This window comes from Lotus japonicus, chromosome 1 (assembly GCF_012489685.1).
Source record: "Lotus japonicus ecotype B-129 chromosome 1, LjGifu_v1.2".
NCBI classification, from domain to species: domain Eukaryota; kingdom Viridiplantae; phylum Streptophyta; class Magnoliopsida; order Fabales; family Fabaceae; genus Lotus; species Lotus japonicus.
Window position 1 is genome coordinate 56,381,733 of NC_080041.1, and position 72,089 is coordinate 56,453,821.

The 72,089-nt window shown below is 39.4% G+C and overlaps 3 protein-coding genes, 1 long non-coding RNA gene and 1 pseudogene across 7 annotated transcripts in view; 2 read left to right on the forward strand and 3 right to left on the reverse strand.

Annotated features, from left to right (window-relative positions):
- The window catches only part of LOC130730644 (argininosuccinate synthase, chloroplastic-like), a 5,637-nt gene extending 2,586 nt beyond the window's left edge, over positions 1-3,051 (reverse strand). The window contains exons 1-6 of the mRNA XM_057582704.1: positions 1,380-3,051; positions 1,098-1,150; positions 959-1,001; positions 521-653; positions 211-259; positions 1-46 (exon numbers count right to left, since the gene is read on the reverse strand). The exon at positions 1-46 is cut by the window's left edge and continues 137 nt beyond it. Of these exons, the coding sequence (XP_057438687.1) occupies positions 1-46; positions 211-259; positions 521-653; positions 959-1,001; positions 1,098-1,150; positions 1,380-1,446 (391 nt within the window). The 5' untranslated portion in view covers positions 1,447-3,051. The remainder of the gene's footprint in view (positions 47-210; positions 260-520; positions 654-958; positions 1,002-1,097; positions 1,151-1,379) is intronic.
- An 8,579-nt stretch (positions 3,052-11,630) lies between these two features.
- Positions 11,631-12,449, reverse strand: LOC130739495 (uncharacterized). Its single transcript, XM_057591805.1, has one exon. The coding sequence runs from the start codon at positions 12,447-12,449 to the stop codon at positions 11,631-11,633; it is 819 nt and encodes a 272-aa protein (XP_057447788.1).
- Positions 12,450-20,900: 8,451 nt separating this feature from the next.
- LOC130730651 (beta-glucuronosyltransferase GlcAT14A-like) lies at positions 20,901-23,988 on the forward strand. Its single transcript, XM_057582715.1, has 4 exons — positions 20,901-22,217; positions 22,320-22,395; positions 22,486-22,601; positions 23,108-23,988. Exons 1-4 carry the CDS (start codon positions 21,647-21,649, stop codon positions 23,605-23,607), a joined length of 1,263 nt encoding a protein of 420 aa, XP_057438698.1. The 5' UTR covers positions 20,901-21,646; the 3' UTR covers positions 23,608-23,988.
- A 2,982-nt stretch (positions 23,989-26,970) lies between these two features.
- On the forward strand, positions 26,971-30,718 carry LOC130730660 (uncharacterized). Of its 4 annotated transcripts, none has more exons than XR_009016425.1 (8): positions 26,971-27,091; positions 27,430-27,539; positions 27,734-27,788; positions 27,910-28,095; positions 28,261-28,557; positions 28,938-29,201; positions 29,300-29,406; positions 30,254-30,718. It is a non-coding gene; the product is annotated as an uncharacterized LOC130730660 (long non-coding RNA). The 4 variants fall into 4 exon arrangements; XR_009016422.1 differs by lacking the exon at positions 30,254-30,718 and adding an exon at positions 29,864-30,247; XR_009016424.1 differs by lacking the exon at positions 30,254-30,718 and having other exon boundaries at positions 27,734-27,797; positions 29,300-29,764.
- A 10,721-nt stretch (positions 30,719-41,439) lies between these two features.
- LOC130739517 (argininosuccinate synthase, chloroplastic-like) lies at positions 41,440-52,189 on the reverse strand (annotated as a pseudogene).
- Between the last annotated feature and the right edge of the window lie 19,900 nt (positions 52,190-72,089).

The following is a 72,089-nucleotide window of genomic DNA, read 5'->3' on the forward strand; positions in this document are numbered from 1 at the left end:
CACTAGCTTTGGCCTTCTCTTCTAAACCTTCCAATTCTTGTGCACCCTATGGAATTACGTATTTGTTACCATACATGCAGCATATAAAAATGGAGTAAAGCAAGTTTCCCCAGTCAAACTTTTACAATCTTTAAACATCTATTTCAAAAACACAATTTACCAAACAGTAATCTTGATTACAGAAAGTGAAGTTTACAAGATATAACATACTTGTCCAAGATCAGCAGTGAAGCAAACAACATCACAACCGTAGTTCTCTCTGCAAGGCCAAAATCATCAAATAAGCGATATGACAAGGAAGCGATTCTAGTAGGGACAAGCCAGCATGTAATAAACCTTTTTTTTGACAAAATGTAATAAGCCTTTTAATAAGTAGAAATCACAATGTCTTGAAAGATAATTGCATGTAAATTCTCAATAAGAAAACAGGACAAAGGTTTATCTACAGATTGTTATACAAAAGGTGATAGAAAAAGTCCAATTAGGTGAACTGAGAAAAGGACCAGAACAAGTTATATACCTCAGCCAGGGGACAACCACTGATGTGTCTAAGCCACCACTGTAAGCCAGCACAACCTTATTCAATTTCCCGCGTAAGCCGGTAACATTCTTGGTTTCAGGAATTTGTATATCTTGCAGCACTGCTTTTATAACTGCATGTCAAGAAAACTTTATCACCATTACATCAAGCTTAAATTTTAAACGCAAACACCATTGTTTTAAGCTCATATTTTTCAATGAAGATGAACAATTGAACTAGAAAAGCTGCTTTATGTTGAGGTCATACATCATCAACCAAGTGGTTTATCGCATTAATTTTTCTTTTCACAAAATCATTTCTGACACCCAAGAGCTACTCACAAAACAAAAGTTTCTCCCCCAAAATTGATCTTGGCTTTGAAATCAATTATAGAAGGATTTACAAACATGCACTAGTTATAGTCAAAGAGTATCTCACCTTGAGTTTTCCTGGCACCAACAACACTTGTTCTTGGCCCCAACTACATCACAGAGTTCCAAAAGGATCATCATAATTCAGAACATCAAAACTCAAATAATATAAATTTTAATTAAGGAGTTACTGTATATAAGACCACCTCATTGGATGACAAAGAATTTGTTTTGCAGAACTGGTGCTGAAATAGTTGCTCTGCACACAAAAAATCACCAAAAAATAGTTAACAGAGATTAAACGGAACATGCATGACCAGAAAGCTTCATTCCCAGTTCTCAAAATGCCAACTCTTTTATGAAAAACCAAATGACATGGGGTTTTCCAAAATCCAATCTACTCTATGAATGATCATCAACTACATTTCAAGATGAAATTATTTTTTAGCTTCTATCTACTGCGGAATAGAAGGAAACGTTGAGTGCACCTCTTGCATGTCGAGCAGGAGCAATAGCTGGGGATGAATATGTGAGAGCTGCATTCAGAGGAGCCATGGATGTTACAGGTTCAGAGAACAGATAGAAGCTACCTCACTCACTCACTCACTCACTAACACTCACTCACTCCCCTTTTTAACGTTGTTTTGTGGGACACTATAACTCTTGTTTTTGTCAGATTGCAATTATGGCTGACGTTATGACTTCTTAGTGGAAATTTATGCATCATAAAAAGTATTGATTGTGTAAGTTTGGTCAATTTTTTTTTTAAGGAATGGGTCATTTTCAGTTTTGAAAAAGTTAGTTAAGTACAATATTTTTAAGAGTATTGAGTAGGGGTGTTTCAAGTAAGTGGCGGAGCCAGGATTTTTCTGAAGCCTGGGCAAACTTTAAAAGCACAAATTCACATGTGACACAATATATAAATAGTTATAAACTGAAATAAACGAAACTTGTCATTTTGCCAACAAAAATATAGCTACATTGAAAACAGAACTAGTACATACATGATAACATTTTTTATAAGCTAAAACAATGCATTAAAGGGAGTACAAGGGGTACTCTAACCCTTAAACCAAGTAGATGAATAGCAAAGAAAAGGGAAAATGCAATAGTAGCTGAATACATCAGAACCACAGGTACAAAGAGAAAACATGAACGAAGTAGAAAGCGCCACCAATCTAAGTAGCCTCAAAACTTAACCTCTTATCGTCAACTAGACCAAAAAATCCCCTGCAGGTTTCCAATTCAAGTGAACCAACTCACCAAGATATAATTTGATGTTATAGACTTAAATTAATCCAACAAACCAAGCCACGAAATTGACCCCTGATCTCATTATATTACAAACCAGCAAAAAGATATTTGGTTGGTTATCATGAGATAAATTAGGACTAATCCCCTATTACATTCCAAATCAATATGCAAAATGGTAGTACATAGAAGTGTAGAACTATTCAGTAGTACATAAAATTAGTACAATGAAGATACAGAGAGATATTCACCAACATTAACATTGACAATCACATACATGAAAGGATTGTATTGTACCATTTGGTAATTTTGCTGTAAAAAAAAAACCATTTGGTAGTTTTGCTTACTGATTGATTATATCCCACTAAACTCTGAGGAAAATAAAAGTGAATAAAGCAAAAAACACCTTGGATTGTAGGCACCAAAATTGACAGCCACAAAGCGTCCCATTTGTCACAGTCAGCCCACACACAGAACTAGAGAGAGACACAGGCAACAACCCTTTTCCCAAAACATCAAACCAGAAATTAAAGATTAAGGCAAGGACCCCTTTCCCATAGCCTCAAACAGACCCAAAACGGTAAAATCGCTGGCAATAAGATGCACTGCCTCTTTGGTTCCCTTGTTCTCTTTGGTTTAGGGTTTTCAGTTTCAGACAAGGTGTGCGTGAGGCGGTGAGAGGAAAAACGCGTGCAGTCAGATGTGCTTCAGCCTTCCCTCACTGATCTTTTTTTTTTGCCCATCTGATACCTTATTTTTTCTCACAAAAGGGTCTGCAGCCGAAGTAAAAAAAAAAATTTGGCAAGGAGCCTGGGCATGTGCCCAGCCTTGCCGGACGGTGGCTCCGCCCCTGTTTCCGGTCTAGATTGGTTCGGTTTTGAGGCGAAAATCAATCCGATCCAATCACTTCGGTTTTGTCTCTTCATCATCCAATTGGTTTTTTTCTTTTTTTAAGTCCGAACCAATCTAATCCAATTTTTTTTTCTGAAATAAAAGTTCATTGAAAAATATTAGGAAGCATGAGAACATCTCTCTCATGTGAGCTACAACAAAGGTTCAGATAAAACCCACAATACATCCTTCCTACCACATCCCTGATTTGCCCAAAAATCTGCCACAGTGTTTCCTTCCCGCAGAATATGTTGAATACCTACGCAAGAGACCAAATGCCACAGGTAATCTATCTGATTAAAAATTTGTTCTAGATTCCACAGCCTTTTATTACCATCCATGTCCAACCAATTGCCAATATCAAATCACTTTCAAAAAGCACGATATGGCAGTTATGTTGATAACAGAATAATAGAGCATTGAGAATAGCATGTACTTCCGCCTCATATGCCCACAACACACTTGCTGATTTCGAGAAATACCTCAATATATCACCATCAGAATTTCGCAATATACCACCAATACTTTAGGGCCATAGTCTCGATTCCCAAAGGAAATAGCAACTGCTCAATGGTCTGAACAACTCCATTCCAAGACAATTTGTGACACATTAGAAGTAAGCGTTAGAAAATCCTCCGAAACAAACCACCGGTCTAATCTACTCCAAACACCATTATTCCGAGATGAAAACCATGTATATTCTGCATTTTGCAATGGAAAGTCCACCAAGCAAGCATCATAAACAAAATCCTTAAAAACATGATCTCCCTCCCCTACACCATTAGCATTTTTTCTTTCGTCATCATTCAGGACCGTATTAAAGTCACCACCCAACATTACCCCCCCCTTATGACCCCGCATCAAACCCAACAAATCATCATACATAATTTTTCTTTCCTCCCCTGAATGCGGACCATATACATTGACTAACATAATCATAACATCTATAACAGTCAGTTTTACAAACAAAATTAAGAGAACCCGCCAAATCTTGCAAAAAATTACTTTCATAAAGCCCACTCTCCACATTATAGCCAATCCACCAGCTGCCCCCGCTGCTGGAACAGCCATAATTCCCCATATTTAGAGAACTCGCCAAATCTTGCAAAAAATACAATTTTTATCGGTTTGGATTGGATTGAATTTTGGTTTTTCAAAGACACTGCAACTATATGAACTATTTAAAGTTAATTTGAATCATATAACATCAAATTACAAGTCTAAATAATGAGAGTTTTGAATAAAAAACTAAAAAAAGTACAGATAATCACCAAAAATCTTAAATATTTTTTTTGGAAAACCAAAAGAGAATATATAGATAGGCAAGATTGGGAAAACCCAACCGCAAAAAGAACAAGTACAGAGAAAGAGCAAAAGAAAAGAAGAGCTAGAGCTAAAACAAGGAAAAGAAAGAACTACAACAGACTAAAAACAAAAAACAACAGCTAACTAACAGGAAAAAACAAGGCAGCAGTTAACAGAAGAAACCAGACAGGAGCCCTAGCACACAGAGAACAGAAGGAAACCGCAACCACCACAAAGCTTGGCAAGGAGGGCGCAAGCAGAGATAGCAACAACGCGGCAGAGCACCAAGGCTGGGGAAGTCGCAGCAATAATCTCCAGACGGGGACTAGGAGCAGGGACAAAGCCAGGCCACAAAGCTCAGAAGTTATCACCACTTTCCTGGACACTGGGATTGGAAACATTACAAATCCACAGAGGATTAGCTCGAGCAACACCTTCCTTAGCAAGCTGATCAGCTTGATCATTGGCTTCGTGAAAAATGTGCTGGATACTGAGGCAATTAACTTGGGGAATGAGGTAATCTATCTGATTGAGATCATTAATCAAAGCCCAAGGTCTATTATTTTTTAGATTAACCCACCCCACAGTCAAGGCGGAGTCGCTTTCTATTGTAATATTACTCAGCAGGAATTGTTGGCAGAAAAGAAGTGCCATCAATATGGCCTTAACCTCCGCTGCATAAGCCCACCCTTCCCCGATATTTTTAGAAAACATTCCCAAAATTTGTTGATTCGCATTGCGCACAAGACCTCCAACACCACACGGTCCTGGGTTACCAAAAGATGAACCGTCGACATTAAATTTGAGATTACCTAGAAGAGGAGGGTCCCAAAGAGCCACGCGAGGACCAGGAAGCTTTTTCTTAATCTTGATATTGCAGTAGTTGGACAGTAGCTGAGAGATGTCATAAGGACAATCAGGCCACGCGCTCTTCACCCTCCAAGCTACCCTCAAAAGATGCATATCCCAAACCTCTTGAGTGGAAAAACGCTTGTCCTTAAACAGATTATCATTTCTACCAAGCCATAAGGACCAAACCAAGGACGCTGGTATGATTTTCCACAGCAATTTATCAGTGACAATAGCCAGATTTTCCCATTCATCTAGCAGCGTGGAAACAACCCCAGGTATTACCCAAAGGATACCTTCACGAAGCATAACAACACACCACAAAGGCCAAACTTTCACGCAGTGGAGGAAGAGATGTGGAGTTGTTTCCAGAGATGACTCACACAAATGGCAAAGCTCACTAACTACCACATTCCGCTTCAAGAGATTATCTTTGGTTGCTAGCTTATTATTAGAAACTTGCCAGAGAAGGAGATTTACCTTTGGAGGAATAACTTTCTGGACCTGCGCAGAAATGTGGGGAGTAGTAGTATCAAAAGCTTTATTCTCAGCCCATTTGCAAAGACCCTTAACCGAGAAGCAACCGATATTATCCAGGCACCAAATGAGAGAATCAGGGGAGTTAGGTGATGGAAAAACAGAATTGATACAGCGAAGGAATTCTGCATAAATCTCTTGCTCCCAGCCAAAAAATTGTCTCCTGAAGTTGAAATCCCTCAACCACCTTCCCCTCGTAAAAATACCAACGTCTGCAAGCTTTGCCATCTTGTCATTAGAGATGGAAAAGATGCGAGGGAAAACGTTGCGAAGCTGCATCTGCCCCGCCCAAGGATCAGCTCAGAAGTTAATGGAACTCCCATTCCCCACCTTACACATGATCCCTTCTCCCCCCCCCCCCCTAGCCAACATACAGTCTTCTTGGATTACCTTTATGATATCTTGCAAAATTGGGGACCACCCACCTCTTTGAGAAATTACAGAGTGAAGTAATAGGCCCTCTTCATTTAAATCATATTTGTGACTTAGAATTTTCCTCCATAGGCTTTTCCGTTCTACCCCAAATCTCTACACACATTTGAGGAGAAGAGCCCTATTTTTCCACCCTATGAAACTAAGCCCAAGATCACTAGCTTCCTTAGGTTTACACACTTGAAGCCAAGGAATCCAAGCCACCCTTCTACCTTTTTCTCCCTTGTTCCATGGGAAACTTCTTAATTCTTTTTCAATCTCACCCACTACTCCCATAGGTGCTTTGAAGATTGACATCATATATAATGGAATGGAGAAAAGAGCTGACTTCATAAGAACGATTCTTCCACTGAGAGGGATATATTTAGAGTTCCATGAACCCTTTTTGCTTCTGAGTTTCACCAACATAGGCTCCCAAAAGGACTTTCTCTTCGGGTTTCCACCTAATGGCACCCCCAGATAGGTCAAAGGTAGCCTACCCGATGACCAGCCAAAAAGAGTGGCCAACCTTGACACTTCCACATCTGAGATGTTGCAGCCAATGAGTGTTGATTTAGCCATGTTCACCTTCAGACCAGAGGCATATAGGAAAATCAGCAGTGTATTACAAAGTCTGTCCAATTGCTCTGTAACACCCCGATTTCGGTGGCGTCACTTTAATAACCAAAAATAAACTTAATGCGGAAAAACGTGAATATTTTTTTTTTGATAATAGAATCAGAAACTGAAAGAAATAAAACTCTAAAACGAAAGATAACAGAACTAATATACACTATATATTACAGCCCCCGCTGTAAGTAGCAACCTCGTCACGAGTAACCTCCAGTGACGGAAAGTAGAAAGGTGTAACGCCCGTAGGCAATATGTACAGACAAAATAAAAGGTAAAGTGTCCGCAACACAAACCTTCAAAAATGAGAAGAAGTTAGCCAAATCGGCTAAAAGAAGGCCTCCTAAGTCCAACCAACTCTCTGTGATTCCCGTAAAGAAACCACACAAAAAGCTATCGGCGGGAAACTACCCAGTCCCCAAAGAAACAAATGACAGTCAGAGCTAAGACTCTACTCCTACACTAATCCTATCTCGAGGAGCTCACACCAGCACTAAAATCTACATGCTAGCATGATCGTCGTCTGAATCTGAATCCAGAACGACCAAGTCTATGTACACTACCCGTCCTCCTCTCGCAACCGCGATGCGCTCCGGTGTTGGCCTCTCGGGCTTAGGGCCCGAACCATGATCATCAATGATCGCAACCGTGGGTGAGCTAGACTCCGAAGAAGTCACTCCCACAAGCTCCTCCTCTGAGGGGTCCTCATCATCAGAAGATGACGGTGGTGGTGGTGCTCCTACTCCTGGTCCGCAGTGCACTCCGGGCGGCAAGTTGAAACTGACAGTGCACCTCCTCAGCACTCCCTCCATCAAGTGTCCTTCACGATCCACATGATCCTCCATGATCCTCCCCGAGTACGTCGCTCGATGGATAGCGGGGTCAACCACCCAGACGCCGGGGTCATCCTGGTCTATCATCTCATATCTAGTCCCCCCCGAAGGGTGGACCATCGTGAACCAGTCCGCCAAAGACATCTGACAATGGGCGTAGTCCGCCAAAGCACACACAGAAGACGCGAGGGTCAACTCCAAAGAATTATGTAGATAATAAACCCAATAGGTACAGATAAGAAGTAGCCACTTAGGCTTATAAGTTAAAGATAGCATCCTAGGGTTGCATATTCCACAATGAATATAAACGACCATAATAACAAATAGCATGCATCAGATAAGATTAACAATTATCAATCACACTCAACAACTAAGTCAGTATGCATGTTGCATGAGATGCAGATGCCGGTTAACCCAGTTAACCAAATGCATTCCGGAAGGGATGGACATCAACGGATCAGCCCTAGCACCAGTCACGGTGGGACCATTTCGGCCCGCGTGCCTCTTACTCCAACAACAACACGTAGTCAGATCAGCATAAAACCCGAAGGCCTACCATTTCGGTCTGCTACTAAGAGTCGCCTAATAACGCTCTTACGCGGAAATCCGGGTCTTATGACCATTTTGGAATCCGCCGAGGTCCGAAGTCCGTCTCGTGTTAATACCTCATTAATGGTGCATGAATGCGAAATGATTAGCCAAACAACGTTTCCGACCTCACTCGACACGTCGCCACGTGTTCTAGCTACATTAATGTCTCTAAAAGCTTACCCTAAGGTAAAGTCGATTCTGCGACAAAAGACAACACTTCACAACAACACACTCTCACATGATGATCTCCAAATCATCCGACACATCTCCATCCGATGGTCAAAACTGCTCAACGAGCACAGAGTATCAACATACTCGGAAACTACCTGTTTCCCGGCTTATCTCTCAGATAGCCCAACAACACAATTGCTCCCAAAGCAAGGAGTATCAACCTACTCATAACTTATCAATTCTCTCAACACTGGGATCCGACGACACTTCTCATTTTCCAAAACTAAGATTTGACTTCTAAGCTTTCTTCGAGATTGTTATCATTGTTTAAAGATTTAGAGGTTGATTAATGTCTTATGAATTTTTCCTTATAAAATAGATTCCACTTTGTCTTATCGCAATCTTATGAGTTTAAGGATCTCCTAATCCCAAATAACTTTCAGAGAATGTCTCGATCCACTAATACAAAACAAGGCCCGAAACTCTGTTCGTCTTATCAAACTTTCTCAAAAACTCAAAATAAAATCGGCATGACCTGCCCGCTATTCTCACTCCTCAGAATCACGGATATATGTGAAAAGCATACTTAAATCAGCACAGTCAACAAACATATCATATATATCAACACATTCTAAAATAACCACATAGCACTTAGCATATAAGCAATTATCACACATCCTAGATTACCCACGTAGCACATAGCATGTAAGTCAATCTCAAAAACAGTCAGTAGATGAATCATCTACATTGTCAGCCGAAGCCTCATAAAACATTTTTCCAATCAAACACAAACAAGTGCATAAACAGTCAATCAAGTCGAATATGTCGACACCTAAAGCATTAACTAATACTTCAGTGAGTAGCCCTCACCTGTAGATTCTCCAGGGTTCTCCTCTAACTCTTCTTCACAAGCAAAGCCTTGTTCCTCGGGAAACTCTTCAAATGAACCTTTAAAGTAAAACCACATAATTCAATCAAAATCTATCGGAAACTAAGCTATCAATGATCACTAAGGTTACACGAAGTAGTATATACTTCGAGGTACGATAATCTAGCGCGAAAGGACAAGTTTTCGAAAAAGGAATTTTCCTCATCCTCCTACATAGCTCTCGGCCACTATTGGTAATTAGGTGGGTCGATTTTTCTTCGATCAAACTTGGTTCCTAGGTTATCATTAGTCGTAAATAAGGGTATTCTAAACTCGGAAAAATTATCGGATCAAAAACTATCGCAGGGGTATTTTGGTCAATATTTTTAGCTCAGAAATTCAAAACTGAAATTTCGAAAAGCAAATTGGATGGGGACGTCACCAACGACGTTTATGACGACTAATCCTACTAGCACTAAGCTAAGGCGATAGTTTTCATTCCAAAGGACGAAGCTTTGCCCCAAAATGGGTATTTTAAGCAGAATTGAAACTCGACGGTAGTTTTTCGAGAATCGGCGCAGTATTATTCGCTAAACATACTAAGGAGAACGTAGGGAAGATGTTTAGATAGAAAAATGAAGTATTCAGGATAGTTTTGCAAAAACCTCAAAACTATGAGCACAGAAAGACATAGTGAAAAGCTACGGAAAAGACGATCAGAGGTAAGGATTAGCGACTATACCTCGATACCTTGAAGTAGCAACTGTTTAATCAACGATCAAGCAAGAAATGAAGAAAATCTCTTCTCCTCCTCCCTTGTGAAGCTCGCGGCCTTCTTGGATGAAAATGGGTGAGTTTTGTGATTTTTTCTCATTTTCATGCTATATATAGAGGATGGAAAAACGCGGGAAAATGAAAGTTTCGCGATTCCGATTTTTCCGGCTTCATTCTCCGTGAATTCTAAGATATGTTTTGGCGAAAGAATTCCAAAACTAAAAAGAGGTTTCCTTGTATTTTAGGCGACTAATGCAAAGTCGGTGTAAAACTATTTTACCCGATAAGTTACTTTTTGCATCGAATGTCGGAAGAGAAAACTTCCTTCTGAAGAAAGGTTGAAATCATCAAGAGAAATGGGTGTACGCGTGTGGAATCTTCATTGGAAGCTCCGAATAGAAAAAGTCCTCATCGTCGGTTGATTCTAGGGTTCTTGAACTATCAGGGTTTTAGTTTCGGCAAACTTCTGAGGATTGGAATCGGACGTTCGTAGATCCTAGGGTTTCGCCTTGAAACGCTTGTTATATATGGATTAAGAGAAGTTCTAACATTTCTCTGAAGATTTTTGGAATTAGCTTCCATCGCGACTTTAAGTGTAAACTAGCTATTTACTAGGGTTTTCGCCCTAGGTCTAAGCGTATATCTATCGTGCTATAACTTTTATCGATTTTGATGCAATCCTTAGACTTTTCCTGAACTTTCTCCTTCATAAATCTATTTCATTTGGTAAACTCTTGTTCAGGTTTCCCTTCACGATACTTCAACCCTAATCGTGAATAGGATTTTATTCACTTGACATAAACTGAAAAACTTGGGTCTTACATGCTCCTCACTATTTTCACAGAAGAGTAGCGTGTCATCTGCAAACTGTAGATGATTCAGAGCAAATGCCCCTCCAAATCGAATTCCAGTGAAATAACCATCCCCAAGGAGTTGATTCAACATGACTGAGAACCCATTGACACACAAAATAAATAAGAAAGGCGAGAGCGGATCACCTTGTCGGAGGCCTTTGTGAATGTCAAAAAAATCAGTCGGAGATCCGTTTACTAGAATGGCTAAAAAGGCCGAGGATATGCAACTCCTTATCCATTCGATCCATTTGACCCCAAAATTCAATTGATGAAGCATGTCTAGAAGATAGTCCCATTCTATATTGTCGTAGGCTTTGGCGAAATCCAATTTTAATAAAAAACCACCATCAGTGCTCTTGTTTAGAACATCCACTGCCTCATTAGCAATCAAAATACAATCTGCAATTTTCCGCCCCTGCGTTGAGTCCCTTAACAAGCTTATCCGATGCATGGAATTCAGCAAAAACCTTAAGACATCCCCCTTAACAAGTGGCCAGAACTTCTTAAAGAAATTTAGGTTGAAACCGTCGGGGCCCGGAGCACGATTTCCATCGCTAGAGCGGATAACGTCCTAAATCTCAGTTTCTAAAAATGGAGCTTCCAAAGATCCTTTGTCCACATTGCTGAGTTTTGGAAGATTAGCACACCTAATCTTGGGCCTCTCTTTATCCTCTCTGTTAAAGAAGTTCCTAAAATGATTAACAATGGCCAATTTAATTTGAGCAGGATCTTCAGTTGTTTCACCCCCCCACCACTAATTTGCATATGTTTTGCCTAGCTTGTCTTATACGACTGATAGAATGGAAGAAAGAAGAATTTTTCCCCCTCCTTAAACCATTTCACTCTTGACTTTTGACGCCAGTTTGCTTCTTCAATTTTGTACTCCTTCCACAACCCACCCAAAATCTCTAACTGTTTGGTTCTGATGTCAACAGTAACATTGCCAGACTCCAAATCTTCCATCACAATCTGGAGATCAGCTTCAAGATTTTTAATCTTTGTGCTAGAGCCTGCCGCATAATACCCTGGCCAATTTCTAATGGACGACCTCAAAGATTTCAATTTTTGTTGTAGAACAAAACCAGCCCACCCATTAACCAGGGTAGAGTTCCACCATTCAGCTATGAGCTCCTGAAATTCCTTATCTAACAACCAGCTGTTGTAGAAACGAAACGGTTTAGGACCGAAGTCGGAGGTACCCAGGGAAAGAAGGACAGGCCTGTGATCAGAAAAGCCCCAAATCTCTGCAGCCTGTGAAACCCCTTCGAAGAAGACCATGGAATCTTTCGAAATCAGCCAACGGTCTAGCCGACACCAAATGCCCCCATTCCGTGAGCTATACCAAGTGAAATCAGTATTGGATAGAGGTAGATCAGCCAAATTCAGTCCCATCACAAAGTTCTGAAAAGCCGGGTCAATAATGTCTTGCATACCTCTCCGCTCTCCTGAGTTAAGGGTGCTATTGAAGTCACCACCCAGGACAAAAGAACAGTTCAGAGAAGCTAAAAATTCCTCCACCCTTAGAAAGAAAGCCTCCCTTTCAGCGCTATCATTTGGACAGTATAAGTTTCCAATAAAGCAGAGGGATTCCATAGTGTTGAATTTCACCAGGAGGCCCAGCAAACGATCTTGTGTAATTACCTTTTTTCTTCTTCTTATTTTAGAGGTAATGAGCCAAGAATAAAGAATGTGGTAATATATGTTCATTACCTCTAAAATAAGAAGAAGAAAAAAGTTTAATCCTACATAGTGGATGACATATTTTCAATTATATGTTCACTTTTATGCATATTTTTTATGGAAAGCTACCTAGGTTCCACGCTCCTCCTGATATCACATCCCGCAAAGGCACGTTTATATCATGGATATCCACGTAAGGGATTATATTAGCAACAACCTCTCCTCCGCTGCAATCATCATGCCAAAGAGAAGTATCTTCGTTGCCTAACCAGAATTTGAACCCCGGACGAAGCTGATCACGTGCTTTAAGGATCCCCCTCCAAACCGGAGAGTTCGAACCCTTAACCTGCACCTGCAAAATAGAAGAAACACCCATGTATTTATGTCTCATGACCTGAACCCAAAGGTTTTGAGGTTTATGGATGATACTCCAAATTGCTTTGCCAAGAAGAGCTTTATTAGCCAAATTTGTATCTCGCACCGCTAGCCCTCCAAACTCCTTAATTTTTGTGATCTTGTCCCATCCAACAAGGTGCCACCCTCTCGAACCACCATTGTTATCCCAAATGAAAGATCGCATAATTTTATTAATACGATTAGTAACTGAACGAGGAAGATAAAACACATGCATAGAATAAGTCGGAATGGAGGCGATCACTGATTTTGCTAGACAAAATCTTCCCGCTAAGTTTAGCATGTTTCTTCTCCAAGTGCCAAGTTTCCGCTGGATGCTCTCAATAAGATGATCGAAACTTATCTGATGCACCCTTCCCCCTTTGAGTGGGAAGCCCAGGTACTTGCCCAAATCTCTGACAAAGGGGATTGGAGAAATGCTAGCGATCTCCTCCTTAACTGTCGTACTAACCCCCTTGGAGGTGATTGCTTTCGTTTTGTTAAGATTGATCTTGAGGCCAGAGCTACCATAGAAAGACTACATGGTGGAAGCTAGGAGATTTACCTGGGATAAAGAAGCCTGATAGAACAAGAGCACATAATCTGCACAAAACAAATGGGAGATTGGGGGTCCATCTTTGGAAATCCTAATCGGTTTCCATGCACCTTCATTAACATGGTTTTGAATGGAGACTGAGAGCCGCTCCATGTAGAGAACAAATAGGTATGGCGATAACGGGTCCCCTTGCCTGAGACCTCTCCCAGGTTTAAACTTAGGCAGTCGGGATCCATTCCAAAGAATGGAGATATGAGACGACGTAACACATGGCATGATGAGATGAATGGTTTGATCTGGGAAACCATATAACTCCAAAGTTTTCTTAAGAAAATCCCAAGAGACGCTGTCGTAAGCCTTCTCCAAGTCAATTTTGAAGGCTAAGTTACCTCTCTTGGAAGAGGAGTAGTACATGTGGTGAATAATCTCTTGCACCGGGAAAGCATTATCTGTGGTACCTCGCCTAGGGATAAAACTGCTTTGCATAGGGCGAATAAAATTAATAAGAAACGGCCAAAGCCTATTAACCAGCACCTTAGTGATGAACTTGTAGGTGATGTTACACAAGCTTATGGGGCGGAACTCCTTGACAACAGTCAGATGATCCACCTTTGGAATGAGGACCATCACGATATCCATCACCTCTTCCTTAATCACCCCACCCTGGAAAGCCTCTCTAACAAACTTCCATAAGAAGTCGCTAACAAGATTCTAGGACTTGTTATAGAAGAGTGGTTGGAAGCCATCCGGGCCCGAAGCAGTATAATACTTCATCCCCATCAATACCCCCTTGACCTCCTCCTTCATGATTGGTTGGATCAAGGAAACTTCGCCTCCTCTGAAAAACTAGGAAAACGGTCATGGATAAGACTTGAATTCTGACTCGGCATTACAACCGCAAAAAGATTATTCGCAAAGAAGCCCTGGACTTCCTGCTTGAGAACCTCCTCATCAAAGCACCAGATGCCATCTTCGAGCTTTAGTTGATTGATATGATTTCGCTTGCATCTAATAACTGTTTGAGTATGGAAATAGGTTTTATTCCGATCTCCAAACCGCACCCTTTTTTCTCTCACATTCTAGTACCACAGAAGCTCCTTCTGCTTGAGAATGCTCGTGTACTATTTTTGTAAGTTAGAGCATCTACATTCATCATACTCACTAAAATATCTACACTTCATTTTTTACAATTCCCCACAATGCCACATCATCTACACCACTTTACTAACTTTTTACTCCAACCTAACAACTCTTAAAAGTTTCTATAGTGGATCCCACCATCAACGACACATTTGTATATTTTATTATTTATCTCAATTTTAATTAATTGTAAGTGCTTGTAATAAATACAAACTCATTTTTCAAGTCTAGTGTAGAGTATCTATTCCCACATACTCATCTTTGCCATGTTGGAATTGAATATGTACTCCAATGGTAATAGATACTCATATGAGTATGTATTTAACATTAGATACTACCATTGGAGATGCTCTCAGATTCGAAGTGAACAAGATCCTAAGTGACCAATGAATCAAGATCCCTCTGAACCCCCCTGAGACGAGCCTTTACATGTCTTTTCCTCCTGAAGATATTGCCAAAGACCGCCTTGTTAAACACCACAGAGGCTTCTCTGACCCGGTTAAGCTTAATTTGAATATTTTCCTCTGTCGGTCGCCAGGAGTTCTCCATCAAGGTTTCAAACTGGGAGTGCTCCGCCCAGGCAGCAAGAAAACAGAAGGGACGATCATGAGAATGATCATGTATGCTTCCGCAGTGGAGAAGAAAAGGACTATGATCCGAGCGAACTTTATTTAACACCTCAACATAAGCATCTTGGAACGCCACACACCAATCAACATCTTTATCCAGACGCTTTGAAAAGATGAACCTATTATTTACTTTCCTAAACCAAGTGAATTTTCACCCCACCGATCCCAGGTCAATAAGATTGCAGCTATCAAGAACAGAAGCAAAAAGATCCGCTCTATTAGGAAGAAAGTCTCCTCCCTGAACTTCTGAAGGAAAGAGAATTTCACAGAAATCCCCCATGAGTAGCCAAGGTAGGACGATCTGGTTCCTACGCACAAGAATATGGTGCCACAAAGACACCCTCTGAGCCGGAATCGGGGAAGCATACATGACACTGCACACCCAGGAGAGGTTCACTTTGCAAACCTCGAAAGTGACAACCTGCTGATGAGCCTCAACCAGGCGAAATGATGCATTAGATCTCCTGTTAGAAAGCACCCAAATTCCTCCTTTAAAGCCTCTGGCTTCTTCAATGAAGACGGGAGAAAAATCTAAAGAGCTCCAAAATCTGCTAGCACTATTGTATTGACATTTAGTTTCCAAAAGAACTACAACATCAGGTTTCCTGCTACGAATAATATCTTTGATAGCAAGCTTCCCAAGGTCATTCGTAGCACCTCTAATATTCCAAGAAACAATTTTGAAATCTTCAAAACCAATCATTAAAGCACTAATATTTTAAGTGGGGAGATTCCCCTAGGGCCCATCAACCATAATTTGACTAATCATTATTTTCAAATAAAATAATGTCTCTCCCATCCTTTGACTCGGTAACCTCCCCTGGCTCCTTGTCGTTACTCGTCCTTCTTGAATGCTTCATGACGTCATTAAACACGTCTTGATGAGCCACTATAAAAGGTGGGCCATGAAACCCATCCATTGTCTCCACAATCCTACTCCTCCACTCTGTACCGCCATTTTTTGTTGTGCGTTACCAAATGATTAGAGGGCCCACTAGAGGTGCCGAATTGAAAGACATTATTTGCGGGAGAAATAACGGTTTCCTTCCCTTGGGGTTTCCTCAAATTCAGCACCCTATTAATACTTTGACGTCTTCCATGATTTCCTCCTTGCATTCTGTTACCCATCTGCACATAATCTTTTGCTTTGACAGCGCCTTCAATGCTATTAGATTTGTCAGTTGTTTTCTTTTTCTCGTGCTACCGACCTTCACCTGCTCATTTTTGCGTGTTTCCCATTGCTTTTTTCTATTCCTCCTCCTTTTCACAACGGTCATCTATTAACCAATTGGGTCCTGCTCTCCATCATTATTAGATTTTACTTCTTGTTTCTCCACCTAATAGCTTCAATAATAATTCCCCCTCCAAAAATACTATCTTCTGTAACGTCCGCTTTAGGTAATTGCCCTTCCATCATGAGATCCTTTGTGGAACCCACTTTCACCTCTGTTTCCCTAGGCTCTCCTTGTGCCACCTCTGAGCCTCCCGCCACCGGCGACGCATTGCTATTTGGAGTCGGCGACACCTGGACTTGACACTCTCTGGATCTGTGCCCGTAGCAGCCGCACTTGGTGCAAATCACATGAAGACCTTCATACTCAATCTTATACCAGTAATCCTCTAGGAAAATCTTACCCACCACTGGTTTATCAAGATCAAGCTCAACACAAATCCTTGCAAACCTTCCTTTGTCTGCTATGAGCGTGCTCTTATCCAGTTTAACAGGTTTCCCTATTGCCCTTGCTGCTGACATCAAATAGCTTTCATTATAGAACGTTACGTTCAACACTGGGATCCGGATCCATGCTAGTGTTTTCTTCACACACGCTGTCGGGGAAATGAATTTCGGGCTCCAAGTAGCCACTGCCAGGTAGTGGTCAAAGATCATCCATGAGCCTCCCCCCATGACCTTGTCCCTATCTTTATCTCAGTCAAACTTTATCATGTAGAAACCATTGTCCACATCCATGAGATCGAACTCCCCAGATAGCCTCCATAAGCTTGACAGCTTCGCCTTCGTCAGTTTGTATCCCATCATTTTCCCCAAGAGCGCAATAACAAGAGCTTTCTTCCACAGGTAACACATACTGTCAATCACACTACGCTCCACCACTATTTTGGGAAGCAGCAGATTGTCGTTGACGTAAACCACCTTCATCGTTCCCTTGTCAATCAGGTCCTCGTACTTATGAGGAGGAGGAGCTAGAGCCCCTCTCATGAGCATGTTTTTAAATGATGTGCGTTACGGTTGGGTGCCACCAACCGGGGGCTTTGGGCCGCCTTCTCTAGAAGGAGAGAACGCCAAGGATTCATACTTCATCTCTCTAACTCTATCTCCTTTCTATTATTGATTAACATTATGAGATACTATAACTTTAGTATTAAATATTTATAATAAATGTAACATATTTATAGTAAAAAATAATATTGATTTAAATCATTGTAACTTGGTCATATGCATTTTTTATCTAGTAATGTTTTCTAATTTTATCATTAAATTTAATATTTCACAACACATATTCTTTTAAGAAAGAAATATTATATATATTTTACAACATATATATAAATTAATAAAATAATAAAAAGTAATTATTATTATTTATTATTCTAAAATTATTATTAATAAATTTTAAATTATTATATTAATGTAATACATAAGAATTTGTATATCGTATTTAAATTTATAGTTTAAAGTGTCACGTAAATATTTTAAGTTTATTTCTCATTTATTATTTTTCAATGATATTTAACCAATTTATTTTAATATTTGACATTTTAATCATATATAGAGAATTAGTTTTATATTTGATAGTTAAGGATACTTATCAGCAAGGACGAGACTACATTAAGAACAAATTGAGTATCACCCCAAAAGAGAAAAAAATTATTAACATAATGATTTCTTCCCCTTTTAATTTTTTCCAATATATCATTTAATTAGTCAATGATAACTTTGTTGATTATATGTTAAACGTTGCCCCTTATCAGTTTTTCCTTGAGCTATCATTCAGGGACATCAAATGAGAACTTATATCATAAGTAACTTTTGTATTAGCTGATTTTTATTAGACATTTATTGAATGAAACTTAAAAAAAATTATTGCTAATTGAGAAATATGTTTAAAAGTTTAACCAAATGCCTCCTATTTTAGGTTTTTTATGTCATAAAATAGTTCAAAAAGTAAAAGCTCTTTCAAACAAGCCAAGTATAAGGAAGAAACTATTTAGACCACCTCTTTTACTAAGGGCCTGTTTGGTTTGCCCATTTTCTATTTTCATTTTCAAAGAAAACAGAAAATAATGTAGAAAACATGTTTAGTTTGATTTTTGAAAACATTTTCAAAGAAAATATTTTCTAAAATGGGCTGGATTGTGAAAATAAAAAATCATCGTTTTCTCCATTTTCTTGATTTGAAAACGCGGTGGCATAAGGGTAAATAATTAAACTTTTAGCTAAAGCTGTTGTTTTTTCATTCTAACTACACTCTCGTCGCGGGTTCAACTCTATGGAGCATACATAGCCGTGCAATTTTATAATTTTTTATGCACAAAGAAACGTGCAACAGTGAAAAAGAAAAAGCAAATCATGGGACCATCGAAATTTTCTAAGCATCAACAGTATAAATAAAAGCATGAGGATTTTTAACATGTTTATATATAAGATATATATATATATATTATTTTTGTATATGATATTCACAATAAAGTCGTAAACAATCGGAATTGTAAAGCATAAATATATAATAATTTAATTGTATATAATAAGATATATATTTGTATGGATATGTTTGTAAAAAAACCATTTGAGTAAATATAATAAGACTTGCATTATAAAATAAATTAATATCGTATAGATATTAATTTATAGTTATATTTGTTTTTTAAATTAATATCGTATAGATATATTAACAATATTATGTATTATTTAAAAATTGATTTTACATTATTTAAAATGATATTTATTAAAAATGGTTAAACCAATTTTAGAAATAGAAAATAGGAAATCAAACCAAACATGATTTCAAAATTTGGAAATTTAGAAAATGAAAACTATTTTCAAAAAATAAAAATAGAAAATGAAAACAGAAAATGTTTTCTCAAACCAAACAGGCCCTAAACCTCTCATCCCCTTATAGCACATTTACCATACTACCCATTCATAAAAAAACAAAATAATTATAAAAAAAAGAACTCACAAGTCACAACTCCCCATCCCCTCTCTCTCTCTCACGCGATCTCCTCTCCCTCCCCTTTCCCTCACTCAGCAACTTCCCACTTTATACTACCATAATCAAAACTGCGGTGCCAACAAAAAAAAATTCCTCAGTCTGCATTTTTAACTACGGTAGTATAAAACAAAAAAACTATACTACCGCATTTTAAACTGCGGCTCCAACAAAAACATTTCAAACTTACGCATTTTTAACTACGGTAGTATAAAACAAAAAATTTAACTACCGTATTTTAAACTACGGTTACAACAAAAATATTTTAAATTTTTGCATATTTAACTACAGTAGTATAAAACAAAAAAATTATACTACTACATTTTTAAACTATAGTATGTACCGCAATTTTATATGCGGTAGTAACAAAAACAAAAGAACACAAATTATCCAACTACCGCACTTGTAATTGCGGTGCAAACCAGATGAAAAATGAAGTTGTTTTCCTTTCTAAACTAGCAAGATTTCTTACCTTCTTAAACTTGTCTTTCTTCACTTGATCTAACCCACTTCCTTCAAAAGGTCATGAAACACAAATTATCCTCAACAATAGTTTAGGGATTTGGGTGAGATGAGGGGTAAAAGTGAGATGAAGGGAAAAGTGGTGAGGAAGATGAAGAAGAGGATGGGATGTATATTTTAAAATTATTTTTCATTTTTTTGTTAAGGGTAATTTTGTCATTAAAAAAAGGGATGAGATGTTAAGTAAAGGGATGGGATTATTAGTTTTCCCATTTTAATATATAAATATGTGCAGGCTTAGCAACTTAAGTGGTTTTTATTTCTTCATTGGATGTTTAGTAAGGTTTTCATCCCTCCCTAGAGTGTATTGTGTGAGGAATAAATCTGAGAGTTCTTCCAACTTTTTCCTTAAAAGAATAGTTACACACGATGCAACAAAGAATTGGAAATTTGTTAAAAGAAAAGGAAAGAATCAAATATTTGTAGAAAAGGAAAGAATTAATCCTTTGGTTATAAAAGGGAAGAATTGGATATTCACTGTTCTATTTGCTGGACTATTTAATTCAATTTCCAATACAATTAACTGGCAGATACCGGTTTCCAGTTCTCATATTAATTTCAAATTAAGCAACCCTAACACCACTACACCCACCAGTATGTTGCGCAGCCAGGCAACATAACAGTCAGTCTCTTCCACTTGTTCTGTTTTTCTGAGCGTAAGACCGAACCGGTTTTGGCCGGTTTTACCGGTTTTTAACCGGTTCTATAAATAGCACCACTTTGTGTGACACGTACAACAACAAAAGAAACTCTTTTCGTTTACATCTCCCTCTGAATTTTAGTACTTTTTATGTGCTCTGCTTCTTCTCTGTTTTCTTAAACGTGGACACGTTCTTCATCACAAACACAGGTTTGTCTCTCGTCTTTATCTCTCTCTAAGTGTTCACATCACTCTGATCTAGATTATGACAATTAACCTAACAGATTAATTGTTCTTGTCATCATCACTTCATGCATTTTCTTTACTTTACCTTAACTCTCACATGCACTTCCCTTTCTTTTCAATTTCTTTTGTGTTTCTGCCGTTTCAATTTATGATCATATTCTTTTCACGCGTTACAGCACAGTATTTCCCAAACAATCGTTATAACTGAAATTTATTGACCATTGTTTGAGCTTAAACCTATCTTTATTTTATCCCAATTCAACGTTTGGTTTTCTAGATCGTTATTTTTCAAGCTTTCCGTTTCGTTACATAATTCGTTTTCTCCGTTTCAATTTTTAGTTCTTCAATGCCAAGAGCAAAATCTGTTATTTCTTAATTAATTAATACGTTAATATTCACTGGCAAGTTTTGTCGATTTTTTTCATGCTCAAATTTGTCTTGTTTCCTTGTACATATTTTTTTCGTAATTTAATTATAGGTTTCTTAATTGACCTGTTTGATTAAGAAACCTGTGATTGCTTTGTTTGTTGAACAATTAATCTCACCCCAGAAGAGAACTGCAAATTTCTGTAATTTAATGTTTGATGTGGATTCAGCAGACACTGTTCAAAGGCAGAGATTGTTGATTGTATATGAAGAGGATGTTATTTAGGTTTATTTAGCAGCTGCTTTGGTGGTGATTCATGTTTCAAATGTTTCATGGAATCTAGAATGTGACAATTGGATAGGTTTGTGAGTATCCATGATAGTTCTCAGTGATGGGGTTCTTAAACATGGAGAAAAAATGGATCTTTCCTATCATCATGACATCTGCTTTTTGCATTCTCTTTCTAGCCACATCCTTCAACATGGGCCTTGTATCTTCAATTCACTCAATCAATTCGCTATTCTTCTTTCTCCCGTCTCATTCGCAACCAAACCAAACTTCCCAGGCATTTGTAGAGCGGAAGATTTCTCCTGCTCCTGCTCCTTCTAAGCCTGCAATTCCGCGTTTCGCATATTTGATCGCCGGCTCCAAAGGCGATTTGGATAAGCTTTGGAGAACTCTTCTCGCACTTTACCATCCGCTAAACCATTATGTTGTTCATTTGGACCTTGAATCGCCGCTAGAGGAAAGGTTGGAGCTTGCTGCAAGAGTTGAGAAACAGCATGTCTTCTCAGAGGTTGGAAATGTTTTTGTAATTACGAAGGCTAATATGGTAACTTATAGAGGACCGACGATGGTTGCTAATACCCTTCATGCTTGTGCCATTCTGCTCAAGAGAAGTAAAGACTGGGACTGGTTTATTAATCTTAGTGCTTCAGACTATCCTCTTGTCACTCAGGATGGTTAGTTTGTTATCTTAGATGATCATTGTTTCTATTGGTATTTTGTTCTGATACAAGGTTGCAACTATAATTGTTAAACTAATATGGATTATAATTGTGCAGATCTGCTATATACTTTTACGAATTTAGATAGAGGCCTTAACTTCATTGAGCACACAAGTCGGTTAGGATGGAAGCTGTAAGTTTTTTCTTCTCTCCTCCCTGAAATGAAAAGCTACATATGAAACCTGAACTTATGCATAATGATGAACTGAACCATACTGTGCAGGGATAAACGAGCAATGCCTTTAATTATAGACCCGGGGCTTTACATGTCAACCAAGTCTGATGTATTTTGGGTCAATCCTAAGAGAACTCTGCCAACCGCATTTAAACTATTCACTGGTTGGTTTCCCCCTTCAAACACCTCTTTGTTCTTACAATAATTGATTGATTGATCACTTCCTTAAGTTTAACCGAACTAGCTGTATGTTGTAGTTATATATAATCCCCTTCTTTTTATTTTTCAAAAGATAATAACATTTTGGTTATGATATAAGTTATCTGATTCGTTTCATTACCTCCTAGGAGATAGCTTTTTCAGGCACAATTACAATATATGCATGTGTAATTTCAGAAACTTGTGTTCTTACTATCAGTAAAACATGCATGATCTGGTGAAGTGTTCTCCTTTTGGAACAAGAATAAACGTTCTTTTATCTTTTGGACAGAGGAGTGAAGATCAATCAATCTCAATCTCAAGCCATAAGTCATAACAATGCCCCTTGTAGTAGCGAAACAACTTATTTCTTGCTTGCCATTGTTTTCCCTATCTATAGTTATGTACTTTGTTTTCCAAAAAGATTTTCTTTTTCTTTTTCTTTTGTTGAATGATTGTTGCTGCGTTGCAGGATCAGCATGGATGGTTTTATCGCGTGAATTTGTTGAATTTGTTGTCTGGGGGTGGGATAATCTACCAAGGACCCTTCTCATGTACTACTCTAATTTCCTCTCTTCTCCTGAAGGCTACTTTCAGACTGTTGCATGCAATGTGCCAGAATTAGCAAAAACGGTTGTCAACAACGACATGCATTATATTTCCTGGGACACTCCTCCTAGACAGCACCCTCACGTGCTTAACATCAACGACACCGAAAAAATGATTGCAAGTGGTGCTGCCTTTGCTAGAAAATTTAAGCAAGATGACCCAGCCTTGGATTTGATTGATAAAAAACTCCTACGCCGGAGAAATGGACTGTTCACACTTGGCGGCTGGTGTTCCGGTAAACCCAAGTGTACCGAGGTTGGGAACATTTATAAACTCAAACCTGGTCCGGGAGCACAGAGGCTTCAGCGCCATGTAGCTGAGCTAACATTGAAGGCTCAATCTGGTCAAGATCAGTGTAAGTAGAACCTTGGAGATGGAACAGTCACATAGATAATTAACAGTCACATAGATCCCAGTTGAATGGAAATAACATTTAAGGTCGGAGTGCGATTTCACCTCATTCACACTTTAGCTATATTACCTCTATATCAAGAACCAAAGATGACATGAGATATGAGAGTCATCTTTCTTTTTGTAGATCTTTTTCACATAAGAGGTTACACACCATCAAGATTACGGAAATTTATAGGTTATTTATCATTGTTCTTACTTTATGTTTGATGGATCATTATCTTTTCGCTTCCTGTGGACAACAGAAATGTGGATCAATAGCTATAGGCTCAATCAGCCAGAAATTGTTTATTTATCATGATCAACAATTCATTAGGGTTTATTTGTTTTAAATTGTTTTTGCTCTGATAAGGGAATACTAGAATATAAAATAGCTAATAACAATTGTTACTATCATACAGAATTTTCTGCTAGACCACGCCTAATGTAAGATTGTGAGTGAATTTTCAGTACTTTGATGATCTCTCACAAATGGGCATTTATTTTCTTTTTCATTTAAATATTTTGAAAACAAAACTACCATATATGAAGCATGTGCCTAGGTTGTAAGGGGTATAATATACGGAAAGTTTTGGGTAGACACTCATGAGTATAGACAACTAGAATGAAAAAGAAAGAAGAAAAAAGTACTAAATTTGACATACAATGTGATTTTATTAGAAAAGAAATTAAGAGAAAAGTACGGAATATTTAGGGTGTTGTACTGTTTAGCAGCGATGAAAGGATGCGTCGCATACTCAATTTTGTCAAGATCACAATCTAATTTGTAGGATCATACGATCCATGAGAGACATTTTGATTTGGATCGTGACCAAGATCTTAAATAACAACGTATTGCGGAGGGATCCCGATCTTCAGAGGTGGATTATGGGATTTCAATCTGATCCCACGATCCTTTATTGAGTTGGATTTTAAGCTTTGAACATAAAAATGCAACTTACTTCACCCTCAAACCGTTAGGCCTTGTACAAACACGATTCACCCTCACCAACCTTCATTGCATGAGCAGCACTCCAACCACCGTCAATCGCCGTGAATCATTTTGTTTGTGGCCCAGTCTCCTATACTCGTGTTTAGTGGTTTTGGGGGTTTTATTTATAATTCTCTCCTCTATTTCTAGCTCAATGGATTTTGTGGTGGTGGTGGTGCTCCTAATTCAAGGGCTGGTGGAGTGGGAGTACTCCTCCTAGTTCAGAACCGCTAAGGGAATCATATGTTGGATATGTCTCAAGAACTGATGGGTATGTGTTATGCTAAGAATTTGTGTTTCTTATGGTGAATCATCCGCAATTCTCATCATGTATGATTAAGTATATATTAGTTTTTTTAAGATCATACAATCTGATCTCAATCCTACAATTTACTATTTTTAACTCCATATCTCGATCCTGCATAGGATCTTGATCTTGACAATCTTGGACGTATTCCTAACCTTTTGCGGGAAGTTTGTTTGAAGACATAGAATCACATTCCCAAGAATGATGTTTCTTAGGAGCCTCATTACCGGGAAGTCATTTTCGGGTAAAATAAAATATATGTTTGGTTTGAGTTTATAACTCCCAGGAATATTTTTAAAAATTATCTATAAAATAAAAATTAAAGTAGAATATTTGTAAAAAATAAGTGTTAGTGAGAAATAACCTTCATTCTCATGCACAATCAAAAAAATAAAAACTGATGCATGCTTGCTTATTGAGAGAGCACCATGGATGATATCTTTGATGGAGAGCTTGTTAGAGTCATCTTTCAATACTTGACTTTCATCATAGCTTGTATAGCTAGTATTTTTCCTATTTTCACTATGTTCTTTATTTTTGTAATTTGTTTGTGTTTTGAGTTAGGCTTGTATATGGGCCACTTAGGTTCAGGAATGGGTTTGACGTTGTGCTTTTAGAACTTGTATTCTGACCTATATATGAATTTGGATTGGCCTAACACTTATGGTTCAAAAAAGTTTAGAATATGAGTTTTGTGGGCATGAATGTGAAAAGTTTAGGTTTGGACCACTTGAGCTTGACCCATACCTCTTTAATTTTGTAGCACTTCTTCCCTCTATGAAATGGTAGAGCCTTGTATTTTCCCTCCACTTTTGATCATAATTGAAATCTGGTTTGTGAGGTAGAGAGTTCCCTCCAAAATTTCTCTCTGGAGAATTCTCATGAAGATTATGTAGAACTCTAGGATTCTTATGGCTCTTCTTCACCTAGAGGCTTATCAATCCTCTCTTTCTTGAGATTTTGACGCCTATAGTTGACCTGAGGTTTTTAGGGCTATTTTCTAGTTATTTACATTTAGTTTAATTAATAAATTAGGTTATTTTAGTCATTTTCTTGCAATAAGGACTTATTTCATGCATATTTGTATTTCTAAGTAAATTTAATATCTTAATAGTAGTGTATGGGAAAAAATTCATCCACATCCAAAATTCACCTCAACCTTGAGAGAGATAGGAATAAAAGAGATATAAATGAGAGATATGATAGATGATGTGATAGGAAAATAAGAGACACATAAAGAGAAAGCAAATGGAAATGGGCTTTTTTTTTTGTAGGTGACGCTAAGAAAAGGAAAAACTAAGGCCTTAAAACAGGAACACCAAGGCTATCCGCCAACAACAGGGGAGCAAGCTCCGCTGGAGACGATGTGAAAGCAAATGGAAATGAGCTATGTGCACATATAAAATTTGTATTGTGATGTATTGCATTACCATCCACAACTAGTCAAAGCTTTATAAATTGCCAACTGTCTGTTATAGAAAGCATAAGACTTTATATCATTATATCTATACTAGATACAAAACACAAGCCTCTTCCAACGACAAAATAACGACGTGTCGTTACCACAGCAATTTGCCACGCGTCACATTAGCATCCTGCTTTCGGTTTTCCTTATTTCAATGGAGTTATATGTTTTGTCCCACTGTGGATATGTATATGTTTTGACTATGTTCTGTTTCCTTCCCCGTTTTCTCCTTGCAAGAACCACATAACTGCTTTAACCTTCCCCGTTTTCTCCCTGTTTGTCAGTAAAGTCAAGGAGCACGAATTCGACAAATTGTGGGAATTGGAAACTTTTGAAATTCAAATTGAATCACTTTTATCTCTCTCTCCATATTTGTTTTCAAATTCTGGATCTGTCTCAAAATTATTTTCCTCTTCCTGCTCCGGAAACTCATCTCACCTTCTTTCTCTGCTAACGGTGGCGCTAGATCATCAACGACCGTGCATACCTTCCTTGGACCGCCACCGCTCCCTCCCACGCCCAGCCGCCGCCTCTAGGCCCCCCTCTCCCTCTCTCACTCCCAGCCGCTCTCTCGCTCTCTCTCTCTCCCTCAGCAGATCTTCAACCGCGCCCAAATCTCCAGATGTCGCGCTTCCTCTCCCTCGAAGCCACACACAGCAACTTTCAAACCCCGGTGCTTCCGAAAAATCCATCGGTAAGATCTTCTCCTTCTCCTCCTCCTCCCTTTTGCTCATTTATCTTTGACCATTTTCTTCTTTCAATCGTTTTTGTTTTTCTTCTTCTCCTTTGTTTCATATATCAGAACAAGAGAGAGAGAGTGGGAATGATATTTTAGATTATAGTTTCTGGTTTTGTATTGTGTTTTGTCTTAATATATAAGAAGCTAGCTATTTCAATTTTTGGAGTCTTTGCTGTTATCTTCATGTAAAGTAATATGTGAAGAGTCTTTCTATATATGCATGTCTAATCAGATTTTGTCAGCGGTTTTAGCAACCATGGTGAATGAGTTTAGTTTCTGCATTCATTTTTCAGGGTATTGGTATTAAGGAAAGGTATCACCTTGTGCTGAGACAGAAGCTTTCAGGGTTCTTTGTGAATTTTTTTAGAGCTTTTGATTTCTATCTGGGGCCTGGAGTTTGGAGGTATGGATCTATATTTTTCTATCTTATCCTCTTCGAAAGACAGTTATGTTTTTATTATCAAATCTATATTTTTATTATATTTAGGTAGTTAACAAAGATGTTGGAAAAACACCAGGTATGAGGTATTTTGTCTCTCAGAATCATGATGTTGGAAAAAGTGCCGACTTGACTGATATATAAGGTTGTGTTTGCAGAGCTTGATAGGTGAAGATGCTAACATATGGAGAATCCATAATTCACTTGAAGAGGGTATTGCAAGTCGGGACTGTGTGATCCTGTTAATTCCTCACCATGATGTTTTGTCATGCTTTATTATGTAATTTGGCATTCTTAGTAAAACCTTGGTTTTTTTTTCCTGTAAATTTTGCAGGGCTTTTCCATCGGATCGAAATGCACAGATTGAAAGCATTTTGACAGAGCATTGCAGATCGATGAACTCTTACATGTGATATGGACGGATCTCTAGCCTTTTCATGGATCACGAACATGGAACTTTGAGCTCCATCATATATGGTCGGTTCATGCTTCCTAAATCTGGGTTTTGTTGAAATGAGGGGTTCGTATTATTATTTCCTTCCCTGACACAAGATGTTTGGACTTCTGGTCTTGAGCATAGTTTTATTTAGTCTGGTCATATTCATATCAGCTAAATTCCCTTGCTGTAACTCATAACTATAGTTAGCTTTGTCTAATGCTAATCATCTTGCCTTCGCTTGGGCAGCCTGAAGATCTGTATATCTCAAGACTGAGAGATCAAAGATGATATGTCTAAAGGAGGAGAAAAAACCTGAAGAGAGGAAAGCTCATCCTCAACTCGCTCGACTCCAAATTGAACGGTCTCTTGGTTGAAGCCTCTTCCGAAGAAAATCCGGCCAGTCCACGGTTCATTTTTTTTCACCAGAGACCTTCACACTCAATTGTGCTTTTACGATGAGACTATTGTTCAAATGATCGAAAAGAAAGGGAGATTGTGAAAGATGAATTCTAGCAAGGAAGTGGCTTACTGATTTGGCTTATGGTATGTCTGTTGTTTGATTATCTGCTATGGACAAATTCTAATGCCATCTTCTCCACCCTGGCTGCCTATATTTTGGATTTGCTGAAAATTGTTTGTTTTCTCTGCACTGTCATTTCCTAAAATCTCTCGCTATTCCCCTAATAGGGTCCCTATCCTCTTCAATGTCTTTTTACCTCGATTGGATTTCAAATTTTGGGAAAAAAAAAATACCAATTGGATTTCTGAGAATGTGATCATTGAACATTTCCTTTCTTGGTGGAATTTTAGTATTATCCATCTTTTCTCATTCTGCATATGGAATTGGTTTTCCTTAGTATTTAGATGTGTTTATACTATGATTTAATATTTTACCCAATTAACACTTTATTTTATTGGCACAGATGGCTAAGAATGAAGAAGAAGAATTCAACACTAGACCACTATCTGTTCTGATGATGAGTATTAAAAATGATACTCATGTATGTTTTTTTAACATTAGATAGTAACATGGATTCTGAGGCAGCCCCTAGAAGGCATTTTATGTCTGAGGTTTTAACCAGACACTTTAACTTCAGTAGCAAGAAGCTTCTGGGTCGTGGCATGGCTTTTCATAGGCACCGCAACATGGTTCAGGATAAAAAATTTAAAAATAGTTTATTCGATGAGTAAGCTATGCAATTTTATTCACAAATGTGCAATTTTATCTGATCATATATTCTTTCTTTGGATTCTATTCTAATGCCAAAACATCTTGCCTTTGTAGAAACTAAATAGTGAAGAAGCAAGAATCAAATAATCATCCAGCCAACTGCTGAACCTGAAAGTACAATTTTTCGAAATCAGATTGGAAATGTCCTTTGCAGTATGCAGGTGGGAATCTTTATCTGAATTTGCAGGTGCTGTTTTATGATGTTCATATGGAAATTTAGGCTGTTAAATGCTCAAATCCTGAGTTACCATGCATTTGTAAGAAGAGATTCATGTGTGTTGGCCGATACTGTTAGGATAATGAAGATGAGTTGAGGTAGGTAGTTGGAATTAGCAAGGTGGGTTAGTTAGTTTTAGAAGAGATTAGTTAGTTGTAGCTAAATAGAGAAAATTAGGATGGAGAGTCATTCTCTCTGATTTTTAAAATGTGTGAAAGGAGAAGTCCATTATTGAAGCCCCATGGATGAGAGCTATCTATCCTGTTTTTAATCAGTCAATAAACATGCTAATTGCTTTTCAATTTTTTTTAATAACTTCCCTTTTTTCATCTTTTATGTTGAAGCTACAAGAGGAAGATACACTTACTGCCTTCTTACACCCTTTTTTCCACTTATTTCAGGAACAACTTTTTGAATGATTTGCCTTCCTTGGATCCAGAATTATGTGTTCATCTTAATTTTCTATATTTTCCATAACTAAATTAAGCTGGAGAAATAATACATCTTATATGTTTAGATGGTTTACTTGATGAACATTATTAAGAGGAATATTAAATGTGATGTTTAGAACGATGAAATAATCTTGTGGTTTTCTAGGGTATTTTCCAGATAAAATACTAGGTTTTATAAATAGTTTCCATTTATTTGCTGCACACATGTATTCTGCTGGACCAATTGAATGGTTTATCATGTTCAATTGACGCTCTCTGGTTTATCCAATCTGGTTTGCTTCTCCTTTCTCAGTCTTGATCATTTCCCTAACAGTTTCTTTCTTTGATTGGGTCACACAGCTACTATCCCATTCTGATAAATGGCCTGTTTAACAAATTGCTGCAATTTCCTTGGCCACTTGGTTGAGAAGAGTAAGAAAGCCTTCCAAAATCATATTCTATAATTCTTTGAAGAATGATAAAGACATCGGTTCTTATCTTAATATGGTTCTAAAAGATTGCAAACACTTTGCTCAATCCCTTCATTGGTGTCAATTAGTGCATGTCAAGAGACAATGCAATACCACTGTTGTCTAAAATTAATTTTCAATTTGTAGATAAAGTTTGGTTAGAAGGACCCTATGGCGGATGATATTCTTTTGAATGATGTACCTTTTAATTTTGTTCATGATTGAATAAAATGTTAAAGCACAGAAAAGAAAAAGCGCTACGCTGTGCCAGCTTGGATTTAAATAATGACTTGAACACCTCAAACTTTATTTTCAATGTTCATGTTTAATTACACCATCAGATCTTAGCAATAATAAAGCTGTATATTTCTGCTGTTTTTCTTTTCTTTTGTTAGGACTTGAAATATGTAAAAAATGTTATATGGCTGGCTAAGTGAGTCAATAAAATGGTATGCGGTAGGTACATGGCAAGCGCTAGGTTGTGCACCATTCCATTAGTTCAATGTACTAATTTATGTTCTCCCCAATTGTTTTGACTTTTGATAGGAATTCTTTTTTTCATGAAAGGGCGTTCAACTTGAACTAATAGAAAATATGTTTTATTAGGGCTCTCACGGGGAAGAATATTTACATTATAATATTTTCAAGTTAAGAATAACAAAAAATAAATTTCTATATAATTTTAGAATTTCTATATATATATATATGTGAAATTTTGATATTAAAAATTTGTTACACAAGCATTTGAATAAGTCAACATATTTTGTCTATTTTTATTTATTACATAGTAAAAAGGTTCTACAGGGAGGAATATATTATATAAAAATACTTTTAAGTTGAAACTAATAGAAAATATGTTTTAATATAATATTTGTACTTTTTTCGGACTTTTTAAATAATTTTAAGAGTAGATATGCACAAGCATTACAACTTGATTGTGAAAATATGGCTCTCATAGGGAAGAACATTCACATTAAAATATTTTCAAGTTAAAAATAACAAATATAATTTTAGTTTTTTTTCGTAAGTTTAGAAGTAAATATATATAAAAAGAGTTTAATGGATATGCACTGACAGTGTAAAATAGTTTTACACAGTCATCCAATCAAAGCATGCCACATAGGAGAGATAATTAGATTTGACTTTAATTTTAATTAAAAAAATAAGATATTTTCTGATTTGGCGAAATTCAATTGGATGTCTGTGTAAAACTATTTTACACTGTCAGTGCATATCCATTAAACTCATATAAAAATATGAAACTTTGATACTAAAATTTGTGTCATGGGGATTGAAATAAATTAACATAGATACACATTTATTTATTAAAAAGTAAAAACTCTTACGGGGAGAAACATTTTACATGAAATTTGATAGTGAAAATATGCTGTAGAGTGATTTAACACATTAATATTTATATTAATCACTATGATTGATAGTCCCCAAAAGATAGCACAAGTGGTAAGAGCTATGAAACATATGAGTTTGGCGTGGGGGTCCAGAGATCAATTCTTAGAGAGTGCAATGTATATTTTCGAACAAAAAAAAATCAATATAATTGATAAGGAGCGTATCAAGTAAGAGCAATGTTTATTTTGAGAAATAAGAGTATTAAATCGTGACCATTAAATCTAGCATGAATGATGAAGATTAAAACATAAAGTCACATGATTTTTTAAAAAAAGCACATGATCATTAAATGACATTAAATCTCAACTATCCATTTATAATTGTACACTCACGATTTGATGCTCTCACCCGTCACAATAAACATTGTTCTCACTTGATACGCTATCTTCTTAATTGATATATTTCATTGTTTATATCCACAAAATTTGTAGATATTTTTTTTTACAGTAGATAAGATTTCTTTAATTCAGATGATGATTATTTAATTTATATTTATATTTCAAAATCACACAATAATATATATTAATTTATAAATATATTATTAATCTTTTAATAAAACATTTACCGTGCAAAGCACGGGCTTAGATACTAGTACTTTAACAATGTGTCAATGTCAGCATCCACAAGCGAAGTTGTAGCTCAATTAACCTCAGTTTAAGTCTTTCAGACTTAGTGTGCATTTGGTACCATGTGTACAATACATAGAATCAATTCTACACTTACAGAAGTTAAGTCTTTCCACCATGTTTTTAACTTCGTTGTGGCTCTTAGATGAGTTCCAAACATACTGTTAGATTTGTGATGTAGTCAAATGTTCACTTTCTATTAGGCAACATAATTTATATATTCTTTGACTAGCTAAGGTACTTATCGAAAAAGGAGAATATAATAGCATAGATAAAGATAGTCAGTACAAAAGAGGCTAAAGGATAGCCTGTCCAACGAAAAAAAAAAAAACAATAAACAACAACAGGAATATAAAAAGAGAGTGGCAAAACAGTGCCAAATAACAAAACAAAGGCTAGAAAAAAAAAACTCAAAAACAAAACACTTCTGCAGCAAGAGCTAAAACACGCCCCTCAAGACCACCATTCACGAGCAACATCAACGCATAGAGGAGAGGAAACTCCAAAGAGTCAAGCCTAACAATTGTTGCAGCAGAAGCAATAGACTGGCTAAGGTACTTAATGTAGCACACTCAAATTTACAGGAATCTTTCAATAGTCAGGATGGTTGGAAAAAGATTGTGGCCCAGTTGTGCAAGCTACTTGCAATAGAGAATCTCTAGTTGTTCTTTGGAACTTGTAGTATGCTTCTCAAGTCCAGTCAACAACTGATGGGGATCAGAAATAGTCACACTGACTTCTGAGTTATGCTTCAAGCTATTTCAAAAGAAAACTATTTTAAGGTTGCATCGTCTTGAAATTTCTAAGGTTATATTTGTATTTCTATGAGCGCGCACTTCAAGGAAGTTTGAATGTGCTTTGACCAATTTGAATGTAAATACAAACACACCGTAAAAGGGTAGAAAAGTACTCGCAAGCTAGCTGGCTACATACACCAGTTGGGTCAACTTTATTTAGCAAGAATTTTGATTTATATAGTGTACATTTATATTTATGAGTCGTTGATCTTATATGTAATTGGATGTTAGACTTGCGCGTTGTGAAGAAAAAGACATTCTTTACATAACCAACATTAATCCTCCACTTAGTGTGATACTTACAAAAAGAACTTTTAAAAAGGAATAGACTGTTTGCTAGGCGATGATTCAATCTTCTTGAAATACTTGGGTGGCACAACACCATCAAAACCTTCCGTCAAGATCACCTTGTTGTCAGAAATGTAAAGCCTCATACCTTCTGAAATAGGATAAAAATAATAGAATGAAGAAGCAGTAATGACAAAAATGTTCAAAACTCATGATGAAATTGTTCACATTGAGAGCATGTTTGGAAGAGTATCATACCCTCTAATTCTTTTCTAACATCCAGAAAGATCAGAACATTGACATCTCGCCGCAAGTCCACTATCATCGAAAGAACCACAAACTAGCTATAGGCTACACTAGAAAAAACATGAAAGATAGATCTAATTAAGGATGACGGAGATTACAATAAGCTCTTGGGTAGTGATTAGTAGACATGTCCTCTAAGGTTGAATGCACCAGTACAGAAGTTCCATCACCTTAACAATCATCCACAGTCAATCGGCTTGGCTTTCCTCCTCAATCCTGAAGTGAGTCCTCACTGAATTGGCGCACGGAGGAAGCTTTAGTCTGGTTATGCTTCAAAAGGTCTCCTATCCTTCATGAGTTCGAATGCAAGGTTGGTAGGAGGGGCTAGGCACTAATTTGAGGGGAGGAGATTGCTATTGTGAAGCTGTGCGATTGTATGAGCCACTCGATTTGTGCTCCTTGAGACCCAGGTAAATTTGCGTGTCTGGAAGCTCCACTTCAATTTTTCAATATCATCAATTATAATATGTATCTCCTCAATGGTCCTCTTCCTATTGCAAGCTTCTATGAGCTGTAGGCAGTCTGATTCTAGCCAAATCCTTTCCAAACCCAAATTGGTAGCTAGGATAAGAGCTTCTCTAAGAGCTGAGGCTTCTGCAGAGAGAGAGGTGAAGGGCAGCAAATACCCCTAGCAAGGCCAGTAAAGACTTGGCCGATGTGATCGCGAGCTACTATGGATATTGAGCTAAAACGTGAACCATTTATCCAAGTAGCATCTGTGTTCAGTTTGACCTCCCCCCTCCAGGAAGCTTGATTACGGCTTCTTGGGACCATATTAAAATTAGTGGCACTGGTGGTGTTGTCAGCATCACTCAGGGTGCAATCCTGGAGAGAAAGTTGTGCTTGCCTGATCACATTCACTGGGTTGGGGACATCAGAGGAAAACATTACTTTGTTTCGATCTTTCCATATGCCCCATAGGGTGCAAGGTAAGAGTGGAAGCCATTTATCTAGTGAGTTGAGGGAGTTGAGTCTATTCAGAGTTTGGGACAACCATTGATCAAAAGGATACATTGGTAGCAATAGTGATTTGGAGGGCTGATCCGAACCATAGCGCTCTTGTCCACGGGCAGAGGAGTAGTGCATGCTCTATGGTTTTAGGTTCTGTCTGGAAAACTGGGCAGAGGTTGGATGGGGAGATCCTTCTTCTATGGAGGTTGTTCTTAACTGCCAAGGCATTATGACAAGCCCTCCAAACAAAGTTCCTAATCTTTGGGGGTACCAGACTGCTCCAAATAGAGGCCCAAAGCTCATCGGGGATAGCATGTGAAGGCCCAACAACGACACTAACAGACGAGGCCTGCTGTTTGGGAATTTGGTAACCTGATTCAACACTGAATTTTCCTGATGGCTGATGTGGCCAAATGAGTCTATCATTCTCCTCAATAAGGCCTTTAGGTGTTTGTAGGATCGCCATGCCTTGTGCTCTTGGAAAGAGGGAGCTAATTTTGTGTTAATCCCATCTAAATGTTAAGCTATCCATGAGTGCATTTACCATAAGGGGCAGCCCATTATTCCATTGTTGCAATGACTCACCATTCCACAGCCACGAGTCATCCCATACACTAATGTTGTTCCCTCTTGCTACCGCCCATCTACCATTTCCCTTAGGAAGTCACGGCCTTCAAGCATACTATTCCACATCCAAGATGAGCTTCGAGGCTTTGTGGCTGCCAGGAAATCACAGTCTGGATAATAGACAACCTTTAGAATCTTAACCCATAAAGCAATGGGGTTAGCTAAGATCCTCCAGGCTTGGATGGCAAGGTGAGCCGTGTTTTGGAAAGAGAAGTCTCTAAACCCGAGGCCTCCAACTGATTTCCTTCTTGTTAGAAAGTCCCAGCTTTTCCAGAGGACTCCCCTAAGATTATGCTGCCCTTTCCACCAAAACCGGCCACCAACGAGCTAAGGGTGGAGCAAAAACCCTTGGGGAACTTTATGATGGCCATCACATAAGTTGGAATGGCTTGAATAACCGCCTTTATCAATATTTCCCTTCAATACGCTCTTTGATAAATTTCAAGGAATGTGTCTTGTTCCTACCCCAAATGGCTGGTAGTCCCAAGTAGGCTCCCGGGTGTAAATATTTTGATAGTGATTGAGAAAGACCCTTATAACAGCATCCTACCCCTCAACTAAATTTCCATTGTCATCATTCAGCTTCTCTAATCGGTTGACAATTCTTCTTTGGATGGTGGTTGCATGGAAGAACATGGTATTTCGATCTCCCCATTTTGCCTACTTGATTCTAGACCTCATGCCCCAATACATCTCTTCCTGTTTCCACCGTTGATTGATTCTTGTTTTTAAAGCAGCCACTTGTCCCCAATCGATATCGTTATATGGTTGATTAGTCAAGAATGCAAGCTCCTGCCTCAATTTAGTGATTTCTTTGTCAGGTGTTGAGAAGGTTGTCTTTTGCCATGTGACCAAATGTCTTTTGTAAGCTTTGCTCCTGGCTTCATATTCCCCCCAATTACCTGTTGTATCCCTAGGTGAATTCCATCCTTCCTGGATTGTTTTCTTGCAATCATCATGTTCGTCCCAGAATGCTTCATATTGGAAGGATTTCCCACTGTGCTTCTGTGGTTTAGGGTCCAAAAAAATAACAGCATGATCTGAACTTACAATAGAGTTTGCATGGGTCGTGGCATGAGGTTATTTGCTTCTCCAAGCCTAGTTAACTAGTACTCTATTGTAAGGCCCAAGTTTTTCAGTTTATACCAAGTGAATAAATTCTTATTCACCAGTAGGTTTGATGCATGGCGAAGGGAAACCTGAACAAGAGTTTAGTAAATGAAATAAATGTATGAAGGAGAAAGTTCAGGAAAAGTCTGAGGTTCGTAATTGAAGTCGATAAAAGTTATAGCACGATCGTTTTACGCTTAAACCTAGGTCAGAAACCCTAGTATATAGCTAATTTTCACTTTTAGGCACGATGGAAGTTAATTCCAAAAATCTTCAGAGAAATGTTAGAACTTCTCTTTTTCCATATATCACAATCGTTTCGAGGCGAAACTCTAGGATCTACGAACGTCCGATTCCAATCATCGGAAGTTTGCCGAAACCGAATCCCTGGTATTTCAAAACCCTAGAATTTCTCGACAATGAAGACTTTATCTATTCAGAGCTTCAAATGAATATTCTACACGCGTACACCCATTTCTCTTGATGATTTCAATCTTTCTTCAGAAGGAAGTTTTCTATTCCGACATTCGATGCAAAAAGCAACTTATCGGGTAAAATAGTTTTATACCGACTATGCATTAGTTGCCAAAAATACAAGGAGACCTCTTTATAGTTTTGGAATTCTTTTGCCAAAACATATCTATTAATTCACGGAGAATGACGCCGGAAAAATCAGATTCGCGAAACTTTCATTTTCCCGCGAATTTCCATCTTCTATATATAGCAAAGAAAGGAAGAAAAAAACAAATTTTCCTCCATTTTTCTCTCCAAGGCCGCGAGCTTCAACAAAGAAGAAGGAAGAAGAGTTTTCTTCATTACTTGCTTGATCGTCGATCAATCAGTTGCTACTTCAAGGCTTCGAGGTATAGTCGCTAATCCTAACCTCTGATCGCTTTTTCCATAGCTTTTCTGTAGAGTTTTCTGAGTGGATAGTTTATGGGTTTTTGCAAAACTATCCTGAATCTTTCATTTCTGATTCTAAACCTCTTCCTTATGCGCCCAAGATCACTTCTGCCGGGTTAGATTTTCCGTTATGTCGCCGGAATTCCGCCGGAATCAATTTGAACCTAAAATACCCATTTTTGGAGTTTTTGGAGTAAAGCTTCAACCTTTAGGCTAAAAACTATCGCCTTAGCTTAGTGTTAGTAGGATTAGTTGTCATAAACGTCGTTAGTAACGTCCCTGCAAAATTTTATTTTTGGGATTTCAGTTTTGAAAATCCTAAGTTAAAAATCATGACCAAAATACCCCTGCGACAGTTTTTGATCCGATAATTTTTCCGAGTTCAGAATACCCTTAGTTACGGCTTATGAAAGCATAGGAACCAAGTTTGATCGAAGAAAAATCGTACCCCACAATTAACCAAAGTGGCCGAGCCCTATTAAGGGGGAGGAGGAAAATTTCCTTTTCCGAAAACTTGTCTTTCGCGCTAGATTATCGTACCTTAGAGTATAGATTACTTTGTGTAACCTTAGTAAGTATCGATAGCTTAGTTCTCGATAGATTCTGATAGTATTTCTGTGACTTTGCTTTAAAGGAACTTTTGAGGAATTTCCTGAGGAGCAACGCTTTGCTTGTGAGGAAGAGTTAGAAGATAATCCTGGAGAATCTGCAGGTGAGGGCTTCTCACTGAATCTCTAGTTAATGCTTAGGGTCGATGTTTCGACATTGTTTACTGTTTATGCACTGGAATTGTGTGTGATTGGAAAATGTTTTCTGAGGCTTCGGCTGACAATGTAGATGATTCATCTACTGAATGTTTTTGAGATTGTCTTACATGCTATGTGCTATGTGGGTAATCTAGGATGTGTGGTGCATGCTTTATATGCTAAGTGCTAAGTGTTTATGATGCGATTTATTGATATATGACATGTTGTTGATTGTGATGATTTAAATATGCTCTGTACTGGAATCTGAGATTCTGAATGGTGAGAATAGCGGGCAGGTCATGCCGATTTTATTTTGAGAGTTTTGAGAAAGTTTGTTAGGACGAACGAGGTTCGGGCCTTAATTTTGTTTAGTGGATCGAGACATCCTCTGGAAGCGACTTGGGATTGGGAGATCCTGCAAATGTATAAGACTTGCGATAAGACGAAATGGAATCTATTTTATAAAGAAAATTCATAAGACCTTAAATAACCTCAAAATCTTTAAGTAATGATAACAACCTCGAAGGAAGGCATTGGAAGTCAAGTCATAGTTTTGGAAAAACGAGGAGTGTCGTCGGATCCAAGTGTTGAGGAGTTTGGTAAGTTCTGAGTATGTTGGTACTCCTTCGCTCGTTGAGCAGTTTGTTAGCCATCCAAGGGATGAGCCGAGAAGCTTCACTGAGGCGTGAGACCTTGTGAATGCGTGATACTCCACTGAGGCGTGAGACCTTGTGGAAAGCATGGACCTTCACTGAGGCGTGAGACCTCGTGAACAGCATGAAGCTTCACTGAGGCGTGAGACCTTGTGAATGCGGGATACTCCACTGAGGCGTGAGACCTTGTGGAAAGCATGGAACTCCACTGAGGCGTGAGACCTTGTGAGAGCATGAAACTTCACTGAAGCGTGAGACTTCGTGAGAGCATTGATGACCCGAAGAGTCATCGTGAGTGGTTGCACTCATTTTATGATTATTGTATTTTGTCGCAGAATCGACTTTACCTTAGGGTAAGCTTTTAGAGACATTAATTTAGCTAGAACACGTGGCGACGTGTCGAGTGAGGCCGGAGACGTTGGTTGGCTAATCACTGCATTGCATGCACTCATTAAGTGGTTTAAACACGGCGAGATACCGGACCACGGAGGATTCCAAAATGGTTCTAAGACCGGGATTTCCGCGTAAGAGCGCTGCTAGGTGACTCTTAGTAGCAGACCGAATGGCAGGCCTTCGGGTTTTATGCTGATCTGGCTACCTTTGTGTGGTGTAAGAGGCACGCGGGCAGAAATGGTCCCACCGTTGCTGGTGCTAGGATTGATCCGTTTGATGCCCATCCGTTCCGGATTGCATATTGGTTGACTGGGTTAACCTGCATATCATTTCATGCAACATGCATACTGACATAGTTGATGAGTGTGTTTGGTACTTGTTAATTCTATTTGAGGCATGTTAACTGTAATTTACTGTCGTTTATGTTCATTGAGAAATATGCAACCCTAGGATGTTATCCCTAGTTATAAGCCTAAGTGGCTATTCTATTATCTGCATCTATCGGTACTATTATTTACTTAATTCTTTGGAGTTGACCCTCGCGTCTTCTGTGTGTGCTTTGGCGGACAAACGCCCTTTGTCAGATGTCCATGGCGGACTAGATTATGATGGTTCACCCTTCGGGGGGAACTAGAGTTGAGATGCTGGAACAGGAGCGCATCGTGGTTGCGAGAGGAGGACGGATGGTGTACTTAGACTAGGTCGTTCTGAATTCAGATTCGGGCGACGATCATGCTAGCATGTAGGTTTTAGTGCTGGTGTGAGCTCCTCGAGATGGGATTAGTGTAGGAGTAGAGTCTTAGCTCTGAACATCATTTGTTTTCTTTGGGGACAGGGTAGTTTCCCACCTATAGCTTTTTGTGTGGTTCTTTACGGGAATCACAGAGAGTTGGTTGGACTTAGGAGGTCTTGCTTCAGGCCGATGGGCCAGCTTATTCTCAGTTTTGAGGGATGGTGTTGCGGACACTTGACCTTTCTTGTGGATTGTACCTTTTGCCTTCGGGCGCTACACTTTTTTTCCGTCACTGGAGGTTACTCGTGACGAGGTTGTTACTTACAGCGGGGGCTGTTTATATATTGTATATTAGTTTTATTACTTTTCGCACTTGGGTTTTATTTATTTCAGTCTTGTCTTAGTTATAATCGAAAAAAAAAATATATTCACGTTTTTCCGCATTAAGTTTACTTTTGGTTACTAAAGTGACGCCACCGAAATCGGGGTATTACATCTATCAATTTTCTCCCTTGTGACAAAACCTTGGCGAGGGTTGCTTTGTCATGTAAGCTTTGCCCCCTTGAGACTCATATCCATTAGTTCCGTGGAGTCAAGGAAATTCTTGAAGATAGTCATTTGCCGCTCAGCTTGGGGTCTTAGGCCATCCTTCTCATGTTGGTGCAAGATTTCGTTGAAGTCACCAACGCAGCACCATGGATTGGACCTTCGAAGGTGCCACATAGCTATATTGTCCCAAAGGTGCATTGCCATCCAATAATTTTCTGTTTTGAAGTGATTATAGTGTGGATGAAATTCTGGGATTCTTCAATCACTTCAACTTCTAGATCCCTATTCCTTATGTATGTAGTATATACACACGAGTAAGGATCGGCCACCTTTTTCCCTTTCTTATGTGGACTAATCGTACTTCGTAGAGGTGAAGCCCACCCAGATCGAGCTCGGAGGTCTTTCCCTGGCGTGGCCTACTTGACCCCTGTTGGGCAAGTGATATTGGAATGGTGGGTCTAGGTTGCCTCCTAGCAGCTTGACCACTCTAGGAGGATAACTTGGTCGTAGGCCATTAGTTAGGATAATCATGTAGGCCATAGGGCATTTGGATCATTTCTATGTAAGGCCCCATACCCCAGGTGAATTAGCACTAGGGCTAGCCCCTTTTCCATTATAAAAGCAAGGGATCTCTTGTGGATAAGGCATGTTCACATATATTGAAATATGGCGACTTCACTTTAGAAACTCTGACTTCCGATTAGGGTTTTGGCTATGGCTAGGTCTGCGTCACTGTTTAACAAAAGTTGTGATCTTTGCTATGAAGAAATGATAAGTTTTTAAAATTAGAACTGAAAACTGTACAAAAAAACTTCAAACATAAATATTGAGTATGAATTTATTGAGTTGAAATGTTTGAATTTTGTGCTCACATAAGTTACACCATTAATGAAAACAGTTTTATTCAGATTTCTGAATTGAATCCCCAACAATATTCCACTTATTGGAAGACCATAAAGCTTGAAAAATCAAAGTGCATGGAAAGCATAGTCTAAAACAAAGCACATAATGAAACCAAGCACCATCTAGAGGCCTTGTTGCATCAGTGCTCTAATCCTCATTGGAAGACCATAAAGCTTGATAAAGCCAACAACATCAGCATGATTGTATAAATCCCCAGTATCAAATGAAGAAATGTCTTCTCTGTAAAGACTGTAAGGGCTCTTCCTACCAGTCACAGCAGCAGAACCTTTGTACAGCTTCAAAGTCACTGAGCCTGTTGTGGTTTCGGTGATCTTCTGCATGAAGCCGTCGAAGGACTCACGGAGTGGATCGAACCACCTCCTAGCATACACTAACTCTGCATATTTGAGGGCCAATGTTTCTTTCAGCTGAAGTGTTTCTCTGTCAAGTGTTAAGCACTCCAAGTCCCTCACTGCATTGAAGAGGATGGTGCCACCAGGGGTTTCATAAACTCCACGGATCTTCATGCATACAATCCTGTCTTCAACAAGGTCGACTCGGCCGATTCTGTGCTTTCCAGCAATCTCATTCAGCTTGGCAACCAAGTTTCCTGGTGAAAGCTTCTTCCCGTTCACCGATACAGGAACACCATTCTCTATCCCGATTTCCACGTATCTGCAACACGTTCAAAATAGCTAAAGTGTGTGAGCAATTTGGGAAACTACGTGCATGTTTGTAAATTCTTCTACAATTGATTTTATTAGAAAATTCGATCATGGGGAAAAGCTAATTTGCTGGGTCTTCTAATACATCGCCCTTCAGTAGCACAAATTGGAAATATAAGAGAAACAGTTAATATGTCATATATCCAATCAATTGTTTTGGAGCTATAGTACATAAGCAAACATAGATGAAACTGAAGATTTTCATTTTTAGCAATTTCTCATATTACAGCATCAGAATGAGGTTTCACATTACAGTTTGGTACTTCATGTGTCTAGATTCGGGACTCAATTACAAGTTTTTCCATCTTTTAGAAGAAATAACTAAATGAACACTGAAAAGGCATACATGAATCATTAATAAGAGTAATATCCAATCTTGGAATGAAGATGCCTATGAGAACATTTGCAAAAATTGGAAAAAAAAATGTTCTTCTCTATTGAAACCCCAATGACTTGATATGATCCAATTAAAAACTTTGAGCAGATCATGAAAATTTCCCCAAAAGTTTTCAAAGTGCTCTTAGACTACAAAAGAAGCCATGAGACAAATCATAAAAATATAGTTAACTTCAACTAGAATGAGCATAACAAGAAATACTTACCTCATGGGTTATGTGCCAAAGGTTCCTGTCCCTGCTGTATATGGATTTCTTGGTTACAGGAATAGGTACATTATGCTTCTTAGCATACTCTATAGCATATTCTCTCCCTGTAATATCCCACTCCCTCCATGGAGCCACAACATTTAACTTGGGATTCAGAGCAAAGAAAGAGAGCTCAAACCGAACCTGAATAACCATGAGTAAATAAATCAGAAAAAAATAATTGACATGATGAAATGTTATCAGTTGATAATGAAGTACATGCCTGATCATTTCCTTTCCATGTACAACCATGGGAAACAACATCAGCTCCAACTTCTTTGGCAATATCCACCATGGCCTATCAATTCAGTAGGTATCAATATATGTTCAAAAAAACAAAAAAACATATATATATATATATATATATATATATATATATATATATATATATATATATATATATATATATATATATATACCTGATCATTATCATTCAAAACGCAACCAAAAAATTGGAAGATTTCTAAGGGGTAATAAAGCTGCTACTAACTTAGATGGAAGACAAGAACATCAAACTTAAGCACAAGTGTACCTTTGCAATCACAGGGCGGGCTATTGCCGTTCCAAGCAAGTATTTCCTCTCATAAAGTGCACCAGCACGCAGGCAAGGGAATACATAGTCTCTAACAAATTCCTCCTTCAAATCCTTCACAACTAAGTGGGAGGCTCCACTAGCTTTGGCCTTCTCTTCTAAACCTTCCAATTCTTGTGCACCCTATGGAATTAAGTATTTGTTACCATACATGCATCATATAAAAATGGTGTAAAGCAAGTTTCCCCAGTCAAAATTTTACAATCTTTAAACATCTATGCCAATAACACAATTTACCAAACAGTAATCTTGATTACAGAAAGTGAAGTTTACAAGATATAACATACTTGGCCAAGATCAGCAGTGAAGCAAACAACATCACAACCGTAGTTTTCTCTGCAAGGCCAAAATCATCAAATAAGCAATATGTAACACCCCGATTTCGGTGGCGTCACTTTAGTAACCAAAAGTAAACTTAATGCGGAAAAACGTGAAATATTTTTTTTCGATAATAACTAAGACAAGACTGAATTAAATAAAACCCAAAAGCGAAAAGTAATAGAATTAATATACAATATATATAAACAGCCCCCGCTGTAAGTAGCAACCTCGTCACGAGTAACCTCCAGTGACGGAAAGAAAAGTGCAACGCCCGTAGGCAATATATACAAACCAAATGAAAAGGGTGAAGTGCCCGCAACACCATCCCTCAAAACTGAGAATCAGCTGACCCAATGGCCTGAAAATAAGACCTCCTAAGTCCAACCAACTCTCTGTGATTCCCGTAAGGAAACCACACAAAAAGCTATAGGCGGATCTACCCTGTCCCCTAAGTAACAAATGAAGCAAGACTGTCAGAGCTAAAACTCTACTCCTACACTAATCCTAACTCGAGGAGCTCATACCAACACTCAAAACTATGTGCTAGCATGATCGTCGTCTGAATCAGAATCCAGAACGACCAAGTCTACCAGCCCTATCCGTCCTCCCCTCGCAACCGCAGTGCGCTCCGATGCTGGACTCATGGGCTTAGGGCCCGAACCCTGATCATCAATGATCGCAACAGAGGGTGCACTAGACCCTGCCGAAGGCACTCCCACTGGAATCTCCTCTGAGGGATCCTCCTCCTCTGAAGATGACGGTGGCGGCGGTGCTCCTCCAAGACCTGGTCCACAGTGAACGCCCGGTGGCAAGTTGAAGCTGATAGAGCATCTCCTCAACACTCCCGACCTCAAGAGTCCTCCACTATCCACGTGGTCCTCCATGATACGCCCCGAATACGTCGCTCGGGGGCTCGCGGGGTCAACCACCCACGACCCGGGGTCGTCCTGATCGATCATCTCATATCTGATCCCCCCCGAAGGGTGGACCATGGTGAACCAATCCGCAATACTCATCTGACAAAAGGCGTTGTCCGCCAAAACACACACAGAAGACGCGAGGGTCAACTCTAAAGAACTATGTAGATAATAAACCCAATAGGTACAAGTAATAGATAGCCACTTAGGCTTATAGCTAGAGATGTCATTCCTAGGGTTGCATGTTCCACAATAACATAAACGCAATAATAGCAATTAGCATGTTCCAAATAGGTTTAACAATTACCAATCACACTCAACAACTAAATTAGTATGCATGTTGCATGATATGTATGCAGGTTAACCCAGTCAACCAATATGCAATCCGGAACGGATGGACATCAACGGATCAGCCCTAGCACCAGCCACGGTGGGACCATTTCGGCCCGCGTGCCTCTTACTCCAACGACAGCGGTAGTCAGATCAGCCGTAACCCGTAGGTCTGCCATTTCGGTCTGCTACAAGAGACGTTTACAAACGCTCTTTCACGGAAATCCGGGTCTTATGACCATTTTGGAATCCGACGAGGTCCAGAGTACGTCCTGTGTTAATACCCCATTAATGTTGCATGAATGCAGGATGATTAGTCAACCAACGTCTCCGATCTCACTCGACACATCGCCACGTGTTCTAGGTAAATTAAAGTTTCTAAAAGCTTACCCTAAGGTAAAGTCGATTCTGCGACAAAAGACACACTTCACGCCAACACATAACCGACGATGATCTCCAAATCATCCGACTCATCTAAATCCGATGGTCACAACTGCTCAGCGAGCACAGAGTATCATACTCTCGGAAACTAACGGTTTCCCGGACTTATCCCCAGGATAGCCCAACAACATCGCTGCTCCAACAGCACAACAACCAACGCTGCTCCAACAGCACAACAACAAACGCTGCTCCAACAGCACATCAACAACAGACTCAACACTTGGATCCGACGACACTTCTCGTTTTCCAAAACTATGATTTGCATCCAAAGCCTCATTTCGAGATTTATACCATTACTTAAAGATTTAGAGGTTGTTTAATGTCTTATGAGTTTTCTTTACAAAATAATTATCCCTTTAGTCTTATCGCAAATCCTATAAGTTCTCGGGATCTTCGAATCCCCAAATGACTCCAGAGAATGTCTCGATCCATAAACCCTATACAAGGCCCGAATCTCATTCGTCCTATCAAACTTTCTCAAAACTCTCAAAATAAAATCGGCATGACCTGCCCGCTATTCTCACCATTCAGAATCTCAGATTTCCAGTGTAAAGCATATTTAAATCATCACAATCAACAACATGTCATATATCAAGAAATCTCAACATTAACACTTAGCACTTAGCATATAAAGCATGCACCACACATCCTAGATTACCCACATAGCACATAGCATGTAAGTCAATCTCAAAAACATTCAGTAGATGAATCATCTACATTGTCAGCCGAAGCCTCAGAAAACATTTTCCAATCACACACAATCCAGTGCATAAATAGTAAACAATGTCGAAACATCGACCCTAAGCATTAACCAGAGATTCAGTGAGAAGCCCTCACCTGAAAGTTCTCCAGAATGATCAACTAGTGCTTCCTCGCACTCAAAGCCTTGTTCCTCAGGGAATTCCTCAAAATCACCTTTAGAGCAAAACCACAGAAATACTATCAGAATCTATCGGAAACTAAACTATCAATACTTACTAAGGTTACACGAAGCAATACATACTCCGAGGTACGATAATCTAGCGCGAAAGGACAAGTTTTCGGAAAAGGAAATTTTCCTCCTCCCCCCCTAATAGGGCTCGGCCACTTTGGTTAATTGTGGGGTTCGATTTTTCTTCGATCAAACTTGGTTCCTATGCTTTCATAAGCCGTAACTAAGGGTATTCTGAACTCGGAAAAATTATCGGATCAAAAACTGTCGCAGGGGTATTTTGGTCATGATTTTTAACTTAGAAATTTCAAAACTGAAATCCCAAAAACCAAATTTTGCAGGGACGTTACTAACGACGTTTATGACAACTAATCCTACTAGCACTAAGCTAAGGCGATAGTTTTCAGCCTAAAGGTTGAAGCTTTACACCAAAAACTCCAAAAATGGGTATTTTAGGCTCAAATTGATTCCGGCGGAATTCCGGCGACATAACGGAAAATCTAACCCGGCAGAAGTGATCTTGGGCGCATAAGGAAGAGGTTTAGAATCAGAAATGAAAGATTCAGGATAGTTTTGCAAAAACCCATAAACTATCCGCTCAGAAAACTCTACAGAAAAGCTATGGAAAAAGCGATCAGAGGTAAGGATTAGCGACTATACCTCGAAACCTTGAAGCAGCAACTGATTAATCAACGATCAAGCAAGGATTGAACAAAATCTTCTTCTCCTTCTTCCTTGGTGAACTCGCGGCTTTGAGAGAGAAAATGGAGGAAAATTTGAGTTTTTCTTCCTTTCTTTGCTATATATAAAGGTTGGAAATTCGCGGGAAAATGAAAGTTTCGCGAATCTGATTTTTCCGGCGTCATTCTCCGTGAATTAATAGATATGTTTTGGCAAAAGAATTCCAAAACTATAAAGAGGTCTCCTTGTATTTTTGGCAACTAATGCATAGTCGGTATAAAACTATTTTACCCGATAAGTTGCTTTTTGCATCGGATGTCGGAATGGAAAACTTCCTTCTGAAGAAAGATTGAAATCATCAAGAGAAATGGGTGTACGCGTGTAGAATATTCATTTGAAGCTCTGAATAGATAAAGTCTTCATTGTCGAGAAATTCTAGGGTTTTGAAATACCAGGGATTCGGTTTCGGCAAACTTCCGATGATTGGAATCGGACGTTCGTAGATCCTAGAGTTTCGCCTCAAAACGATTTTGATATATGGAAAAAGAGAAGTTCTAACATTTCTCTGAAGATTTTTGGAATTAACTGCCATCGTGCCTAAAAGTGAAAATTAGCTATATACTAGGGTTTCTGACCTAGGTTTAAGCGTGTAACGATCGTGCTATAACTTTTATCGATCATAATGCAATCCTTGAACTTTTCCTGAACTTTCCCCTTCATAAATATATTTCATTTAATAAACTTTCGTTCAGGTTTCCCTTCACATTACATCAACCCTAATCGTGAATAAGAAGTTTATTCACTTAGCATGAACTTAAAAACTCGGGCCTTACATTACTACCCTCCAAAAAGAAAGTTTCGACCTCGAAACTTAAGGGTTAGTAAAAAGTTCTGGATACTGTTCTTGAATCTTCTCCTTCAGCTCCCATGTCGCATCACCAGTGTCTTTATTCCAAATGACCTTCACTAACTCGATCTCTTTCCCTCTCAACTGTTTCATCCTGGTGTCACCAATGCTAATTGGCGGTGTCTCGAAAGACAGATCATCCTTCAACTCAATATCATCCAGCTCGATAACATGTGTCGGATCCGCAATATATTTCCTCAGTTGTGACACGTGGAATACATCATGAATATTTGATAGAAATGGAGGTAGTGCAATCTGATATGCGACTGGTCCAATTCGACGAGTGATCTGATACGGTCCAATGAACTTGGGCGTAAGCTTCTTTGACTTGATTGCTCGGCCAACACCCGTCGTCTGAGTAACTCTCAGAAATACATGATCTCCTTCTTCGAACTCCAGAGTTCTGCGCCTCTGATCTGCATAACTCTTCTGTCTACTCTGAGAAGTCCTCATCTTCTCTCTGATCTGCTTGATCTTCTCAGTGGTCTGTTGCAGAAGTTCCGGTCCTACCAACAGATTTTCTCCGTTTTGGTACCAACACAAAGGTGTTCTACACTTGCGGCCATACAAAGCCTCATACGGTGCCATACCAATGCTCGTATGAAAACTGTTGTTGTATGTGAACTCAATCAACGGTAACAAGGTATCCCAACTGCCCTTGTTGTCTAATACGCAAGCGCGTAGCAATCTCCAACGACTGGATTGTCCTCTCAGTCTGTCCATCAGTCTGCGGATGATAAGCAGAACTTAGTCTCAGCCTTGTTCCCAAAGCCTCTTGAAGAGCTCCCCAAAAATGTGATGTAAACTTCGGGTCTCGATCGGATACAATACTTGTCGGTACTCCGTGAAGTCGTACAATCTCCGCTATATATATCTCTGATAGTTTCTCCACGTTGTACGTAGTCCTCACAGGTACGAAATGAGCCGACTTAGTCAGTCGATCCACGATTACCCAAATAGAATCGTATCCCTTCTGAGTTCTTGGCAAAGCCACGACGAAATCCATCGATATGCTATCCCATTTCCATTCTGGCACATCCAAGCTTTGTAGCATACCTGAAGACTTCTGATGCTCCACCTTCGCCTTCTGACATGTCAGACATGCAGCTACATACTCAGCCACTTGTCTTTTCATTCCTGGCCACCAAAAATTCACCTTCAAGTCCTGGTACATCTTCTTCATTCCAGGATGAATGCTTAACTTGCTCTTGTGACCTTCATCCATAATCAATCTTCTCAAGTCAGGGTTGTTAGGCACACAAACCCTATCCTTGCACCGTAGGATATTGTCACTTCCCACCTTGAATTCTGGGTCCTTACCTTGACTTACCAAATTTCTTTTCCCGAGCAGAAACTCATCTTGTAACTGTTGGTCTCGGATTTCTTCCATCAACCCATTGGTAATTCTGATCATCCCGAACTTCAGTTCTCCCTCGGATAATTTCACATCCAAGCTCAAATCTCGAAATTGCTCTAACAGCTGCAGCTCCTTCACCATCATCGACGAGATGTGCATCTTCCTGCTCAAGGCATCAGCAACTACGTTCGCCTTTCCAGGATCATATTGCAGAGTGAACTCGTAATCTTTGAGAAATTCCATCCACTGACGCTGTCTCATGTTCAGCTCCTTCTGCTCAAACAGGTACTTCAAGCTCTTATGATCACTGAATATGGTGAAATTGCATCCATATAAGTGATGTCTCCAAATCTTCAGTGCAAATACGATCGCAGCTAGTTCCAAGTCATGAGTTGGATAATTTTTCTCATGCACCTTCAGTTGTCTTGAAGCATAAGCAACGACCTTCCGATGTTGCATCAGCACACATCCCAAACCTTGATGCGAAGCATCACAGTATACTTCATAAGGTTCCTCCGGTTGCGGTAAGACGAGTACAGTTGACGTCGTCAACCGTTCCTTCATCGTCTGAAAACTAGTTTCGCACGCTTCAGTCCATGCAAAAGGTTGGTCCTTCCTCGTCAGTTGAGTCAACGGTCCAACAATCTTCGCGAAATTCTCGATAAAGCGACGATAGTATCCCGCCAAACCGACAAAACTTCTGATCTCCGTCACTGTCTTCGGCCGTTCCCACGACAATACGGTCTCTACCTTTGCTGGATCCACAGTTATCCCCTCCTTAGAGATCACATGGCCTAAGAATTTTACCTCCTTGAGCCAAAATTCGCACTTAGAAGGATTGGCATACAACTCCTTCTCCCTCAGCACTTGTAAAACTTGTCGCAAGTGCTCCTCATGGTCTTCAGCATTCTTTGAATAGATCAGAATATCGTCGATAAACACCACGACGAATCGATCCAAAAATGTATGGAAGGTCATATTCATGTAAGCCATGAATATTGCTGGTGCATTCGTCACCCCAAATGGCATCACTAAGTACTCATAGTGTCCATAACGGGTTCTGAATGCCGTCTTCTGGATGTCCTCGGTCTTGACCCTGATTTGATGATAACCCGACTTCAGGTCGATCTTCGAGAATATTGTAGCTCCTCGCAGTTGATCCATCAAATCATCAATCCTAGGTAACGGATACCTATTCTTGACGGTTACTTTGTTCAGTTGTCGGTAGTCGACACATAATCTCGACTTCCCGTCCTTTTTCTTCACCAATAAGACTGGCGCTCCCCAAGGTGAAACGCTTGGTCGTATAAATCCCTTCGACAGAAGATCCTCGAGTTGGGACTTCAGTTCCACTAGCTCCGCAGGTGCCATACGATATGGTGCAATCGAAATCGGCCCTGTTCCCGGTACGATGTCTATCGCAAACTCAATGTCGCGTACAGGCGACAATCCAGGTACATCGCCAGGAAAAACATTCGTGAATTCTTTCACCACTGGAATACTGCCCACTTCCGGGTTCCCTTTGCTCTCCAAGCTCAGCAAAACAGAATACTCCTGAGATCCCTCGTTCAAAGCGACGCTGATGTGATTGGCGGATAGATACTCGAAAAGATCCGAATCAGGGAAGACCACTCTCTTTCGGTTGCAGTCCAAAAGACAATGATAGCGGGACAACCAATCCATTCCTAGGATAACATCTAGGTTCTTAAGAGTTAGGCATACTAGGTTAGCATGGTAGATCCTATTGTTGTATGTTATCGGACAATACATGCATGCTGAATTAGCAAGTAGAGTCTTGGCATGAGTAGTAACTATCAAATCGAAGCTCAAAGCAGTAATAGGAAGTCTTAATCTGATTGCACACTCTCTAGAGATAAAAGAATGCGTTGCACCGGAATCAAAAAGTACGGATAGAAGATTACCGTCAATCCCGCAGTCGCCTCTAATCAGTCCATCGACTCCCTCAGCATCCTCACCATCCATGGTGTAGACTCTCGCCTTCGCAGCAGGACGCTTCCCTCGAGCTGTGTTGACGGTTGGTTCCGCCTTTGGTACCTTACACTGTGCCGCAGTATGCCCCAGTTTATTACAGTTGTAACATTGAGGCCTCGTGTCGGGACAATCACGAGCATAATGCCCTGACTTCCCACACTTGAAGCAAATCAGTTCCCGGTTCTGAGTCTGACCTCCTGAACCACCAGCAGCACCCACCATGGGCCTGTAAGATCCCGAAGCAAACCCTCTACCAGCAGGACGCTGATACGGCCTCCTGTTCTGAAACCTCCCCCTGTTCTGAATATTCTGGGAGCCCGACCTCATCGGCCCTCCAGTTCCAGCCCGGTTCAACCTCCGGTTCTTCATCAGCTCCACTTCAGTGGCTTTCTCCACCAATGATTGGAATCGCATGATTCCCAGTGGCCTCACTGAGTCCTCAATATCCGGCCTCAGTCCATTCACGAAGCGCTTGCACATGTAGCGCTCGTCAACATGATCATTAAAGAATTGGAAATGCTTCGCCAAAGACTCCAGCTTCGAAGCAAATTCCGGTACAGACATACCTCCCTGACGGAGTGTCAGAAACTGCGCCTCCCTCTCATCCCGGGCACTTGTCAGAAAATACTTTTCCAAGAATGCGGTCCGGAACGAGTTCCAGTTAATTTCTTCATGGTTGGCTTCCATGATTCCTCTGGTGCCCTTCCACCAGTACTCAGCATCTCCTAGCAGAAGATAAGTCGCCATGCCCACCTTGGCACCCTCAACAGTTTGCAGTACGCCGAATATCTTCTCTATCTCCTGAATCCAGAGATCTGCTTTGTCTGGATCAGTACCACCAGAGAACTTAGGTGGGTTTTGCCTCCTGAAGTCATTGAGGCCTTTGTTCTGATCGAGAGTTACCTCTCTTTGACGTTGATATTGTTCACGTGCCTCCTCAGCAGCACGTCTCATCGCATTATCGTTTGCTTGCGTTGTCATAGCTTGGGCCATAGTGGCCATCATCTCAGCTAGTTGATTGGTATTCACCATGTTCTGTTAAAGGAAGCAAACAGTCAGTACTCATCATAAGATAGCATCTAGCATCACTATACAATATGATTAAGCAATAACTTCAATCAATTCTAAGCGAAAAATCGCTTGCAGACAATCAATTTTCACTCTTTGCAGAGTCACACAACCTAGCACAGAAGACCTATTCCCCAACAACTCCCGAAAGACTCGACCGTGCTCTGATACCACAATGTAACACCCCGATTTCGGTGGCGTCACTTTAGTAACCAAAAGTAAACTTAATGCGGAAAAACGTGAAATATTTTTTTTCGATAATAACTAAGACAAGACTGAATTAAATAAAACCCAAAAGCGAAAAGCAATAGAATTAATATACAATATATATAAACAGCCCCCGCTGTAAGTAGCAACCTCGTCACGAGTAACCTCCAGTGACGGAAAGAAAAGTGCAACGCCCGTAGGCAATATATACAAACCAAATGAAAAGGGTGAAGTGCCCGCAACACCATCCCTCAAAACTGAGAATCAGCTGACCCAATGGCCTGAAAATAAGACCTCCTAAGTCCAACCAACTCTCTGTGATTCCCGTAAGGAAACCACACAAAAAGCTATAGGCGGATCTACCCTGTCCCCTAAGTAACAAATGAAGCAAGACTGTCAGAGCTAAAGCTCTACTCCTACACTAATCCTAACTCGAGGAGCTCATACCAACACTCAAAACTATGTGCTAGCATGATCGTCGTCTGAATCAGAATCCAGAACGACCAAGTCTACCAGCCCTATCCGTCCTCCCCTCGCAACCGCAGTGCGCTCCGATGCTGGACTCACGGGCTTAGGGCCCGAACCCTGATCATCAATGATCGCAACAGAGGGTGCACTAGACCCTGCCGAAGGCACTCCCACTGGAATCTCCTCTGAGGGATCCTCCTCCTCTGAAGATGACGGTGGCGGCGGTGCTCCTCCAAGACCTGGTCCACAGTGAACGCCCGGTGGCAAGTTGAAGCTGATAGAGCATCTCCTCAACACTCCCGACCTCAAGAGTCCTCCACTATCCACGTGGTCCTCCATGATACGCCCCGAATACGTCGCTCGGTGGCTCGCGGGGTCAACAACCCACGACCCGGGGTCGTCCTGATCGATCATCTCATATCTGATCCCCCCCCGAAGGGTGGACCATGGTGAACCAATCCGCAATACTCATCTGACAAAAGGCGTTGTCCGCCAAAACACACACAGAAGACGCGAGGGTCAACTCTAAAGAACTATGTAGATAATAAACCCAATAGGTACAAGTAATAGATAGCCACTTAGGCTTATAGCTAGAGATGTCATTCCTAGGGTTGCATGTTCCACAATAACATAAACGCAATAATAGCAATTAGCATGTTCCAAATAGGTTTAACAATTACCAATCACACTCAACAACTAAATTAGTATGCATGTTGCATGATATGTATGCAGGTTAACCCAGTCAACCAATATGCAATCCGGAATGGATGGACATCAACGGATCAGCCCTAGCACCAGCCACGGTGGGACCATTTCGGCCCGCGTGCCTCTTACTCCAACGACAGCGGTAGTCAGATCAGCCGTAACCCGTAGGTCTGCCATTTCGGTCTGCTACAAGAGACGTTTACAAACGCTCTTTCACGGAAATCCGGGTCTTATGACCATTTTGGAATCCGACGAGGTCCAGAGTACGTCCTGTGTTAATACCCCATTAATGTTGCATGAATGCAGGATGATTAGTCAACCAACGTCTCCGATCTCACTCGACACGTCGCCACGTGTTCTAGGTAAATTAAAGTTTCTAAAAGCTTACCCTAAGGTAAAGTCGATTCTGCGACAAAAGACACACTTCACGCCAACACATAACCCACGATGATCTCCAAATCATCCGACTCATCTCAATCCGATGGTCACAACTGCTCAGCGAGCACAGAGTATCATACTCTCGGAAACTAACGGTTTCCCGGACTTATCCCCAGGATAGCCCAACAACATCGCTGCTCCAACAGCACAACAACCAACGCTGCTCCAACAGCACAACAACAAACGCTGCTCCAACAGCACATCAACAACAGACTCAACACTTGGATCCGACGACACTTCTCGTTTTCCAAAACTATGATTTGCATCCAAAGCCTCATTTCGAGATTTATACCATTACTTAAAGATTTAGAGGTTGTTTAATGTCTTATGAGTTTTCTTTACAAAATAATTATCCCTTTAGTCTTATCGCAAATCCTATAAGTTCTCGGGATCTTCGAATCCCCAAATGACTCCAGAGAATGTCTCGATCCATAAACCCTATACAAGGCCCGAATCTCATTCGTCCTATCAAACTTTCTCAAAACTCTCAAAATAAAATCGGCATGACCTGCCCGCTATTCTCACCATTCAGAATCTCAGATTTCCAGTGTAAAGCATATTTAAATCATCACAATCAACAACATGTCATATATCAAGAAATCTCAACATTAACACTTAACACATAGCATATAAAGCATGCACCACACATCCTAGATTACCCACATAGCACATAGCATGTAAGTCAATCTCAAAAACATTCAGTAGATGAATCATCTACATTGTCAGCCGAAGCCTCAGAAAACATTTTCCAATCACACACAATCCAGTGCATAAACAGTAAACAATGTCGAAACATCGACCCTAAGCATTAAATAGAGATTCAGTGAGAAGCCCTCACCTGAAAGTTCTCCAGAATGATCAACTAGTGCTTCCTCGCACTCAAAGCCTTGTTCCTCAGGGAATTCCTCAAAATCACCTTTAGAGCAAAACCACAGAAATACTATCAGAATCTATCGGAAACTAAACTATCAATACTTACTAAGGTTACACGAAGCAATACATACTCCGAGGTACGATAATCTAGCGCGAAAGGACAAGTTTTCGGAAAAGGAAATTTTCCTCCTCCCCCCCTAATAGGGCTCGGCCACTTTGGTTAATTGTGGGGTTCGATTTTTCTTCGATCAAACTTGGTTCCTATGCTTTCATAAGCCGTAACTAAGGGTATTCTGAACTCGGAAAAATTATCGGATCAAAAACTGTCGCAGGGGTATTTTGGTCATGATTTTTAACTTAGAAATTTCAAAACTGAAATCCCAAAAACCAAATTTTGCAGGGACGTTACTAACGACGTTTATGACAACTAATCCTACTAGCACTAAGCTAAGGCGATAGTTTTCAGCCTAAAGGTTGAAGCTTTACACCAAAAACTCCAAAAATGGGTATTTTAGGCTCAAATTGATTCCGGCGGAATTCCGGCGACATAACGGAAAATCTAACCCGGCAGAAGTGATCTTGGGCGCATAAGGAAGAGGTTTAGAATCAGAAATGAAAGATTCAGGATAGTTTTGCAAAAACCCATAAACTATCCGCTCAGAAAACTCTACAGAAAAGCTATGGAAAAAGCGATCAGAGGTAAGGATTAGCGACTATACCTCGAAACCTTGAAGCAGCAACTGATTAATCAACGATCAAGCAAGGATTGAACAAAATCTTCTTCTCCTTCTTCCTGGGTGAACTCGCGGCTTTGAGAGAGAAAATGGAGGAAAATTTGAGTTTTTCTTCCTTTCTTTGCTATATATAAAGGTTGGAAATTCGCGGGAAAATGAAAGTTTCGCGAATCTGATTTTTCCGGCGTCATTCTCCGTGAATTAATAGATATGTTTTGGCAAAAGAATTCCAAAACTATAAAGAGGTCTCCTTGTATTTTTGGCAACTAATGCATAGTCGGTATAAAACTATTTTACCCGATAAGTTGCTTTTTGCATCGGATGTCGGAATGGAAAACTTCCTTCTGAAGAAAGATTGAAATCATCAAGAGAAATGGGTGTACGCGTGTAGAATATTCATTTGAAGCTCTGAATAGATAAAGTCTTCATTGTCGAGAAATTCTAGGGTTTTGAAATACCAGGGATTCGGTTTCGGCAAACTTCCGATGATTGGAATCGGACGTTCGTAGATCCTAGAGTTTCGCCTCAAAACGATTTTGATATATGGAAAAAGAGAAGTTCTAACATTTCTCTGAAGATTTTTGGAATTAACTGCCATCGTGCCTAAAAGTGAAAATTAGCTATATACTAGGGTTTCTGACCTAGGTTTAAGCGTGTAACGATCGTGCTATAACTTTTATCGATCATAATGCAATCCTTGAACTTTTCCTGAACTTTCCCCTTCATAAATATATTTCATTTAATAAACTTTCGTTCAGGTTTCCCTTCACATTACATCAACCCTAATCGTGAATAAGAAGTTTATTCACTTAGCATGAACTTAAAAACTCGGGCCTTACACAATATGACAAGGAAGCGATTCTAGTAGGCACAAGCCAGCATGTAATACACCTTTTTTTTTTGACAAAATGTAATAAACCTTGTAATAAGTAGAAATCACAATGTCTTGAAAGATAATTGCATGTAAATTCTCAATGAGAAAACAGTACAAAGGTTTATCTACAAATTGTTATACAAAAGGAAAAAAGTCCAATTAGGTGAACAGAGAAAAGGACAAAAACAAGTTATATACCTCAGCCAGGGGACAACCACTGATGTGTCTAAGCCACCACTTAAGCTAGCACAACCTTATTCAATTTCCCGCGTAAGCCGGTGACATTCTTGGTTTCAGGAATTTGTATATCTTGCAGCACTGCTTTTATAACTGCATGTCAAGAAAACTTTATCACCATTACAATTTTACAAACGTCAAACTTAAATTTTAAACTCAAACACCATTGTTTCAAGCTCATATTTTTCAATGAGGATGAACAATTGAACTAGAAAAGCTGCTTTATGTTGAGGTCATACATCATCAACCAAGTGGTTTATCGCATTAATTTTTCTTTTCACAAAATCATTTCTGACACCCAAGAGCTACTCACAAAACAAAAGTTTCTCCCCCAAAATTGATCTTGGCTTCGAAATCAATTATAGAAGGATTTACAAACATGCACTAGTTATAGTCAAAGAGTATCTCACCTTGAGTTTTCCTGGCACCAACAACACTTGTTCTTGGCCCCAACTACATCATAGAGTTCCAAAAGGATCATCAGAATTCAGAACACCATCAAAACTCAAATAATATAAATTTTAATTAAGGAGTTACTGTATATAAGACCACCTCATTGGATGACAAAGAATTTGTTTTGCAGAACTGGTGCTGAAATAGTTGCTCTGCACACAAAAAATCACCAAAAAATAGTTAACAGAGATTAAACGGAACATGCATGACCAGAAAGCTTCATTCCCAGTTCTCAAAATGCCAACTTTTTTATGAAAAACCAAATGACATGGGGTTTTCCAAAATCCACTCTACTCTATGAATGATCGATCATCAACTACATTTCAAGATGAAATTATTTTTTAGCTTCTATCTACTGCGGAATAGAAAGAAACGGTGAGTGCACCTCTTGCATGTCTAGCAGGAGCAATAGCTGGGGATGAATATGTGAGAGCTGCATTCAGAGGAGCCATGGATGTTACAGGTTCAGAGAACAGATAGAAGCTACCTCACTCACTCACTCACTAACACTCACTCACTCCCCTTTTTAACGTTGTTTTGTCGGACACTATAACTCTTGTTTTTTTCAGATTGCAATTATGGCTTACGTTATGACTTCTTAGTGGAAATGCAAGTATTGATTGTGTAAGTTTGGTCAATTTTTTTTTTGAAAGGAAGTTGGTCATTTCATTTCTTGAAAAATTTAGTTAATTAAAATATTTCTAAGAGTATTATTTGGTTAACTAAATTAATTGGTAAATTATATCAAACACATTTGGCTGAAGCAGTCTACAAGCGGATATGCAAACCATGGGAGCATTGCTTGGTGGTTAACTAGGCAAACATATTGGCTTTGAGATCCTTTGTGAGAAGCTCAAATTGATGTGGAAGCCGACAGGAGGGTTTGTAATGAGAGATATCCACCATGGATACTTTCTTGTGAAGTTTGACTTAGAAGATGATAGAGTGAACGCTCTGTCAGGAGCTCCATGGATGATTTTTTATCATTATCTCTTTGTGAAGCCATGGACTCCGGATTTCGTTGCAGTTAATTCTAATATCAGCACCACGATGGATTGGATTTGTATCCCAGGCCTAGGGTTTCAATTTTATGATGAGAGCATACTAATGACATTAGCTTCTGAAGTGGGGGAGTCGATTAAAGTCGACACAAATACAGTGGACATGCAGCGTGTGAAATTTGCCCGGATTTGTGTGGAGATTGAATTGGATCAACTAGTTGTTGGTATGGTAGGTCTTCGTGGCACTTGGTATAATGTGGAATATGAAGGTCTTCACCTTCTATGTTCCCACTGTGGTTGCTATGGCCATTTAGCTCGTAATTGCATGAGTCCTCAACTGAAATCGCCTCCAATCGTATCGCCGGTGGCCACCACTGCACCAACTGTGGGGATGGCAGCAGCAGAACAACGACATGAGGGTTCCTAGGAGCAACTGACAGGAGAGCGAGATGCAATTATTACGCTAGGAGACACTAACTTGAATGAGGGTGCAATTACAGGCGACATGAACGTTAATGGCGGTGTAACCCCAGGGGAAACCATTAAGAGTATTCCAACACCTGAAACCGCTCATGGAAGCTATCTTGTAGTCGATAAAAAAAGAAAAATTCAAACAAGAAACGACTAAAATAAGGAGCCATTATTGCAGAATGTAACAAAAAACGGAATGGAATCAATGATTACAAGGAAGATTCCAAAACCGGCGGCTCCTGAGTCATTGGGGATTAATGCAGGGGTGAATCACGCTCCAAATAATAACACATCCGAGGTAGTAAAAGGAAAGAAACGCATCAGGCGGGACCCACCTTCATCCAATGCTCTAGGTCGTGAGTCCAACGACACACCAAGGATGAAGGAAGCAGTAAATAAAAATTCAAAGCCAGGGTCAATCATGATGGACATTAAAACAAAAATGATTGGCTCCACGAAGGTGTATACTTAGGGTGATGGCACTAAGTCGACTGTACCCCTTCAACATCAAGGAGGGAATCATTATGAGATGTTGGCTGAGGAGAAGGAGGATCAACCTTTGAACCAGGACAATATAGTGGCGTGTCCCCTGGGACTCAAGGGTTGTAATGCTCTTGCTTTCCCACAACTTCTACTATCTCTATGGATAGTGAACTCATAAATATAATTTCTTGGAACATTTGTGGAGGAGTTGGTGCTCGTGGTAAGAGACGGGTGAAGGATTTAATACGAACCTTCAAACCTTCGATTTTTGCAGTGTTTGAAACATATTGCCAGTTTGATACAATGGATGCTTTCTAGAGAGGAGTGGGATATGAGCTTGTTTGTGCTTTAGAGGCGGTGGGTCACAATGGTGGCATTTGGTTACTTAAACCGACATCTTGCTCTCTTGCTGTGGATGTGGTGGAAGTGCATGTTCAGGTAGTTACCATATCCATTCGACGAGGTGTTGGGAAATGGATTTTCTCTATGGTTTACGCAAGTCCTAATCCATCCAGAAGAGACAAGCACTGGGCATACATGAAGCCACTTTGTCAGAGATTCCTGGAACCATGGATTGCTTTAGGGGACTTTAATGATATATGCTCGCCACCGGAGGTGGTGGGTGGAACTTTCTCTAATGCTAGAGCCATGATGATGTTGGGGATGATGAAGGTTTGTGATTTCATTGACTTGGGATTCACAGATCCTAAGTTTATGTGGCAGCGGAGTTTGAACAGACAGAGGGTGATGGCTAAGCGTTTGGATCGAGCTCTGGGTGGCGTTGCCTGAAGGCACCTTTTCCCTTAGGCATATGTGGAATATTTATCGCTTGTCTACTCGGATCATTTCCCAGTCCTACCAAGATGTAACACCTTGGTGGGAGATAGAGGGGCAAGACCATTCCGTTTCCAAGCAGCAAGGTTGACGCATCCCCAGTATTAGCCCCTTGTTCGTGACGTTTGGGAGCAGCCTCTGAACTCCTTGGTAGGGAAACTACAACGAGTGAAGGAAGCATCTCTGGCCTTGAACAAGGATATTGTAAGACCCTGAAATAAATAACTAGATTATTTATTTATGTTCGTTATATTAATTATTTGAGTGTTTATATTCTATTATTTTTATGTTATTTTCCTCACACAAACTCTTTATGAGTCATGAAAATTATTTAATTGATAATTAGGTTTAGTTTATGACTATGGATGATACATTAGTCAGCTTAAGGGATAGCACGAGCCATATTCGCACCCGACTAAGGTCGAGAGTGTCCGAAAAAGGATATATTCGCTCCTAGAGCACTGTTCAAGAGAATTTTAGAATTAAAGGAAGAATAAGAACCTCTAGGTATTTTTCCCATGACCAGTGTTTCATTACGGAACTCTGGACTGTTCGCACGTTAGGTTTTGACTTCTGAAAGTCCGTCGAAGCTAGACTGCAACTTCTCAGGGACTTTAACTAAGACCCTGAATGAAGAGTTTTTCTATTTGGAGCTTCTAACGAAGTTTCCATCCGCGCTGCCTCATTCCTTTCGATGTTTGTGATATTTCTTCAAAAGGAAGTTTCTTCATTCGACGTCGACTGCAAAAAAGTAGTTTTTCGGCGTAAATCGATCCATACTGCATTTGAATCCTTTTCTTCCTTTAAATTACCTCTGAAATGAGTTTCGACATTCTGTCGCCGAATACTCAATTTTTATCAGCAGATGAAAGTACCGAGACGACCGGAACCGCTAAATCTAGATTTTTCGGATTTTTCACTCACCTAAAAAAAGGGACTCATTTTTTCCCCATTCAAGCTGAGAGTGAGTTTAGAGAGAGAGAGAGAGAGGAGAGCTTTTCTCCGTTCCTTGCCCGATCGTCGTGATTTTAGTTGGTATGGATCGGCACTGAGTTAACCTTCATCATCATTACCTCTCTTCCTACTTTCTGTTGGGTTTTTCCATGTCTTTCTGTGCTCAAAGAAGTTTGGAGCAAAATGTCAAAATGTCTGATAGCTTTGATTTTTCTTTTCAACTATCTTCCCTACTAACCCAACATGCTATAATCGCTGTCGGTATGTTCGGATTTTCACTGAGTCGCCGTAGATCTGCATTTTAAGCCCTGAAACCCATTTTTACTCCGACTTCACTTTTTGATTCAAAAGGTCTTGATCTTGCCTAGTTCATTTGAGATTAGCTGTTGCTAAAGGCCTTGTTTATAGTTATTCAAAATCAGTTTAAAAAAATATCGACTTTGAGTTTTCAGGCAATTTTATTGGACCAAAAAGCCCTTATTCTAGTTTTATCTCCCATAATCGTTCCGAGTGCTTCCTTGCCCTAGATATCACCTAAGAATACCTAGGAAATAATTTAAATCGAAGAAAAGTTCGAGAAGCCCTATGTTTGGCTATGGCCGAGACTTGTTGGGCTTGTAGCGAGACATGAATTAAATTCTGGGCAAACATGGCCTTATGGTTATTGTAGCCCTTTCAGTTTTCGAATATTTGGCTTTGGTTTCGTGCCATTCTGAGTTCTGTAGCTCGAGTTATGCGCGTTTTAGCGAACGAATTTTTGTTGTTCATTGGTGCCTAAATGTCAAACTCTAAATCTTCGAAAGCTTTTTCCGACTTTGTTTAGTGTTATTGGATTGTATTGTTTCTTAGTGGCTAAGCAATGATATTTTTCTTAAGGTTTGGAATGAGTTGAGCTGAGGAATGAGGTTTTGGAGCAAGGTGTGAGGTTTCACGACGGAGAAGGACGCTTCACAGAACTTGCTGAGTTCGAGAACTTGATTTTGGATCGGATTGCGATGTCGATCTTGGATGGAGAAATAAAAAGTAAGGGTAACCCGGTATTAGAGTGTCTTTTAGTCTTGCATGATTTAATCGCAGTGCTTGCGTTTGAGATGAAGGCGTTTAATTTGATTGAAATATTGGTATGCTTGCAATGTTGTATACTTGCTTATGTTGACTGTTTCGGAGGCTTTCGCCAAATATTTTCTGAGGCTTCGACCATTGTTAAACAATAGAGATGTGCGTCTCCGTTTTCTGGGGCTTCGACCATTGGTTATTATTGATACTCTGATTATCGTTATGTTGAAATATTGAACTGAGTTGGTATGCATTTGAAATGATTTATGCTTGTATGAATAACATGTGGTTATCCTGACTTGATTATTGAATTAGAAATTGTTGATACTATGTTGACTTGTTATCAAGTGGCAGTGGAATGGACCTTTTGACATGATTGCCCCGTTTTTCGAGGCGTTATCAAGTGGTAGTGGAGTGGATATTTTCATATGACTGTCCTGTCAATCAGAGGCGTTATCAAGTGGCAGTGGAGTGGATCTTTTCACATGACTGTCCGGTCCATCAGAGGCATTATAAAGTGGCATTGTCCCGTCTTGCGAGACATTACTGATCGATCCATATTGGTAGTAGCATATAGTCGCATTATAGGACACTAACATTTGATGTTGTTGATGTCTGATTTAATTATATGTTGGTGATTCTATCTATTTATATCTGATTTAATTATATGTTGCTGATCCTATTTATATCTGATTGAATTATATGTTATTGATCTTGTTTATATCTGATTGAATTATATGTTGTTGATCTTGTTTATACCTTATTTAATTATATGTTATTGATCTTGTTTATATCTGATTTAATTATATGTTGTTGATTCTGTTTATATCTGATTTAATTCCATGTTCCCGATTTTGTTGATATCTATCTTGGATTGTATTATTAGCTTATCAATCGCAATGTTGTGTATTACTTAAAGTGGCGATGAAGTGGGTTTGTCCCACGAGATTGTCCCGTCTTTTCGAGACGTTATAAAGTGGCGATGAGGTGGGTTTGTCCCACGTGATTGTCCTGTCTTTTGAGACGCTAAACTGGCGATGAGGTGGGTTTGTCCCACGTGATTGTCCCGTCTTGCGAGACGTCATGGTTAGATTATATTGTTGGTTTCGTTGATATCTGAGTTGATTTATATTGTTGGTTCCGTTGATATCTGAGTTGATTTATATTGTTGGTTTTGTTGATATCTGAGTTAATTTAAGTTTCTAGTTTATTTACAATGCTAGGTAATTAAATTTGAATAACATACTTTTCTCTTCTATATGTGGTAATTGTATGGAGTTAACCATTTCTGCTTACTATTTGTTGCTTGGGCGCTTAACACTATTAGGCGATGAAGAATATTCGATGGAGCTTAACCTTTGTGGGAGTTGGAGATGAGGACTTGAAGAACTATGGAAGACTCGAGGAATAGAGTCGGGTGTAGGGCTAGAGCCTTGGGTTAGAGAGCTTACCGTTATTGGTTTAAGCTTGCATAATGATTTTAGGAATTTATATTTGAGGTTTCGGTGCTTTGCTTTCCTGCGGTTCCCCGATGTGGAGATTGTAGGGAGTAAGTCGGATTTATGGTGTCATTGCATAATAGATTCTTTGTTGAGTCTTTTTCTATTTGTTAGGTTTTGTAGGCTATGTGCTTCCTTCTTTATCCTCGGGTACTTGCCTTGTCCAAGGCTTGATGTAAATCTATTTGTAGTTGGGAGTATGCATGACATGTTTTGGAAACACTTTGAAGATAAAAAAATATATTAGCTCTTATGAATCCAATTTGGAAACCATTGCATATTTACTTTATCAAGTTACTATGGTGACCCCCGAAAGTCGGGGCGTTATAGATATCTTTGGGAGCATAAACCTGCGAAAGAAGAGGGTAGAGAGACGAATCCAAGGATTGCAAAGGGAGCTTGATGTAAGGCAACTTGAGTCTATTGTTCGTCTTGAAATGGATCTCAGTAAAGAGTATGAGCATATTTTGTTACAAGAGGAGCTGTTGTGGTACCAGAAGTCACAGGAAAAGTGGGTTAAATTTGGGGATCGGAACACGAAGTTCTTTCATACACAATTAGTTATCAGGAGAAAACGCAAAAAAATCCACGAGATGTTTGTGAGAGACAATGTGTGGTGCACAGATGTGGAGGAGTTAAAGATGGAGGTGCACCAATTTTTTGTTAACTTGTTTGCAAAGGATGTCTAGGTTCTCTGAAATTCCATTATGGAGAACCCAACTCCCTCTCTTTCTTTGGAGGATAGAGCGGATCTGGTTCGTCCTGTTTCTTTGGAGGAGGTTCTAGTAGCTGTCATGACAATGAGTCCCTTTAAAGCTCCTGCAGCAGATGGCTTTCATGCCTTCTTCTACAAGCAATACTGGCATATTCAGGGACATGAGCTTCATCATATGGTGGAACAATCCTTTTGAAGTGGACATGCGGATGAAAGTCTTTTGGAAACTCTAATTTTGCTCATTCCCAAGGTTGATGAACCCCTGCACTTTGAATATCTTAGGCCCATTAGTCTTTGTAATGTGGCTTATAAGATTATTACTAAAGTGCTAGTAAGCAGGCTTCGACCACTCCTAACTGATTTGATTGGACCACTGCAAGGAAGCTTCATTCCAGGAACGGGTACAAAGGATAATATTCTTCTGGCACAGGAGGTCATGCAAACCCTCTATACTCATAATAGAGGGGGTGGGCTAGTAGCCTTGAAGATTGATCTTGAGAAGGCATATGAACGAGTGAATTGGAATTTTTTCGAGCAACCCTATATGACTTTGGCTTCCCACCACCGAATGTGAACTTGATTATGTGGGGTGTACAGTCAGCTTCTATATTCTATCTCTGGAACGGGTCAAAACTTCTGCATTTCACCCCAAACCGAGTACTTCGACAAGGGGATCCTCTATACCCTTATCTCTTTGTACTTTTTATGGAGAGATTGGCCATCCAAATTCAAAAATCAGTAGAGGAGGGTGCTTAGAAACCAATCAGAATAACTAAAGGATGTATTGGTATCTCACACGTATTCTTTGCTAATGATGTTCTCTTGTTCTGTCAAGCCAACAAGACGCAGTTGCAGGTGGTATCTAAGGTCCTCAAGGACTTTTGCGAGGCCTTGGGTATGAAGGTTAATTTAGACAAGTCTCGAATGTTTTTCTTTTCCAATGTAGATAGCAACATTCAGCAAGGTTTCTCGGAGATTTTAGGTATTCGGCGGGCGGCTAATCTTGCTAAGTACCTCGGCCTACCTCTCTTGAAGGGAAGGGTCACTAGCCATGATTTCGCTCCGATCATTGAGAGGCAAGCTAGTGGAGGATCTCCTTCATGATAGAGGGAAGCCTTGGGTCAAGGTGCTGGCACAAAAGTACTTAGGGAATAATATGGTGTTGAATACTAATTATAAAAGAGGAGATTCGTATGTGTGGCGTGGAATTGTGAGAGCCAAGGAGTTTGTAAGGCAAAACTTTCGACCTCAGCTTGGTGAGGGAGCGATTTCTCTTTGGTATGATAGTTGGCTCGGAGCGGGGAAGATTTGCAGCAGAATTCCATTTGTCCATATCTCAGATACTTTGGTTAAAGTCTCTGATGTTTGGAGAGCAGGTCAATGGGATTTCTCTCACCTCCATACTATCTTACCACCTCATATTGTGAATGAAATTCTTGCTATTTAGATACCCTCTATACCTAATGGAAGAGATGCTCTTAGGTGGGGAGATACTAACGATGGTTGGTACACAACAAAGTCAGCCTATGCATCGCTTACTCCAGTGGAGATTCAGGAGGCTGGTCCTTGGAAGAGAATTTGGAGGCTGAAGGTACCAGAAAAAATTAGGTTTTTTCTATGGCTAGTCTTCAAGGGTGAGTTGCCAAGAAATGAGAAGAGGAATCGCAATCAATTGCGCGCCACAGCCGCGTGTCCAAGGTGTGATGAGGAGATTGAGGATCTGGAGCACTTGTTCATAGGTTGTCCTCAGGCCTGAAACTTGTGGTTACAATTCAATAGTATTCTTCCTAACATTAAAGGAGGTGCTACGTTCAAAATATGGCTCACAAACATACTACAATGGCGTGAAGGAGTGCTGGGAGTTGCAGTCCTTTAGTGGGGTTGTTGGCGTTGGCGGAATAACGTGGTTTTTCGAGGACGAGCCATGCAGCTAGCACATGTTTTACACAATGTCACACTGGATGTCTCGAGTTGGTGTGATGCAGTAGTAGTGTTACTGGTCAATCTTGCAGCGGTGGAGGATTGCAGACATTGAACAAGGCTTGTTCTGGAGTGCTTCCTTGCTGTCGAAGGCAGTTGGGATGTTGCTACCGTTAAGATGTGTGCAGCAGCAGTTTGCGAGCATCGGATGGCACGTGGAAATATGCGATTTTCAATAGTAGAGATGGAGGAACGACTTTTCGATCGGAGTTATGGGCTGTAGATTTGGGACTTGAGTATGCCTGGAGCCTTGCAATAAAAAATCTGGTAACAGATTGTCTAGATATTGCTCGAGTGCTTGATGAATTAGTGGTAGTGGGAGGGTTTTGGGATAGAGAGGCTATCATGGAACTAATACACTGGTTGAGAAAGGATTGGCAGTTATCCTCTGTTCATGTGCATTGTGAAAGAAACAACGCCGCATATTTTCTTGCCAGGAAAGCTAATCGGGAGGAATCCTCGCACCGAGTGTGGGGGAAAACCGCCTTCAGATATGTATGCGTCATTGTATTTAGACGCTTGTGCTTAGTTTTCTTGTTTTTGTTTATTTTCCTCCTTTAACAAAAAAAAAACAAATTTGATGTTTAATTATTACGGTAAAAGTTTAAAATAATTCTATTAGGTATATATTTAATTTATAGTTGTTGATATTTTTACATAATTTTCTTTTATCTCATTTCCACCTTCTTTTTTTTTCATATTTCTATCTTCTTTCTTATCACGTTTCTCACTTCTCTCTTTTATTCATATCTCTCTTGCCTTCAACAAAAAATACATGTGATACACCAAAAATATATCTATTACATAGAGCACAAGTTAAAATAATAGAAATTATTATTCTATTAAATATTTTTTTATAGTTTTAATTCTTTTTACAGAAAAAATACTTTATTGATTAAAAAAGCTACATGAGAATAACCCTCTCATGAAATAAGGATACACTAAAAACAACATATACATAGCAACTTTTTCTTTTATCTCATTTGTATCACTTTTTCTTCATATGATCTCTTCTTTTCCTATCACAATAACTACCATGTCTCTCTACACGAGTGAATAGTCTTTGAAAATGTTGAACGTTGACAATTTTGTTTCAGGAGTTTAGAATACCCATCGTAGTCCTAGATTGTATAAATTGGTCTCATGTGGGATATTTTCTTTTTATAGTGATAAACATATTAGCATTCAACACTTTTAGGGATCAATTTGATCATTCACTCTTTTTCTCCATTTTATTCTTATTTTTCTATATGAGTGGACATGATATGCAGTGTGAGAATTGAGATCATCAATTTTCTGTAATTAATTTAAAATATAGTTAGATTTTTAACTTGATTGATATATAATTAGCTCAAGAATGATCATCATTTAATCATTGAGTGATCCATTACCTTACTACATAAGTGAACGAGTAATCTGTCCTTGTTTAATAACAATGGCTAGTCATTGTTATTAACTTACCCAGAACCCACGTTATAGTACCGATCCCTAATTGTTTCAAAAACCGTGTTTCATCTCTTCTTCTCTCACGGAAATTTGTTTCTCTCCCTTCGCGCAGCATCATCTGGTTCTTTCCTTCTCTTCAATTTCGTTTTCCACTTCAAATAAAAACCACATAGTACCCCACCATTAAATAGATACTAGTGAAGAGAAGAACAATGTCGCAGAAGGAAAGTTTTTGGCATAATTTTTGAAGTAAGGGTTGGTGATATGAGGTAGGAGAAGAGTACCCACTAATTCAGAATTGCTTATTTGGTTTATTGAGGTACTCCTTTAACTCATAAATTTAGAGAATGATATTGTAATGTACATTAGGCTTAAGTTTGATTATTTTAGGGCTTTGGGTGCAAAATTGGGGATTTTGTACTTGTTCACGGGTAGTGTGACATAAGATAATTAATGCTGAAGGTTTGAAGTTAAATTTTGGTGTTCAGATTCGTTGGCTAGTGGTTTGTTCGGTTGGCGTGGAGCTGTTGAAAGCGGTTCAGTTGATTCGCCTTTGTTGTGAGGTTGTTTTGAACTACTATGACATATTTTTAATGATCCTATAACTGGTTTATTTTTTTTTTCATATTGCTTATTTATCTAAACTAGGGAAACTTGCGTTTACATGTTTGACTTTCATTCTTGAACTTCTATGAAGTGGTGGATTTTAGTTAATTGATTTTGAGCATGTTTTATAATTTGATATGAGCAAGGCAAGGAATTTACATTGGTTTAATTTTGGAAATTATGTGAAATTGAGATTGTGAATTGAAAAGTTTGATGAGCATTGAAAAGACGATTTGAGATTGTTGATGAGACTTGAATTAGTTTGAGAAACTGGTTTTGGGGATCCTTGATAGAACCCTATAGCCGTTAGCGGAGGTAACAACCTAGGTGCACCTAGCTAGTTTGATTCCGAGAGGAGAGAGCTATCCGTTAGATGAAGCCTCCAGTGCACGGAAAGGCCGATCAATGAGATATAGCTTTTCCCGATGCGATTGATGAGATATGACATGATTCAAGGTGGAGAGGGCTATCCGTTAGAGAGTCGCCTCTTTGGTAAAATAATCCTTAAGAGGAAAGGGCTATCAACGGGATGTAGCTTCCCCCGATGACACGATGTGACTTGAGAATGGAAAGGGTTATCCATTAGATGGAGCCGCCCCAATCGGAGAGGCCATCCCTTAGGAGGAGAGGGCTATCAACGAGATGGAGTCGCATGATGATTCTACATGTGTGACCCTATTAATTATATTTCTGATTTTGAAATGCTTTCATAGGATGGACATGATTTTTGATCCAGTTTCATTGAAATGGTTGTTTATAAACTTGGCAGTTTGATGCTCTCTTATTTGAAATGGTTCTTATTAATTTTATTAATATTGCATTTTATCTACACTGAACTGGTAGTGAAAAACTCGTGCCTCTAATGTTTCCCCTTCCTGTTCATGGTGGTTGTTGACTCCTCACTAAGTCTTTGTGACTTAACGCATTCCTTATTTCCATCCACGGGAAACTGAGTAGCAGACTGTCGTCAGATTCAGGTCGTTCGGCTTAGTTCGTTTATAGGCCTCATTTGGAAAGTTGTCCTATTTGTGTCTGTTGTTAGTCTTTGTCATTCTGCAGCTATATGGGAGTCTTTGAGTGAATTTATTTTGACTTTTAATTATTGTTTTAATTTAAGATTTAGTACATTAGTGCTGGATTTGAAATTTATGTATTCTTGGAACTTTAGTTATGATAAATCTAAATTGATAGATTTTATTATTCTGGAGATATTGATATTACAGGACAGATTCTTTTGGATTTATATAAATTATAGAAAACATGTATAATTTTAGAAAATTGTTTCGGGAAGTGGTTTTGGTTAAATAGGCTGTAAGACCAAGATTTGGTCAGGCTGTACAACTCTAAGTTTTGATGATAACAAGTTTATATTTGTTTGTAGTTCCTTGAGAGACCAGTGAGGTCAGGATTCTTGAGAAGACTAAGGCTTGTGAGTCTTAATGTTGCTAGTTCTTAGATTTGTTAGTCACTGAGCAAGGTGTGCTAGTGCAGTTGTAACAATTTTGAATATTGGTTTACCTTCATTTTAAGAAGGAAGAAATCACCTTAACGAGTAGATTGGATTAGTTTGAGAGATTTATCAAGTGAACCAAGATAAAACACTTGTGTTCTTTTCTCATCCCTTTATCTTTTACACTAAGTGTTCTTGAAACCGAGAAGATTTGTTAAAATCTTAGAGGGAAAGTTTTTATACGTAAAACCCTATTCAAACCCCACCTTTATAGTGTTTTTCATACCTTGATAGGCTTGGCAGGCTAAGGTGATAGTATGTGCGCCGGTTACGACTTAAGATTTTGGGTCGTGACAGAATTATTATTGAAGTTATTAGGTGGAGAAACAAGAAGTAAAATCTAATAGTTATGGAGAGGAGGACCCACTTGGTCAACAGATGATCGTTGTGAAAAGGAGGAGAAATAAAAAAAATCAATAGGAAACACGCAAAAAGGAGCAGGTGAAGGTCGGCAACACGAGAGAAAGAAAACAGCTTACAAATCCAATAGCATTGAAGGTGTTGTCAAAACAAAAGATAATGTGCAGATGGGTAACAGAATGCAAGGAGGCAATCATGGAAGAAGTCAAAGTAATAATGGGGTGCTGAATTTGAGGAAACCCCAAGGGAAGGAAATCGTTATTTCTCCCACAAATAATGTCTTTCAATTCGGCAGCTCTAGGGGGCCCTCTAATCATTTGGTAACGCACAACAAAAAATGGCGGTACAGAGTGGAGGAGTAGGATTGTGGAGACATTTGATTGGTCAAGGAGGGATTTCAGGGCCCACCTTTTATAATGTCTCATCAAGACGTGTTTAATGACGTCATGAAGCATTCAGGAAGGACGAGTAACGACAAGGAGCCAGGGGAGGTTACCGGGTCAAAAGATGGGAGAGACATTATTTTATTTGACTATTTGAAAATGATGATTAGTCAAATTATGGTCGATGGGCCCTAGGGGAATCTCCCCACTTAAAATCTTAGTGTTTTAATGATTGGTTTTGAAGATTTCAAAATTGTTTCTTGGAATATTAGAGGTGCTATCTTATTGACCTGGAATCGGTAGGGCGAAAATTCACTTGGTTTTGGAAAGTAAATATCAGGCTCATCTTGTCAAAGCGCCTGGATAGAGCTTTGGGAGATTCTAGTTGGCGTGTGGCGTTCCAAGATGCTTATGATGAGGTGTTAAATAAAGTTCGTTCGGATCATAGTCCTTTTCTTCTCCACTATGGAAGCATACATGACCATTCTCATGATCGTCCCTTCCGTTTTCCTGCTGCATGGGCCGAGCACTCCCGGTTTGAAACCTTGGTGGAGAACTCCTGGCGACCTACGGAGGAAAATATTCAAATTAAGCTTAACCGGGTCAAGGAAGCCTCTGTGGTGTTTAACAAGGCGGTCTTTGGCAATATCTTTAGGAGGAAAATACATGTAGAGGCTCGTGACAGGGGGGTTCAGAGGGAGCTTGATTCATTGGTAACTTCGGATCTTGTTCACTTCGAATCTGAATTACATAAAGAGTACAGGAGCATTCTCAAGCAGGAGGAGCGTCTGTGGTACCGGAAGGTGAGAGAAAAAAAGGTGCGGTTTGGAGATCCGAATAGAACCTATTTCCATACTCAAACAGTTATTAGACGCAAGCGAAATCATATCCATCAACTAAAGCTCGAAGATGGCATCTGGGGCTTTGATGAGGAGGTTCTTAAGCAGGAAGTCCAAGGCTTCTTTGCTAATCTATTTGCAGCTGTAATGCCGAGTCAGAACTCAAGTCTTATCCATGACCGCTTTCCTAGTTTGTCGGAGGAGGAAAATTTCTCCTTGATCCAACCAATCATGAAGGAGGAGGTCAAGGAGGCATTGATGGGGATGAAGTCTTATACTGCTTCGCGCCCGGATGGCTTCCAACCACTCTTCTATAACAAGTACTAGAATCTTGTTGACGACTTCTTATGGAAGTATGTTAGAGAGGCTTTCTAGGGTGGGGTAATTAGGGAAGAGGTGATGAATATCGTGATGGTCCTCATTCCAAAGGTGGATCATCTTACTGTTGTCAAGGAGTTCCGCCCCATAAGCTTGTGTAATGTCACCTACAAGTTGATCACTAAGGTGCTGGTTAATAGGCTTCAGTCGTTTCTTAATAATTTAATTCACCCTATGCAAAGCAGCTTTATCCCTGGGCGAGGTACTACAGATAATGCTTTCCTGGCGCAAGTGATTATTCACCACATGTACTACTCCTCTTCCAAGAGAGGTAACTTAGACTTCAAAATTGACTTGGAGTAGGCTTACGACAGTGTCTCT

Coding starts and splice junctions, on each gene's coding strand:
- LOC130739495 (XM_057591805.1), bottom strand. CDS start 12,449: ATGGAATCCCTCTGCTTTATTGGAAACTTATACTGTCCAAATGATAGC.
- LOC130730651 (XM_057582715.1), top strand. CDS start 21,647: ATGGGGTTCTTAAACATGGAGAAAAAATGGATCTTTCCTATCATCATG. Junction 22,396..22,485: donor AGTCGGTTAGGATGGAAGCT/GTAAGTTTTTTC, acceptor CATACTGTGCAG/GGATAAACGAGCAATGCCTT. Junction 22,602..23,107: donor CGCATTTAAACTATTCACTG/GTTGGTTTCCCC, acceptor GCTGCGTTGCAG/GATCAGCATGGATGGTTTTA.